This window comes from Mobula birostris, chromosome 22 (assembly GCF_030028105.1).
Source record: "Mobula birostris isolate sMobBir1 chromosome 22, sMobBir1.hap1, whole genome shotgun sequence".
In the NCBI taxonomy this organism is placed as follows: domain Eukaryota; kingdom Metazoa; phylum Chordata; class Chondrichthyes; order Myliobatiformes; family Myliobatidae; genus Mobula; species Mobula birostris.
The window spans coordinates 43,803,649-43,875,737 of NC_092391.1; positions in this window are offsets into that span (position 1 = coordinate 43,803,649).

Consider the following 72,089-nt stretch of genomic DNA (forward strand, 5'->3'; position numbering starts at 1 on the left):
CTACCACCCCCTGCCTTCTGCGGGCAAGCTAATTCTGAATTCACACAGCCAAGATTCCTGGATCTCCTGCCTCCTGATTTTCTGAATGATGCATATATGGGAAACCTGGTAAAAAATGCCTTACTAAAATCCCTATACAACACATCTACTGCCCTACCTTTGTCAATCTGTTTGGTCACTTTCAAGGAATTCAGTCAAGTCTGTGGGGTATGATGTGCTCTTCACAAGGTCATGTTGACTGTCTTTGATCAGACTATGTTTCTCCAAATGCCTGTTAATCCTGTTTCTAAGAATCCTTTCCAATTGTTTGCCCACTGCAAATGCAAACCTCACTGCTTTATAGTTCCCAGGGTTATCCCTATTTCCTTTCCTGAACAAACAAATAAAATTTGCCACCTCCAGATCTTCTGGAACTTCTCCTGTGGCCAGTGAGGACACAAAGATCATTGTCAAAGGCCAGCAATATTTTTCCTCACTTTCTTTTGTGATCTGGGGCATATTCCAATTGGCCCTGGGGCTTTTTTGTCCTGATGAGTTCTCAACATTTCCAGCACATCGACTTTCACATTGACATATTCTGTAATATCAGTCTGCTTTACACAGTCCTCACACTCATCACCATCCCTCTCACTGGTGGATACTTAAGCAAATATTTATTAAGGTCCTTCCCTTCCACTTCTGGCTCCAGACATATGTTGTCTCTTCTATCCCTGATCAGTCCTACCCTCACTCTAGTCATCCTCCTGTTCTTCACTGATGTTTTGGATGCCATGAGGTTTTCGTCAATCCTACTCCCCATTTTCATGCTCCACTCTAGCTCTCTTACAACCATTCTGAAGCTTCTTCCTGGCTACCATATAAATCTTGAGTCCTGACTGATACTTGTTTCCTAAGCTTCTTTCTTCCTCTTGACTAGATGTTGCACATCTCTTATCAACTATGCTTCCTTCCCCCTACCAGCCTTTCCCTGCCTCAATGGGACAAACTTTTCTAGAACCTCATGCAAATAATTCCTAAACAGCATCCACATTTTCATTGTGGATTTTCCTGAGTATATCTTTTCCTACTTTACGCTCCCAAGTTCCTGTATAGTAGCACCATAATTTCCCTTCCCCTATTTACTCTCCCATACCGTCTGCTCCAGTCTCTGTCCAAAGATATGGTAAAGGTTAGAGGGTTTTGTGACACTGACTGCCCATCCACTGAGAGATCTGTCATCTGACCAAGTTCATTGCTTACTACTAAACACAATATGGCCTCTCCTCTAGTCAGCCTATCTACCTATTGTGTCAATTAAACTTCTAAACCACATATGCATGAGACGTGAGAGGAAAGCAGTCAGCTCTCACATTCAGGGAGATAATTCAGTCTCCATGCACACAGACCAGAGGTCAAGGTTGGGCATATATCATGAAACTGTAAGCCTTCAGCTCTACTAGCCGTACTGTGACAACATTTCACAGTGACCAATCTCCTCCTGAAGATATTGTCCCATCCCAGACTGTTTCCCGATCTCCATTCGGTGGTTCACGTTCCTCATACTGGAAACCACCCAGCTCCCGAAGTGCTTCTTCTGAAATAGACAGACAAGGATGTGTGCTGTTCATTTGAGCTGATCTCTGTCAATGTCTTTTCATACAAAGTAGACATTTGGGAATCTTTTCTGTTTTCCTGTTGGATTAGCCAGAAGCTGCTGCACAGGCTGAAGCCACTTTGACACAAATCCTGTCCAGCTCCACACTACTTCATCTCCCCCATCAGAGCATTGTCCTAATTCTTTGTCTCCCCAGTGTCCCCTTATAAATGTCAACGTTACCCCCTGTTGAAGATGCTGCTCCCAGAGTAGAGCCAGGGTAGTGGTGGGAGGGGATCCTCACCCATCACTGTCAGCATGGAGAGATACAGGAGATGTGAATACTTACCCAGCTCTGCCATATTGAGTCCCATGAGAGCTGAGTTAGATCCATGATCCTCATCTCGTGCCGCTTTTGTAATAAATACAACAGGCTGTAATGGCTGATTGGCCGGTGGCAAATGGTGGGAATGAAGGGAGCCTTTTCTGGTTGGATGCCAATGTCTCACAGTGTTCCACAGGGGCTTGAGTTGGGACCGTTGCTTTTTATGTTATATGTCAATGATTTAAGTGAAAAAATATATGGCTTTGCAGCAACGTTTGTGGTGAAATGATGATAGTTGGACGGGTAGGTAGTTTTGAGGAAGCAGAGAGGCTACAGAAGGACTTAGGAGAATGAACACAAAGGTGGCAGATGGAATACAGTGTCAGGAACTGTTTTGTCTTGCACCTTGCAAGAAGAAATTTGGAGAGGGTGAGAAGTGGAGAAAAAATGACAGGTCGACTGTTGTCATTAGAGACTCTATAGTCAGGGGAGCAGACAGGAGATTTTGTGGACGTGAGAAGGACACCCACATGGTTTGTTGCCTCCCGGGTGCCAGGGTCCGGGATGTCTCTGACCAGGTGCACGACATCCTGTTACGAGAGGGAAAGCAACCAGAAGTCATAATACATGTTGGTACCAACGACATAGGCAGGAAGAGGGATGAGGTCCTGAAACGTGAGTTTCGGGAACTAGGCAGAAGGCTGAAGAACAGGACCTCAGGATTGGTGTTCTCAGGATTGCTGCCAGTGCTACATGACAGTGATGGTAAGAATTGGAGGAGATGGCAGTTGAATGCGTGGCCGAGGAATTGGTGCAGGGAGCAGGGTTTTAGATTTTTCGACCATTGGGATCTCTTCTGGGGAAGGTGAGACCTGTACAGATTAAATAGTTTGCACCTGAACTCGAGGGGGAGCAATATCCTTGCAGGTAGGTTTGCTGGCATGGTTCGGGAGGGTTTAAACTAATTTGCAAGGGGAATGGGACCCGGGGCGACAGAGCAGTGAAAGAAGTGCATGGAGTAAAGCCAGATCTAACATATAGAGAGGTTTTGAGGAAAGAGAAGCAGAATAAATGGTGTAAAGCTAGTAAGGTAAAAGGGCTGAAGTGTGTGTACCTCAATGCAAGAAGCATCAGGAAGAAAGGTGATGAACTGAACGCTTGGATACATACATGGAATTATGATGTAGTGGCCATTACAGAGACTTGGCTGGCACCAGGGCAGGAATGAATTCTCAATATTCCTGGATTTCAGTGCTTTAAAAGGGATGGGGGTGGGGAAGGGGAGGAGGGGTGGCATTACTTGTCAGGGATACTATTACAGCTACAGAAAGGGTGGGTAATGTAGCAGAATCCTCATTTGAGTCAGTCTGGGTGGAAGTCAGGAACAGGAAGGGAGCAGTTACACTTTTGGGGGTATTCTGTAGGCTCCCTGGTAGCGGCAGAGATACAGAGGAGCAGATTGGGAGGCAGATTTTGGAAAGTGCGAAAATAACAGGGTTGTTATCATGGGTGACTTTAACTTCCCTAATATTGATTGGCACCTGATTAGTTCCAAGGGTTGAGATGGGGCAGAGTTTGTTAAGTCTGTCCAGGATGGATTCCTGTCACAGTATGTGGACAGGCCGACAAGAGGGAATGCCATACTAGATCTAGTACTAGGTAATGAAGTGGGTCAGGTCACAGATCTCTCAGTGGGTGAGCATCTGGGGGACAGTGACCACCGCTCCTTGGCTTTTAGCATTATCATGGAAAAGGATAGAATCAGAGAGGACAGGAAAATTTTTAATTGGGAAAGGGCAAATCATGAGGCTATAAGGCTAGAACTTGCGGCTGTGAATTGGGTTGATGTTTTTGCAGGGAAATGTACTATGGACATTTGGTCGATGTTTAGAGATCTCTTGCAGGATGTTAGGGATAAATTTGTTCTGGTGAGGAAGATAAAGAATGGTGGGGTGAAGGAACTATGGGTGACAAGTGAGGTTGGAAATGTAGTCAGGTGGAAGAAGGCATACATGAGGTTTAGGAAACAAGGATGAGATGGGGCTATTGAGGAATATAAGGAAGCAAGAAAGGAGCTTAAGAAGGGGCTGAGAAGAGCAAGAAGGGGGCATGAGAAGGCCTTGGCTAGTAGGGTAAAGGAAAGCTCCAAGGCATTCTTCAATTATGTGATAAACAAAAGGATGACAGGAATGAAGTTAGGACCGATTAGAGATAAAGGTGGGAAGATGTGCCTGGAGGCTGTGGAAGTGAGCGAGATCCTCAATGAATACTTCTCTTCTGTATTCACCAATGAGAGGGAACTTGAGGATGGTGAGGACCATATGAGTGAGGTTGATGTTTTGGAACATGTTGATATTAAAGGAGAGGGGGTGGTGGAGTTGTTAAAATACATTAGGATGGATAAGTCCCCGGGGCCTGACGGAATATTCTCCAGGCTGCTCCAGGAGGCAAGGGAAGAGATTGCTGACCCTGTGGCTAGGATCTCTATGTCCTTGTTGTCAAGGGGAATGGTACTGGAGGATTAGAGAGAGATCAATGTTGTCCCCTTGTTCAAAATAGGTAGTAGGGATTGTCCGGGTAATTATAGACCAGTGAGCCTTATGTCTGTGGTGGGAAAGCTGTTGGAAAGGATTCTTAAAGATATGATTTATGGGCATTTAGAGAATCATGCTCTGATCAGGGACAGTCAGCATGGCTGTGTGAAGGGCAGATCATGTCTAACAAGCTAGATAGAGTTCGTTGAGGAGGTGACCAGGCATAGAAATGAGGGTAGTGCAGTGGATGTGCTCTATATGGATTTTAGTAACGCATTTGACAAGGTTCTACACGGTAGGCTTATTCAGAAAGTCAAAAGGCATGGGATCCAGGGAAGTTTGGCCAGGTGGATTCAGAATTGGCTTGCCTGCAGAAGACAGAAGGTCATGGTGGAGGGAGTACATTCAGATTGGAGGATTGTGACTAGTGGTGTCCCACAAGGATCAGTTCTGGGACCTCTACTGTTTGTGATTTTTATTAACGACCTGGATGTTGGGGTAGAAGGGTGAGTTGGCAAGTTTGCAGACGACACAAAGGTTGGTGGTGTTGTAGATAGCGTAGAGGATTGTCGAAGATTGCAGAGAGACATTGATAGGATGCAGAAGTGGGCTGAGAAGTGGCAGATGGAATTCAACCCGGAGAAGTGTGAGGTGGTACACTTTGGAAGGACAAACACCAAGGCAGAGTACAAAGTAAATGGCAGGATACTTGGTAGTGTGGAGGAGCAGAGGGATCTGAGGTTACATGTCCACAGATCCCTGAAATTTGCCTCACAGGTAGATAGGCTAGTTAAGAAAGCTTATGGGATGTTAGCTTTCATAAGTCGAGGGATAGAGTTTAAGAGTCACGATGTAATGATGAAGCTCTATAAAACTTTGGTTAGGCCACACTTGGAGTACTGTGTCCAGTTCTGGTCACCTCACTATAGGAAGGATGTGGAAGCATTGGAAAGGGTACAGAAGAGGTTTACCAGGATGCTGCGTGGTTTAGAGAGTATGTATTATGATCAGAGATTAAGGGAGCTAGGGCTTTACTCTTTGGAGAGAAGGAGGATGAGAGGAGACATGATAGAGGTGTACAAGATAATAAGAGGAATAGATAGAGAGGATAGCCAGCGCCTCTTCCCCAGGGCACCACTGCTCTATACAAGAGGGCATGGCTTTAAGGTAAGGGGTGGGAAGTTCAAGGGGGATATTAGAGGAAGGTTTTTTACTCAGAGAGTGCTTGATGCGTGGAATGCACTGCCTGAGTCAGTGGTGGAGGCAGATACACGAGTGAAGTTTAAGAGACTACTAGACAGGTATATGAAGGAATTTAAGGTGGTGGGTTATATGGGAGGCAGGATTTGAGGGTCGGCACAACATTGTGGGCCGAAGGGCCTGTAATGTACTATTCTGTGTTCTACGTTCTAACTGATTCAGTGTGATGCTTGCATGATGTGGGAGGTCAGGGACACAGATGGTCCCTCTGGCTGCAACAAATGTGAAAAGTGTGTCCAGGTTCAGCTCCTGAAGGACCGTGTGGGGCACTGGGGAAGCAACTGGATGACCTCAGGTTCATCCAGGAAAACAAGAGTTTTCCGGACAGGACCTACAGTGAGATCGTTACACTGAAGACACTGGAAGAGAGAAGGGGGGTGATGATGAGGAAGGGATGGATGCTTGGAGTACAGAGACCCTGGGGGATGAACCCCTTGAAAACAGGTTCACCCTCTTGGAAGCTGTCGGGACAGAAGACACTGCCAGTCTGAGAGGCGGACAGGTCTGCGAGTCAAAAATCGGTGCTGAAGCCAAGCCGAGGAGACAGAAGTCAGGCAGAGCCGTGGTAGTAGGGGACTCCATAATGAGAGGTACAGAAAGGGGTTTCTGTGGCAACAGGCAGGATTTAAGGATGGTGTGTTGCCTCCCTGGTTCCAGGATCAAGGGTGTCATGGACTGATTGCAGGGCAGCCTCAAGGGTGATGGTGAACAGCCGGAAATGGTAATGCATATCGGCACAAATGATGTCGGGAAGAGGAGGAAAGAAATTCTGCAGCGTGACTTCGAGAACTCGGAAGAAGGCTGAAAAGTAGGACCTCCAGGGTGGTTATCTCTGGTTTGCTTCCAGTTCCTCATGCTGATGAGGGCAGGAGCAGGGAGATAAGGGATTTGAATGTGTGGCTGAGGAGCTGGTGCGGGAAGCAGGGATTCAGGTTTTTAGACCACTGGGATCTGTTTTGGGGTAAGGATGAATTGTACAAAAGGGCCAGGTTGCACCTTAACAGGCCGGGGACCAGCATTCTGGCAGGCAGGTTTGCCACTGCTACACGGGTGTGTTCAAACGAAGTAGTTGGGGCGAGGACAGGAAATATAAGGATGGAGTTAAAGGGAAAGAGAGAATAAAGGAAGTTAAGAAAGACAACAGAATTAATGGGACAGAAAGCTCAGGAAGGGATCTCAGAGTATGGCCAAGTGCAATAGGAATCGATGTGTAAGGTGAGGGGAGTAATGGATTAAAAGTATTATATATGAATGCACGACGTATAAGAAATAAAGTGGATGAGCTTGAGGCTCAGTTGGAAATTGGCAAGTATGACGTTGTAGGAATAACAGAGACATGGCTGCAAGAGGATCAGGGCTGGGAAATGAATATTCAAGGTATACTCCTATCAAAAGGACAGACTGATGGGCAGAGGGGGTGGGGTGGCTCTGTCGGTGAGGAATGAAATTCAGTCCCTTGCGAAGGGCAACATAGAATCAGGAGATGCAGAGTCAGTATGGATAGAACAGAGAAATTGTAAGGGCAAGAAGATCCTAATGGGAGTTATCTACAGGCCCCCAAACAGTAGCCTGGATATAGGGTGCTAGTTGAATCAAGAGTTAAAATTGGCATGTCGCAAAGGAAATGCTACAGTTGTTATGGGGGATTTCAACATGCGGGTAGACTGAGAATATCAGGTAGGTACTGGGCTCCAAGAAAGGGAGTTTGTGGAGTGCCTCCCAGATGGATTCTCAGAGCAGCTTGTATTGGAACCTACCAGGGAGAAGGCAATTCTGGATTTAGTGTTGTGTAATAAACCAGATTTGATAAGGGAACTCAAGGTAAAGGAGCCATTAGGAGGTAGTGACTATGATATGATAAGTTTTAATCTACAGTTTGAGAGGGAGAAGGGAAAATCGGAAGTGCCAGTATTACAGTTGAACAAAGGGGACTATGGAGCCATGAGGGAGGAGCTGGCCAAAGTTGACTGGAAAGATATCCTCGCAGGGATGACAGTGGAACAACAATGGCAGGTATTTCCGGGAATAATACAGAAGGTGCAGGATCAGTTCATTCCAAAGAGGAAGAAAGATTCTAAGGGGAGTAAGGGGCGACCGTGGCTAACAAGGGAAGTCAAGGACAGTATAAAAATAAAAGAGAAGTATAACATAGCAAAGATGAGCGGGAAGCCAGAGGATTGGGAAACTTTTCAAGAGCAACAGAGGGTAACTAAAAAGGCAATACGGGGAGAAAAGATGAGATACGAAGGCAAGCTAGCCAAGAATATAAAGGAGGATAGTAAAAGCTTCTTTATGTGAAGAGGAAAAAATTAGTTATTACCAAAGTTGGGCCCTTGAAGACAGAAACGGGTGAATTTATTATGGGGAAGAAGGAAATGGCAGACGAGTTGAACAGGTGCTTTGGAACTGTCTTCACTAGGGAAGACACAAAGAATCTCCGAGATGTAATAGTGGCCGGAGGACCTAGGGTAACAGAGGAACTGAAGGAGCTTCACATTAGGCAGAAAATGATGTTGTATAGACTGATGGGACTGAAGGCTGATAAATCACTGATGGTCTGCACCCCAGGGTACTTAAGGAAGTGGCTCTAGAAATCGTGGACGCATCGGTAATCATTTTCCAATGTTCTATAGATTCAGGATCAGTTCCTGAGGACTGGAGGGTAGCTAATGTTATCCCACTTTTTAAGAAAGGCGGGGAAGAGAAAACAGGGAATTATATATCAGTTATCCTGACATCAGTGGTGGGGAAGATGCTGGAGTCAATTATAAAGGATGAAATCGCAACACATTTGGATAACAGTAGAAGGATCGGTCTGAGTCAGTATGGACTTATGAAGGGGAAATCATGCTTGACTAATCTTCTGGAATTTTTTGAGGATGTACTATGAAAATGGACAAGGGAGAGCCAGTGGATGTCGTGTACCTGGACTTTCAGAAAGTCTTTGAAAAGATCCCACATAGGAGATTAGTGGGCAAAATTAGAGCACATGGTATTGGGGGCAGGGTACTGACATGGATAGACAATTGTTTGGCAGACAGGAAACAAAGAGTAGGGATTAATGGGTCCCTTTCAGAATGGCAGGCAGTGACTAGTGGGGTCCCGCAAGGCTCGGTGCTGTGACCACAGCTATTTACAATATACATTAATGATTTAGATGAAGGGATTAAAAGTAACATTAGCAAATTTGCAGATGCCACAAAGCAGGGTGACAGTGTGAAATGTGCGGAGGATGTTGAGATAACGCAGGATGACTTGGACAGTTTAGGTGAGTGGGCGGATGCATGGCAGATGCAGTTTAATGTGGATAAATGTGAGGTTATGCACTTTGGTGGCAAGAACAGGAAAGCAGATTACTATTTGAATGGTATCAAGTTAGGAAAAGGGGAAGTACAACGAGGTCTGGGTGTCCTTGTTCATCAGTCACTGAAAGTAAGCGTGCAGGTAAGGCAGGCAGTGAAGAAAGCTAATGGCATGTAGGCCTTCATAATAAGGGGAGTTGGGTATAGGAGCAAAGAGGTCATCTCCAGTTGTACAGGGCCCTGGTGAGACTACACCTGGAGTATTGTGTACACTTTTGGTCTCCAAATATGAGGAAGGACGTTCTTGCTGTTGAGGGAGTGCAGCATAGATTCACGAGCTTAATTCCTGAGATGGCGGGACTGTCATATGTTGAAAGATTGGAGCGAATGGGCTTGTGTACACTGGAATTTAGAAGGATGAGAAGGGATCTGATTGAAACATACAAGATTATTAAGGGATTGGACACGCCAGAAGCAGGAAACAAGTTCCCGAAGTTGGGGGAGTTCAGAACCAGAGGCCACAATTTGAGAATAAGGGGTAGGCCATTTAGAACGGAGTTCAGGAAAAACTTTTTCACCCAGAGAGTGGTGGATCTGTGGAATGTTCTGCCTCAGAAGGCAGTGGAGGCCAATTCTCTGGATGCTTTCAAGAAAGAGTCAGATAGAGCTCTTCATGATCGCGGAGTCAAGGGATATGGGGAGAAGGCAGGAACTGGATACTGATTGTGAATGATCAGCCATGATCACAGTGAATGGCGGTGCGGGCTTGAAGGGCCGTATGGCCTACTCCTGCGCCTATTGTCTATTGTCTAAGAAATTAAGCATAGACTATTTTCTAAATAGAGAGGAAATTCTAAATCCTGAGGTGCAAAGGGATGGGGGAAGCCCTCATGCAGGATTCCTTAAAAGTTAATTTGCGGTTTGAGATGGTGGTGAGGAAGGCAACTGTGACGTTAGCATTCATTTTGAGAGGACTGGAATATAAAAGCAAGGATGTCATGTTGAGACCTTATAAAGTACTGGTGAGGCCTCACTTGGAGTATTGTGAGCAGTTTTGGGCCCTTATCTGGGAAAGGATCTGCTGACACAGGAGAGGAATCAGAGGAGGTTCATGAAAATGATTGTGGGAGTCAAAGGCATTTCATATGAGGAGTGTTTGATGGCTCTGGGCCATCTACTCAATGGAATTCAGAAGAAAGAGTGGTGACCTCACTGAAACCTATCGAATTTTGAAAGGCCTCGATAGAGTTGATGTGGAGAGGATGTTTCCGATGTGGGAGAGTAAAAGACCAGAGGGCACAGCCTGAGAATAGAGGGACATCCGTTCAGAATGCAGATGAGGAGGAATTTCTTTTGCCAATGAGTGGTGATTCTGTGCAATTTATTGCCGCAGGTGGACGTGGAGGGCTTGTCACAACCATGGATTCGGCAGTGCATCAGATGTGGCAATTGCACTCGTGAATATGCACGTGTCAGTTAATTATCATTTCATTGTGATAGTATTTAACTCCATTCATTCTGTCGCAGTATTTGTCGAGACTTGGACACAGCTACGCTTCATTATCTGCATTTGGCCTTGCCTGAGAAATCGGACTGTCGAGTCAACTGACACTGAAGACCAGCGGTATGCACTTTAATTTTAGCAGTTCGTTTCAGCCACAGTGTCGACTTCATCTTCCATTTGAGTGTTTTAGTCAACAGACCAGTTTGGCCTAGCGTTTATTGTTTTCTTTTTCCCTTTAACATTGTTCGCATTAAAGTCTGTGAACTATCGACCCGCGTCAGTGTCTCTCACACCGCACTTGGGCCATACCTGCACCTGGTGACAGGCCTAGTCATTGTGAATACTTAAGGCAGGGGCTGATAGATTATTGATTAGTCAGGGCATGAAGGGATATGGGGAGCAGGCAGGAGATTGGGGCTGAGAGGGAAATGGATCAGCCTTGATGGAATGGCAGAGCAGACTCATTGGGCAAGATGGCTGAATTCTGCTCCTATATCTTATGGTCGTACAGTCCGTTAACATTAACATTAACTGTGCCATCAGTGATCATGTATGGTCGTATAACAACATTCTTTTTCACCCTGCAGAAGCGCTCCAGAACACGTGTTATCCATACAGATACACAGCTGTGTTCTCATTGGTCCATTGATGTACAACAGCAGATACACACAGTAATGAATAAGTTCAATATAGATTGTACATATCTCTGCTTTCCTGACAAATTTATGCAAAATTAACAGTTTCATTTCCTCAGTTCAGGTGAAGTGAACTCAAAATGAATAACTCTTTATGGACATTAACTGATAAAGTTCATGGAGACATTTTACTAAAGGAAAATTTGCATTCTGCTATCGTCCAACACACGAACCTCCCGACACAGGACTAAAGTGAGTTGAGGCCCCTCACTGCAGTGAAAAACAAGAACATCCCAGGAACTCTCGACCTTAACATCTTTGGAAAAAATTATGATGACGTGTCTTCAACATGTAATTTAACCCAGTCTGCTGTTGCTACAAATGCTGCCTGGCCTGCTGAGTGTTTCCTGTTTCATCTCCTTGTAAATTCTATAATCAGCATTCCAGTTCATTTACAGTTAGGACCAGATGTAAAATACCTGGCAGCAAAAGAACACCCTGCAGCATCATTTGGGGTCTTTCCCTGTAAACGGTCCAGTGCTCTCATTTGCCCTCCATCATTCAGGGTCACACACGGAAACTTTGGTCCTCACTCAGTGAAACTGCTCACTGGTGCTTGGTTCCAGAAGATGGCTCCTCTGCAGTTTGTGGGAAAGTTTTGATCCTCGTGGTGGAGAGTTGATTTTCATGAACCTGTGAAGAGTGGGCATTGACACAGCATCACTGGTGTCACATGTTGCAGGGTATCAGAGAGAGAATCACAGAGGCACCGAGGGGCAGAGTAGGAGGAGTGAGCAGAGGGAGGATGGGAAATGTTCATAAATGAGAGGGTTTGATAGGTGGAGGGAAAATAGGGAAGCAGGGTTGGGGAGACAGGCTTTTACGGGTCTGTCACCAAAGCCAACGGGGTGGACGGAGAGGGGTGGGAGAGGATTCATTCTGATCAGTGGTCCGAGTTGCCGGCTGAGGAATGCATTGGAAATTAAATCTGTCGGAGGCTGTGGGAGCAGTGTGGATGAAGCCCACAGGGAGCTGAAGACCAACATAGGGACTAAAATCTCATACAGATGAATGTCACACAACAGTAAGCAGTGATGGTTTCAGTGACTGATGTTAGTTCTTTAATCTCACAACTCCAGAGAGATGGGTTAGATCCTGACCCATGGTGCTATCTGTGTGGGTTTGTACTGTCTCCCAGTGACTCTGTGGTTTACTCCTGGTGATCTGGTTTCTAACCACATCCCAGAGAAGTGCATGCTGGGAGGTTAATTGGTTCCTGTAAATCAGCCCTGGTGTAAGTGGTAAGAAGGATAATTTGGGTCGAATTGCTGGACATTGAGAGAGAGTGATTATGTTGCAGCGAAATGGGTGTAATGGGCTCAATTTGCAACAGAGTGTAGAATTACACATCATCCACACAAACCAGGGTTTGGGCTGGGAGAGTCATCCCAAACTCAAGGGTGTGGTGGGACCAGACCAGTCCAGACCAGACCAGCCCTATGTTCCTCCTTAGAATACCTGGAGAATAAAGACACATATGTAAGGCTCCATTTCATTGACTACAGCTCTGCCTTTGATACCATCATTCCAAATAAACTGATTCCTAAGCTCCATAACATGGGCCTTTGCATTCAGATCTGCAGCTGGATCTTCAACTTCCTCACAGATAGGACCCAGGCTGTAAAAATAGGGGACAAGCTCTTCTCTACAATCACTCTGAGCACTGGTGCCCCACAAGGCTGTGCACTCAGCCCCCTGCTGTACTCACCGTACACCCATGATTGTGTAGCCAAGTTTCCATCAAACTCAATATAATAAGTTTGCTGATGACACAACAATTGTAGGCCATATCTCGGGTAATGATGAGTTTGAGTACAGAGAGGAAATTAAGAACCTGGTGGCATGGTGCGAAGACAATAACGTATCCCTCAACGTCAGCCAGACGAAGGAAGTGGTTGTTGACTTCAGAAGGAGTAGTGGACCACACGACCCAATTTACATGGGTGGTGTGCAAGTGGAACAGGTCAAAAGTTTTAAGTTCCTCGGGGTTGATATCACAAATGACCTGAATTGGTCCAACCAAGCAGAGTTCACTGCCAAGAAGGCCCACCAGTGCCTCTGCTTCCTGAGAAAACTAAAGAAATTTGGCCCGTCCCTTAAAACCCTCACTAATTTTTATAGATGTACCATAGAAAGCATTCTTCTAGGGTGCATCACAACCTGGTCTGGAAGTTGTCCTGTCCAAGACCAGAAGAAGCTGCAGAAGATCGTGAACACGGCGCAGCAGATCACACAAACTGATCTTCCATCCTTGGACTCACTTTACAGCGCACGCTGTCAGAGCAGTGCTGCCAGGATAATCAAGGACACGACCCACCCAGCCAACACACTTTTCGTCCCTCTTCTGTCCGGGAGAAGGCTGAGGAGCTTGAAGACTCATATGGCCAGATTTGGGAACAGATTCTTTCCAACTGTGATAAGACTGCTGAACGGATCCTGACCGGGATCTGGGCCGTACCCTCCAAACATCCCGACCTGCCTCTTGTTTATTTTGCACTACCTTAGTTTCCATTTTTCTATTTTCTATTTATGATTAAAAATTTAAATTTTTAATATTGATTTGTAATCCAGGGAGCGGAAAGTGCAGAATCAAATATCACTGTGATCATTGTATGTTCTAGTATCAATTGTTTGGCGACAATAAAGTATAAAGTATAATGTGCTTACTGAGACAGCCTGCACTTACACTTTGGGTCCAATAGTCTTCCAGTGTTATACAAAAATACAAGAGAGCGTATGGGACAGAAGTTGGGAAAACAGGATTTCTTCAAGAGGAGGCAGCCACTCTCCAGAAAAAAGCACAGGGTTCAATCAGGAATCTTTTTTCCAAAAGTGGTTGGAGTTCCAGATTTTGTTTGGTCAAAATACTTGGTCCTGGAGCTGAAAGGGATCTGATTTTTGAAGATCTGTTAAGATGTTGTAAACCAGAATCATTACGTTTCTCTCCCACCTCAGATACTGCCTAAATTGTTCAATATTTACAGTATATGAGGTTCTGATCACTGGGGTTTGAAGTTTGGTCCTGGGTCACACTGGTCCCAATGTTCTCTGTGGCCTGGTGCAGTGTGAATGTGGGTCGACAGGGGATGGGGTAGGAAGCTGAGCTGGTGAAGCTGGGTCCCATTGGATCACAGACTGGGGCAAGAAGGGACACATCACAGTGGGGACACAGACCGATCTACAAATGTGGTGTGAAGAGGTTGGTTCTGACCTGAAAAACTGCTTTCGTTAAATATGACGGGCTGTCAGTGATGTCAGGATCAAGGTCAGGGCAGCAAACACATATTGACTGAGAATTCAGTGCATTCCAGAGGTGGGCACGAGGGTGGATGGAGAGAACTGTGGTGAAGTAGGAACCTGAGAATGAGTACTGGAGAAAAGTGAGAATCACTGAGAGAGGGGAGTGAGTTGTGCTGGAACTAATCCAGAGGTGGTCTCAGTGTGAGACAAACTTTTATGATTTCACCTCATGTGTATCTGAAGCCATGGTAAACCTGGGATTATTTGAATCACCATTTCCCCCTCTCCCCTCAGCAGCACCACACTCTTGGGTCTGTTCATATCCCCCTGACTCTCTCGGATAAGCCGCTTTCTTCATTTGAATAACACATGTTTAGGCGAAACACCAGCTAAATCCTTCCAACAAATCTCAATTTCATTGAGATGGATAGAATCACTGAACAATCTGGAATTCTGAATAACACCTGGACAGCACAAGGCAGCAATCAGACAAATTATTTGTTGCTTTTAGTGTGGTGGGAAAAAGGAGTGCCTGTCTACAATAGTGTCCACATAGCTTGGTGGTGGCTCACTAATAAGACACCTGTCTGGCAGAGACACTATGTCTTTTCACCACCTTCCCATCTATTCATTACACACCTTTCCATTATGCCACGTGCACATTGTCCATTATGGATTCAACTCAGTGGGGAACATTACGTGTGCTGACAATGAGGAATTGCCGATGATGCCTTAACAAGTGAAATTTCTGCTGCTCAGTTCGAAATCTCTGCTCATGTCTCAGTGCGAGTCTGAGACTCCTAATCACCTCAGCTCTCTTCCGTACCTGTGTGCTTATATAATCTAACTAGAGCAATTCAAAAAATAATTTAAAAAATTAGTGCATTAAACAATTGTTCCTCATTTTTTCCCCTGAGAATTCGTTGTTACTTTTGGCTCCTGTTATTGATGTTGACAGCTGCACCGGGGTCACTTGTATCTGTTCCGACCTGCTGCAGCTTTGGTCTCTCACTGTAATGAGCACCGTCAAACTGCTGGAGGAACTCAGCAGGACAGGCAGCGTCGCGGGAAAAGAGTTCAGTCGACTTTTCAGGCCGAGGCCATTTGAAGGTTCCTTCCCTGCCTATGACATCGACTGTGCTCTTTTCCTGAGATGATGCCTGGTCTGTGAGTTCCTTCAACATTTGGTGTGTGTTGCGTGGATTTCAGAATCAGAATCAGGTTTATTATCACCGGCATGTGTCGTGGAATGTGTTATCTTAATAGCAGCAGTTCAATGCAGTACATAATATAGAAGAAGGAGAAATCAATCAATCACAGTATGCGTATATTGAATAGATTACAAATCGTACAAAAACAGAAATAATGTATATTAACAAAGTGAGGTGGTGTTCAATATCCATTTAGGAATCTGATGGCAGAGGGGAAGAATCTGTTCAATCGCTCAGTGTGTGCCTTCAGGCTTCTGCACCCCATACCTGATTGTAACAGTGAGAAAAGGGCATGCTCTGGGTGCTGAAGGTCCTCAGTAATGGACGCTGTCTTCCTGAGACACTGCTCCCTGAAGATGTCCTGGGTACTTTGTAGGCTAGTACCCAAGATGGAGCAGACTAGATTTATGACTCTCTGCAGCTTCTTACAGTCCTGAGCAGTAGTGCCTCCACGCCCCCCCGCCCCCCCGCCCCCGGACCAGACAGTGATGCAGTCTGTAAGAATGCTCTCTGCTGTGCATCCACAGAAAGTTTTGATTGTTCTTGTTTACATACCAAATCTCTTCAGACTTCTAATGAAGTACATTTGATGTCTTGTCTTCTTTATAGCTGCATCAATGTGTTGGGACCAGATTAGGTCCTCGGAGATCTTGACACCCAGGAAGTTGAAGCTGCTCACTCTCTCCACTTCTGATCCCTCTATGAGGATTAGTATGTGTCCCTTCATCTTGCCCTTCCTGAAGTCCACAATCAGCTCTTTTGTCTTTCTGATGTTGAGTGCAAGGTTGTTGCTGTGACACCACTCCACTAGTTGGCATATACACCCTCTCATCTCCATCTGAGATTCTACCAACAATGGTTGAATGATCAGCAAGTTTATAGATGGTATTTGAGCTATGCCTAAGCACACAGTCATGTTTATATATAAAGAGTAGAGCAGTGGGCTAAGCTCACATCCCTGAAGTACACCAGTGTTGATAGTCAGCGAGGAGGATATGTTACCACCAATCTTCACAGATTGTGGTCTTCCAGTTAGGACGTCGAGGATCCAGTTGCACAAGGAGGTACAGAGGCCCAGGTTCTGTAACTTCTGGGAATGATGGTGTTAAATGCTGAGCTATAGTCGATGAACAGCATCCTGATATAGGTGTTTGTATTCTCCAGGTGGTCTCAGGCCATTGAGATTGCGTCTGCTATTGATCTATTTTGACGATAGGAAAATTGCAGTGGTTCCAGGTCCTTGCTGAGGCAGGAGTTCAGTCTAGTCATGACCATCCTCTCAAAGCATTTCATCACTCTCGGTGTGAGTGCTACTGGGCAATAGTTATTAAAGCAGTCCACATTATTTTTCTTAGCCACTGGTATAATTGTTCCCTTTTTGAAGCAAGTGGGAACTTCCAAAACCGTAGCAGTGAGAGGTTGAAAATGTCCTTGAATACTCCCTCCAGTTGGCTGACACAAGTTTTCAGAGCCTCACCAGGTACTCCATTCCGCCTTGTGAGGGCTCATTCTCTTTAAAGACAGCCTAACATCGGCCTCTGAGACAGAAATCACAGGGTCACATGGTGCAGTAAGGATCTTCACAGCTGTTGTTATATTTTCCCTTTCAAAGTGTACATAGAAGGCGTTGAGTTTTTGTGGTAGTGAAGCATCGCTGCCGTTCATGCTATTGGTTTTCACTTTGTAGGAAGTAATGTCTTCCAAACCCAGTCAGAGTTGTCGGACATCCGATGTCCCCTCCAACCTGGTTCGAAGTTGTCTCTTCGCCCTTGAAATAGCCCTCTGCAAATCATTCGTGGTTTTCTGGTACAGACCTGGGTTACCAGCCCTGACTGCCACAGATCTAGCCTTCAGCAGATGACGTACCTCCTGGTTCATCCATAGGTTTTGATTTGGAAATGTGCCGTAACTATTTGTAGGCACACACTCATCCACACAGGTTTTAATAAAATCTCTAACAACTGCAGCAAACTCATCCAGATTCAAAGATGAATCCCTGAATACAGTCCAGTGCACTGATTCAAGGCAATCCTGTCAACGCTCCTGTGATTCCCTTGTCCGAACCTTCTTGGTCCTCACTGCTGGTGCCGCAGTCTTCAGTCTCTGTCAATACTCAGGGAGTAGAGGTACAGCCAGGTGATCAGACTTCCCGGAGTGAGGGTGTGGAATAGCACGGGTCGCATTCTTGATGGTGGTGTAGCAATGGTCCAGTGTGTTATTTCTCTGATATTGCAAGTGATCTGTTGATGGTAATTGCTTAGTGATTTTTTTCAGACTGGCCTGCTAAAAATCCCCCAAAACGATGATGAAGGCGTTAGGGTGCGCTGTTTCGTGCATGTTGATCCCAATGCTTAGACCATCTAAAGCCTGATTGACATTGGTCTGAGGTGGAATGTATACCACTACCAAAATGACCCCGGAGAACTCCCGTGGAAGGTAAAATGGGCGGCTCTTCACTACGAGATATTCCAGGCCTGGTGAGCAGAATTGGGAAAGCACTGATATACATATTTGTGCAGCAAAAAGAGTTGATCATGAGGCATACTCCTCCACGTCTGCTTTTGCGAGTCTCAATAGATCTGTCCCGACAGTGTACAAACCCGTCGATTGGAATCGCTGCTTCCGGCATGGAAGGGGTTAACCAGGATTTGGTGAAACAAAGGACACACTCGGTCCTAATGTCCCTCTGATTCAACACCGTAGCTCTGAGATCATCGATTCCCCGCATCTGCAGCTTGTCTGTTGTTAATGAGCACCGTCTGTTTATCCCTAATTGTCTGCAATATCCATCCGCTTTCGCCAACACATGTCCGCTCACACTGAGATGTTAAGGCGTTTTTGTTGATGCTGAGAGCGATTTAATAGAAGTTCTGATTTATGTTTAACGACGCCATAAGGGGCAGGACGGAACTGACACGAAAAATGAGTGTTAGGTGAAACTCTTGAGGAAATATTTAAATCAGAAGATCAACTTCTTTTTTCATCAAAAAACTTCCTGCAGTTCTCACAGAAAATACGGACAGACGCTGAGACAAGGTCGCTATTAAAAGCGTTGATTAAATGTTTAATCATTGTTGGATTTTAAGAGAGGGGTGAGGTGGGTCCAGTCTGTAGGGGAGGGGGCTGTGGTGTAAAATATTAGAAGGAAAGGCAAGCGCGGAGGAAAGACAGGCTCGCAAATAGACACGGTGACCAGAGTTTATTAATAAGAGTTCAAACACAACATCGATGGCTTGGCAGTGCGATACTGCGAGAAGCAACATTCTCAAAGCTAGTAAACAGGGATCTGCTTAAATAATCGCAGAACATGGAAAGCACTCGCCTGTCAATATAAATTTAACGGGATTGAACAGAAAACACTGGGGACAATTCAAGTAAGAATAGGCGGAACAAGATCCAAGTCAGTTAAAATAGGTAATGGTACCCCTCAAGGAAGTGTCATTAGTCCAGTTCTTTTTAATATCATAGAAACATAGAAAATAGGTGCAGGAGTAGGTCATTCGGCCCTTCGAGCATGCACCGCCATTTATTATGATCATGGCTGATCATCCAACTCAGAACCCTGCACCAGCCTTCCCTCCATACCCCCTGATCCCCGTAGCCACAAGGGCCATATCTAACTCCCTCTTAAATATAGCCAATGAACTGGCCTCAACTGTTTCCTGTGGCAGAGAATTCCACAGATTCACCACTCTCTGTGTGAAGAAGTTTTTCCTAATCTCGGTCCTAAAAGGCTTCCCCTTTATCCTCAAACTGTGACGCCTCGTTCTGGACTTCCCCAACATCGGGAACAATCTTCCTGCATCTAGTCTGTCCAATCCCTTTAGGATTTTATACGTTTCAATCAGATCCCCCCTCAATCTTCTAAATTCCAACGAGTACAAGCCCAGTTCATCCAGTCTTTCTTCATATGAAAGTCCTGCCATCCCAGGAATCAATCTGGTGAACCTTCTTTGTACTCCCTCTATGGCAAGGATGTCTTTCCTCAGATTAGGGGACCAAAACTGCACACAATACTCCAGGTGTGGTCTCACCAAGGCCTTGTACAACTGCAGTAGTACCTCCCTGCTCCTGTACTCGAATCCTCTCGCTATAAATGCCAGCATACCATTCGCCCTTTTCACCGCCTGCTGTACCTGCATGCCCACTTTCAATGACTGGTGTATAATGACACCCAGGTCTCGTTGCACCTCCCCTTTTCCTAATTGGCCACCATTCAGATAATAATCTGTTTTCCTATTTTTGCCACCAAAGTGGATAACTTCACATTTATCCACATTAAATTGCATCTGCCATGAATTTGCCCACTCACCCAACCTATCCAAGTCACCCTGCATCCTCTTAGCATCCTACTCACAGCTAACACTGCCGCCCAGCTTCGTGTCATCCGCAAACTTGGAGATGCTGCATTTAATTCCCTCATCCAAGTCATTAATATATATTGTAAACAACTGGGGTCCCAGCACTGAGCCTTGCGGTACCCCACTAGTCACTGCCTGCCATTCTGAAAAGGTCCCATTTATTCCCACTCTTTGCTTCCTGTCTGCTAACCAATTCTCTATCCACATCAATACCTTACCCCCAATACTGTGTGCTTTAAGTTTGCACACTAATCTCCTGTGTGCGACCTTGTCAAAAGCCTTTTGAAAATCCAAATATACCACATCCACTGGTTCTCCCCTATCCACTCTACTAGTTACATCCTCAAAATATTCTATGAGATTCGTCAGACATGATTTTCCTTTCACAAATCCATGCTGACTTTGTCCGATGATTTCACCGCTTTCCAAATGCGCTGTTATCACATCTTTGATAACTGACTCCAGCAGTTTCCCCACCACCGACGTTAGGCTAACCGGTCTATAATTCCCCAGTTTCTCTCTCCCTCCTTTGATGCACTTCCCTAATCAAGAACCTACTCAACTATACACAGCGCTTGGCCTCTGTTGCCACATATGGCAATGAATTCCATAGACTCATCTTCCTTTGGTTAAATGAATTCCTCCTCATCTCTGTTCTGAAGGGACCCTCTCCACATTCACTCTGTCCAGGCTTTTCAATGTTCGATCAGTTTTAATGAGATCCCTCCTCATTCTTCTAAACCAGCCTAGAGCCATCAAACTCTCAACATACGTTAACCCTTTCATTCCCAATATCATTCTTGTGAACCTCCTCTGGACTCTCTCCAATGCTAGCATATCCTTTCTTCGATAAGGGGCCCAAAGCTGCTCACGATACTCCAAAAGTGTGGTCCAACCAGTGCCTTATAAAGCCTCAGCATTCCAACCTTGCTTTTATATTCTCGACCTCTTGAAATGAATGCTAACATTGCATTTGCCTTCCTTACCACAGACTCAAACTGCAAGTTAACCTTTAGGGAATCCTGCACAAGAACTCCTAAGTCCCTTTGCATCTCTGTTTTCTGAATTTTCTCGCTGTTTAGAAAACAGCCTGTGTCTTTATTCCTTCTATCAAAGTGAATGACCATATATTTCCCTGCACTATTTTATCTGCCATATTTTTGCCCATTTGTGCCTCAATGACGACTGCCCAGTGGCACTGATCTCAACAATAGTGAAATGCTTTGAGCGGCTGGTTATGGATCGCATTAAATCCCATCTTCCTGCTACATTGGACCCTTTCCAGTTCACTTGTCACTCAAATCCGTCCACTGATGATGTCATAGCCTCTGCGCTCCACTCCGTACTGTCCCACCTGTAAAATGGTGCCTCATAAGCCAGGATGTTGATCGTTGACAGCAGCTCATGGTTTAACATGCTCATCCCCCAGAAGCTGGTGGGTAAACTGTCCTCGTTGGGTCTCAACACCTCTCTCTGGAACTGGATCCCGGACTTCTTGACAGAGAAGCCACAGAGAGTTCGTGTTGGCAGAAACATCTCTAGCTCCATCACACTGAGCACCGCCGCGCCCCTGGGCAGCGTGGTCAGCCCACTGCTGACACATGACTGCATCGCTAGATACCAGTTCGAATGCAGATCTCAAGTTCGCTGATGACACAACGCTGGCTGGCCTCATCAACAATGACGGTGAGATGGCATAGAGAGAAGGTACAGCGGTTGGTATAATGGTGTGAGCACAACTTGAGTCTCAGCACGAACAAGACCAAGTATGTGATTGCGGACTTTAGGAAAGTGTAGGCTGACCACTCCTCGCCGCACTAGCACAGCAACTCCATGGAGAGACTGAGGAGCACCATGTTTCCAGAAGTGAACATAACAGATAATCTCACCCCTGGTCCCTCAACACCACCTCTCTGGTCAAGAAAGCACAGCAGCGTCTCCACTTCCTGAGAAGATTGAGGTGAGTGAAGCACACCCCACCCCCAACATTTTAGCAAATTTTTACAGCAGCACTGTCAAAAGTGTCCTGACCAGCTGCCTCACCCTCTGGTACAGGAATCACAAGGCATCTGACTGGAAGTCCCTACAAAGGATTGGCGAAGGCTGCTGAGAGGTTGATCAGAGACCCTCTTCCACCCATCAGAGATATTTATCAGGAGCACTGGATACACAGGACCCTTAGCACCCATCCGTCCAACAATCTCTCTGAACTCCCGCCCCCCCCCCACCACCATCAGGCAGGAGGTAACATAGCAATTAGGACAAGAACTGTGTGAATGAGAAACAGCTTCTCCCCCCAGGCCATAAGACGACTGAACTCCCTGCCACCACCCAGGTCTCATCATGCAGGAAGCACCAGCAGGGTTATTATGTTTCTTTTATAACTTGTGTCGTAAATGCACCTTATCATTTGTGAACTTATTTGCAGTAATATTAATTTATGCATTATATTTGTGATTTAAATGTACTGTGTTGTGCACCTTGGTCTGGAGAAACGCTGCTTTGTTTGCTGGTATACATGTGTACGGTTGAATGACAATAAACTGAAAGTGATTCTCCATATTGGTCTCAGTCCTCCTGCAGACTCCTTGCTCTTCAACACTACCTGTCCCTTCAGATTGTCTGTCATCCAAATCATTGAGATATAACGTGAAAAGAATCAGTCTCAACACCTAGCCTTGCAGAACACCACTCTTCACAGGCAGCAAACCAGAAAAGGCCTCTTTATTCCCACTCTTTACCTCCTGCTAGTCAACCAATCTTCTATCCAGCCTCGTATATTTCCATAATACTGTGGGCTCTCGTTAAGCCTCCTCATAAGCAAAGGCCTTCTGAAAATCCAAATAAACAACATCCACTAACTCTCCTTTGTCTCTCCTCTCTGTTATTTCCTCAAAGAATTCCAGCCGATTTGTCAGGCAAGATTTCCCCTTAAGGAAACCATGCTGACTTCAGCCTACTTTACCACGTACAGACCTCCAAGTATCTCAGAACCGCATCCTGGTTTCCTCAGTGTGATCACAACAGTTTGGAGCTGAACGCACTCAGAAACGGTGGAGATGCATATCAACTTCAGGAGAAATGGGTTTCCTCTCCACTCACTCATCATCAGTAACTCTGCGGTCAGCACCGTTTCATCATTCAGCTTCCTGAGCATCTCACAGGACCTCACGAGGGAGAACCATATCTCCTTCCTTAACTTAAAGGCTCGGCAGAGGATGTACTTCTTGTGGCAGTTGGTAAAATTACAACTTCCCCAGACCGTACTGGTGCAAATCTGCACTGCCATTGTAGACAGCATCCTCACATGAGCCATTACTGTCTGGTTTGATGCAGCGTCCTCTCATAATATATTTTTTAAAAAACCATAGCGAACTGTCAGGAGAGCATTGACTGCGGTCTTCCATCACTGCAGAACTTGTATGTGTCCGGGACCAAGAATTAGGCAGGAAAAGGTCATTGCAGACACTACCCACTTAGCCTTTTTCAAAAGCTCCCTTCTGGGAAGTGCTATCATCATCATTACATGCCTTGTCAGAAGTGCGATCGGGTTATTAAAAGAAAAACTTCACGCCATTGTAGAGGTTTTTTCCCGTACGGTTAATCTGATCAACTTTTCTAGTTACACCCTCCCATTCTACTTATTACCTCAGTCACAGCATTGCAAGCACTTAAAACCATTTTTTATAACACTGATTACATTGCAAAAGCATGCTAGTATCTGTGTAATTATTCACAGTTTATTCCATATCCCTGCTTCTACCTTTACTTTACAGAATTCTTTATTCTCTGTAATTGACTGCTGCTTTTGGTGCATTTAACACCAACACAACACAACACAGCAAATCTCTAATACATACAAATATACAGTATATGGTAAATAAAGCTGACCCTTTAAAAAAATAAATTGTGCAAAAGATGGACAAGTGTTCAGAAATCTGATGGCTGGGGAAAGTGAATCTGCATTAAGACCATAAAACGTAGGAGCAGAAGTAGGCTATTCAGCCCATCGAGTCTGTTCTGCCATTCCATCATGGCTGATCCCAGATCCCACTCAACCCCAGACACCTGCCTTCTTGCCATATCCTTGATGCCCTGACCGATCAGGAAAAGATCAACTTCCGCCTTAAACACATGCATGGACTTGACCTCCACCGCAGTCTGTGGCAGAGCATTCCACAGATTTACTACTCTCTGGCGCGCGGCCACTTCGGTGGTGATGTTTGTTATCTGTCAAGTAGGGGGCCATGCACAATTCTGATTTGATGGAGATGGATGTGATAGTACAGAGGAATATCTGGAAAACTTCTGAAATGCCCGCTTTGCTGCCGCTGCTACTGTGTGGTTACCAGAATCTCCGGAGCAGAAGGCCCCGAAATCCTCGGCTTTGCGTGTTTCAGCGGCCGGGGTGAGGTCGAAGGCACTTGCCAGAGGATGGCGCTCGGGAGGCTGTATCGGAGAGGCTGGTCGGAAGCTCGAAATTTTCAGACGGATGGATTCAGTGTCAGCTGTGGTTGGCTGCTTCCAAGGCATTGGCAAGTTCACAGTGCCTGGAGGTTTATGGCAGGGAGTTTCTCCCTCTTGCTGCCTGCTATTGGGGACTCGCGAGTCGATCCACTTGGGGACTTCTGAGACTTTATTTACCGTGCCCATGGTCTGTTCTTCATCAAATTATGGTATTGCTTTGCACTGCTGTAACTATATGTTATAATTATGTGGTTCTGTCAGTGTTAGTCTTTGGTTTGTCCTGTTTTCTGTGATAACACTCTGGAGAAACATTGTATCATTTCTTAATGCATGTATGCATTTCTAAATGGCAATAAAAGAGGACTGAGTGTTCTCATAATCTACAAGAATTCCTCCTTACCTCTGGTCTAAAAGGTTACCCCTCAATTTTGAGGCTGTGCCCTCTAGTTCTGGACATCACCACCGGAGGAAACATGCTCTCCAGATCCACCCTATCTACTCCCTTCAACACTCGGTAGGTTTCAATGAGATCCCTCCTAAATTCCTGTACAGGACCAGACGGTCCACATACGTTAACCCCTTTATTCCCGGAGTCATCCTCACGAACCTCCTCTCTCCAATGACAATACATCCTTTCTAAGATAAGGGGACCAAAACTATTGACGCGTCTCCAAGTGCGGTCTGACTAGCGTCTAACAAAGCTTCAGCATTAAATCCGTTGCTGGTTTTAACAATTGACAGCAATTGCTCTTATAAAATAACTGTACAGCCTGAATGACTGAAAATGTAGAAAATAAACCACAAAGTCTTGCACGGGGAGAACGGAGATGGGCTTTGATCTTAAGTAACGAACAGCCGCTGTCCCGCAGGAACTAAGAAGCCCACTAGATGGCGGCATCTTAGCGCAGGCTTGGCTAGAGTGCAGCGGGGAGGAGGAAATTGGAATCATTCACCTCGCAGCGGAGTTCTGCAAAAGGCACCACGCACCAGTTACTACCCCTTAAATTTCAGCTATTGGTTGAACAATTCTGTGCTTTAAAAAGAAAGCATTTGAATTTTTCAAAAAGTGCAGATTCGTTTTTTTAGATGGGTTCAAATCCTAAACTACCAAATAGGCCAGAGTCATGGAAATAGTCTGGATTCCGTGAGTATTTGTTTATAAGACCATAAGACCACAAAACATAGGAGCAGAATTAGGCCATTCAGCCCATCGAATCTGCCCTGCCATTCCATCATGGCTGATCCCGGATCCCGCTCAACCCCATACACCTGCCTTCTCGCTCTCCCCTTTAATGCCCTGACCGATCAGGAAACGATCAACTTCCGCCTCCACTGCAGTCTGTGACAGAGCATTCCACAGATTTACTACTCTCTGGCTAAAAGAATTCCTCCTTACCTCTGTTCTAGAAGGTCGCCCCTCAATTTTGGGGCTATGCCCTTTAGTTCTGGATATCCCCACGAGTGGAATCATCCTCTCCACACCCACCCTATACCCGATCTAGTCCTTTCAACTTTTGGTAGGTTTCAATGAGATCCCCACCCCACACATTCTTCTAAATTCCAGTGAGTACAGGTCCAAATCTGCCAAATGCTCCTCCTATGTTAACCCCTTCATTCCCGAAATCACCCTTGTGAACCTCCTCTGGACTCTCTCCAATGACAACACATCCTTTCTGAGATATGGGGCCCAAATCTGTTGACAATACTCCAACTGCAACCTGACTAGTGTCTTATAAAGGCTCAGCGTTACCTCCTTAATATTAAATTCCATTCCCCTTGAAATAAATGCCAACATTACATTTGCTTTCTTTCCCACATACTCAACCTGTAAATTAACATTCTGGGAGTCATGCACGAGGACAAGTCCCTCTGTACCTCTGATGTTTGAAACTTCTCCCAATTTCGATAATAATCCGCACTATTGTTGCTTTTACCAAAATGCACTATCATACATTTCCCAACACTGTATTCAATCTGCCACTATTTTGCCCATTCTTCCAATTTGCAATCGTATTGCTTCCTCAGCACTACCTACCCCTCTGCCTATCTTCATATTATCTGTAAATCTTGCCGGAAAGCCACACCTGGCAAACGCACCTGTGCCTAAGATAAACCTCACGCTGTGAATACACAAGACTGCTTACCATTGAGACGAGCACTCGAATAAGCATATGGTCCAAGTACTGGTCAATAGGATTAGTATAGATATGGTACTTGATGGTCTGCATGGAGATGACAGGCCGAAGGGGCTGCTTCACGCCGTGATTCTTTGACCCTGTAAATTATTATGGAGTCCCTGCTCTGAACATAATTGAACCCCCTCGTCATTACTTTATCCAGCACTATTTATTATTTTAATAACTTTGCACAACTTCCTGTCAACTACCCTGCGCAAAACAACAACGATCACGCCATATAAGACAATGAAAGTAAATCTGATTCCGAACCCAGCACCGACACTTACATTAAAGCGACGCACACAAAATGCTGGAGGAGCTCAGCAGGTCGGGCAGCAGCTACGGAAATGAGTAAACGTTTGACGTTTCGGAGCGAGACCCTTCATCAGGACTGAGAAAGAAAGATGAGAGGTCAGAGCAAGAAGGTGGGGGGAGGGGAGGAGGAAGAATTACAAGGTGGTAGGTGATGGGTGAAGCCAGGGGAGGGATGAAGTAAAGAGCTGGGAGGTTTATGGCCCCAAACGATCCTTCCAGGTGAGGCGACACTTCACCTTTGAGGTCATCTACTGTATCTGGTGTTCCAGGCAAACACCCCACCACCCACCCCCGCAACTACCTTCTTGATCTGACCTCATCTTTTTTTTAACAGTCCTAACGAGGAGACTCGGCCCGAAACGTCCACTGTTTACCCTTTTCGGTAGCTGCTGCTCAGTTGCTTCAGCATGTGTGTGTGTGTTGCTTGAATTTCCGGCATCTGCTGATGTTTTTTTGTGTTTACACCTGGCATTTTATCAGAAAGCTGGAGACGTCTGCCCCTGAAGGAACCGCAGCTTTTTGAGGTTCTCGATAAGTAACCCTGGACCCTCCCTAATAATCTGTTTCGGGTGGATAGAGACAAGCGACCAGGGGCAAATCAGAGCGGCAGAGTTCAGTGGAATAGAATACCAGCGCAAGTTGGCTCCACACCTTCCCCGCCGGGTCTCCGCTTCCCCGTCCGCAGCCAACCCCGTCCCCTCAGTCCCCGCTTCCCCCTGCCGCAGCCATCCCCGTCCCCATCTCCATTTTCTGTCCCCTTCCGCAGCCAACCCTGTCCCCCTCAGTCCCCTCTTCCCCCTCCCGCAACCATCCCTGTCCCCATCTCCATTTTCTGCCCCCCTCCCGCAGCCATCTCCAATTTCTGTCCCCCTCTCCGCAATTCCCATCTTCTGCCCCCGTCCCCCCCCCCCGCCCCGTAGCCACCCTGTCTCCAGCTTTCGCTTCCCCTTCCCGCCCCCCACCCCGTCCTCAACTCCAGCGTCTGTTTCACTCATCCCGTCTGTTGCTCCGGCTCCCGCAGATCCCACCCCTCCAACGTCCCAAGTTCCCGATCCCACCACCCTCGTCCCCAGCTCCCGCTCCACTCCCCACCCTCCCAACACTCACACACCCGACTGAATGAGAATCAGATTTAATATCACCGGCATTTATCGACTTAGCGGCAGCAATACATAATAATAGAGGGTAAAAAGTGAAATACAGTAAATATATATTAAATAATTAAATTAAATAAGTAGTGCAGAAATAGAAAATAAAAAATAGTGAGGTAGTGTTCATGGGTTCAAGTCCCTTCAGAAACCGGATGGCAGAGGGGATGAAGCTGCTCCTGAATCACTGACTGTGCCTTCAGGCTTCTGTACCTCCCTCCTGACGAGAACGGGGCATGTCCTGCCGGTGTCACGGGGTCCTCAATGACGGACGCCGCCTTTTTGACTGTTTATTCGGTAAATCCCGCGCACAATCCGTTCAGCGATAAATAAACAATAAATAATGGAACTGACAGTTCACAGGGTCCGTCTCCCTCCTTCAGCTGCTGCTCGACATGCTGCTCCTTTCTTCCGTCGGTGGTCAGCACCGTGGCAACGCCCCCGCAGCGCATGGAGTCTCGGGCCCCTGCGTAGCGTGTGTCCCCGGGGCTGCGAGACGATGCGGGCCCTGTTCCGCCGGGGCCCCGGTCACAAGGAAGCCGCCTCTTGGTGAAACTTCGGCCGGGCACGGTCCTGGGCTCGGGAACCGCTCCCACGCTCCGGGCGCCCCACAGTTACAGCTGTCGTCTGGCCCTGGCTCCAGTGGGCCCCGCGGGAGATCCGCACCCGACCCCTCACCACCGTCATCCGGCTGCTCGGCGCAAACTTGCAGCGCGACCGCCTGGACGTGGCCGGATAGAGCACCCGGCGCGGCCGCCGGCTCCTGCCCGGCTGGTAGCGGGGCTTCGGCTTCAGCTGCACCCCGCTTCCTGCTGCAGACCTCGCTCTGGGGCAGCGGCTCAGAGAGGCTCTCCGAATAGCGGCACATGTGCGGCACCGACCGGCGCGTGGGCCCCGGGCTCTGCGTGTCTGTGTCCCCGGGTCGCTCTACTCCCGGTCCCCCGGTCGGGTCCCGGGCTCTACCTCCGTCGCACTGCGATTTGGTCCCGGTCCCCAGTCTCACTGTCCCCGTTTCCCCGAATCGGCCTCGGTCTCTCCTTCCCTTGGCCCCCGGCTGGTCTTTGGGTCGCTCCGTCCCCGATTCGCCTCGATCTTTGCTCACCCCTGGCTGGGTCCAGGGCTCGGTATCTCTGTGCGCCCGGCGTTCCTTCTGAACTTTCCAGCCCAGGTTCCCGATCTTCTGATTATATCCCTGCCAGGGCTGGCACTTTTAATTTTCCCTCCCTCGTTGTCAGTGACAGGCAGACCGCCCTTTAACGTCGACAAGAGAGTGTGTGGGCGAGGAGTGAATGTAAACCTGACAACAAAGCTTAAAGTTATTTTAAGTTCATTTTTCAGACCTGGGTACTGTTGACGAAGAGAGCAAAGGACAAGAACAGCAGGCCGTTCAATAAGATCAAGGCTGATTCTGCAGAATCAGCTCCACATATCTGCCTTTTCCCCATAACTTTAATTCCCCACCCATGCAAAAAATATTTACTGTGTCTTAAATATATTTATTGAAGTAACCCGCTGGGCAGAGAATTCCACAGATTCACTACTCCCTGGGAAAAAAAAGTGTTACCTCATCTCCACCCTAAATCTATTCACTGGAATGGTAAGGTAATGCTCCCAAGTTTTAGTTTCACTTACCTGTGAGCCTGCCTCTATCTTATCCATTCCTTTCAGAATTTTATGTTTCTATAAGATCAACTTGAACCGCTGCAGCCTTACGGTGAAGGTGCTCCATTGTGCTGTCGGACAGGACTTTCAGGATTGTCCTAGAATGGTGTTCAGCTTCTTGAGAGAGGTTGGAACTGCATGCATCCAGGCAGCGTTGAGTATTAGAGTCATGGCCATAGAATAATATAGCATGAAATTAGACCATTCAGTCTATCACATCCATGTTGACCAACCTTAGTTAGTCTCAACGCCCATGTCCCTCTAAACCAGAAGTTCCTAACTTAGTATCTACAGACCCCTCAGTTAATGGTAGGGGTCCATGGCATAAACATGGTTGGGAGCCCCTGTTCTAAACCTTTGCTTCATCCCTGTACTTTGTATTACATATATTTTCCTAATGCACTTCTGAATTGTGCTTTGTAGAAAGGTATTGGGGAAGTGGGGTGTGGGTGTGGTTCAGGAGTTATTTCGCTCTATGCAGCTTCCAACTTTAAACCCTGTTCACCAAGTTTTTGCCCACTCACCAAGTATCTATGCAATGTTGCAGAATCCAAGTATTCTCCTTTCATGTGCCCTCCCACCTGTCATCGGGAAATTATAAAGTACACTCTGTCAAGTCTTGCGTATAAATCGTAAATAACCATATAACAATTACAGCATGGAAACAGGCCATCTTGGCCGTTCTAGTCTGTGCCGAAAGCTTACTCCCACCTAGTCCCACCGACCTGCACTCAGCCCATAACCCTCCATTCCTTTCCTGATTATATAGCTATCCAATTTTACTTTAAATGACAATATCAAGCCTGCCTCTACCACTTCTACTGGAAGCTTGTTCCACACAGCTACCACTCTCTGAGTAAAGAAGTTCCCTCTTGTGTTACCCCTAAACTTTTGCCCCTAACTCTCAACTGATGTCCTCTTGTTTGAATCTCCCCTTCTCTCAATGGAAAAAGCCTATCCACGTCAGCAGCGAGAAGAGAGCATGTCCTGGGTGGTGGAGATCTCTGGTGATGGATGCTGCTTTCCTGCAACAGTGTTTCGCATAAATGTGCTCAGTGGTGTGGAGGGCTTTACCAGTGATGTACCGGGCCAAATACACTACTTTTCGTAGGATTTTCTGTTCAACGGCATTGGTGTTCCCATACCAGGCCATGGTAGCCAGTCAATATACTCTCCACCCCACATTTATGTAATTATTTATTGAGATACAGCGTGGAATCTCTGCCAACTCCTAAAGAAGTAGAGGCACCGACATGCTTTTTTTGTAATTGCACTTATGTGTTGGGCCTAGGAGAGATCCTCTGAAATAGTAACACCCAGGAATTTAAAGTTTCAAACCCTTTCCACCTCTGATCCTCCGGTGAGGACTGGCTCGTGGGCCTCTGGAAGTCTACATTCGGTTCATTGATCTTGCTGACATTGTGTAAGAGGCTGTTGTTATGACGCCACTCAGCCAAATTTTCAATCTCCCTCCTATATGCTGATTCATCGGCACCTTTGATTCGGCGAATGACAGCGGTGTCATCAGCAAACTTGAATATGGTGTTGGGGAATCCTTGGAGAACTCTTCCTGTTATAGCCTTCCAGCCTGAAAAAGATCTATTAGTTTTGAATCTATGAAAACCAGTCTTCAATCCATATGAACACTCTGCCAAGAATACTGTGAGCTCTTCCCTGTCAGCAGCGTTTAATGTGTTTCTTCAGCAAACACCACCTAGAAATCTAAAATTTATCACAAATTCCCCTCAAATGACTTTTTGTTACACCCTCAAAAGAACTCTGACCTATTTGTAACAGCTAATTGCTAAACGTGACGAAGGTCCTTCGACTGGGGTTCCCAGGTTGCTCAGATCCCATACCGATGAACCATGCAGGTTGATTTCTTATCCCTGCTTCCAATTGAAACCTGTCTCGGAGGCATCAGCAGCCACCAGCGGTGAAGAGTTGAAAAGCGGCAGTGGGAAATTCATTTGCACAATGAAAACATCTTAGGATGGCAGTGAGAGCCCTTCTTGCATCTCCCTGCCATCCCCCGAGAAGATCTGAGAAATAACGGAGTGCTGGGACTGTGTACTGAAATGTTATTCACAGTCTAAGCTCTGCTGCACTACTGTCCAGTTATGCAATGCGTTACTATGGGAGAATTTCCAAGCTGTGTCTGCCTTACAAGTCTTTAATTGATTAGTGTTGATAGAAATTTACAATAGATGTAACTCCCTTGAGGTAGCTTTGTTTTGTCGCTGACTTCTGTATCTGCCTCGGGAATGTTGGATGGAGATATAGCTAAGGAAAATTTTAGGTTGTATCTAGATTACATGCAGCCCACTGGGCAGAGCAGATTTAACCCATACTGAACCTTTGTGTGTATTTGATTGGATAGAATTAACGGAACTTATTATTCTGTACCTAATTGTGTTGTTACTCCTTGAGAATTTGGAGAAAGACAGTGCTGAGGGAGCTTTATTCTATATCCAACCCATGCTCCACCTGGTCTAGGGGCATTTAAGGGCTGGGCAGAATAGATCATTAGTGTAAATTTACAGGCTTACAAGTAACACTGGACAACAAAGGTTTAGCTTCCTGAATACTTTTGGGTGTATATTGTGGACTTTAGCCTGCTGATCACGAAAATCACCATGGAAGTTCCCTATCACACACCATTTTATTAAAAATCACCTATATTTGTTATTTCAATTCATAATTTGAGACAGAATAACTGATGCCATGATTAAGGAAGGCAATTTTGTTGTTCCGCATATCAAACAGGTTATCAATGACAGGCAATCCAAAGAATTTATAGAGGGACCAAAGAAAATCACTTGGAAGACATTCAAGGGCGTTGTTGAAAATTTTCTTGGCAACTACAGTGCACCAAACTACGTGCAGCTGGTTGACAACATGCTTCAAGCATACAAAACCATGAAGTCCAACATGTCACTAAAGATTAATTTTCCGCATTCCTATTTACATTTTTTCCCTGCAAATCTTGGCACTGTCAGTGCCGAGCATGGTGAATGGTTTCACCAGGACGTTGCGGTCATGGAGAAATGGTATCAGGGCAACTGGAATCCATCAATGCTGCCTGATTGTTGTTGGATGCTTAAGTGAGAAGCCTCAGACACTGAGTACTAATGAAGATCATCAACAAAACAATTTTAACTTAGTTGAACTATTGCAAAGCATTAGCACTGTTACGCAATTAAACACATGATATTCTATAAAAGTTAATTTCTTGTTTCTCCAAATTCCTATGTTATACAAGTAGTGTGAATTTAGATTGTGTTCAGCTTCAAGTGGTCTATCATAAGCAAAAAATAATTCTGAGGAAGCAACACTTTTGAACAAATTTGCTGTCCAGTGTAATTGAGAGTGGAGAGTCGAAATAATTTCACTCTGAATCCAGCACGTACAGTCTTTGCCCTGAGAGTGACTAATGGGAAAGCACAGACACTGTTGATTTCTGTATCTAGACTGTACTCTATCTGTTTGGAATTGTTTATGGGAGCGACAAAGAGGGAGGTTGTTCCACTTTCAGACTGGGTGTACCTACCATTGTTGTCCATTTCTCAGGTGTAGTAAAAGTGATCTGCAATTATTTGAAGGGGATGTTTTTTAGGGATTGTAGAGGGATCAAATTTATTCTGTAAATGAGTTGGAAAAATCAACAGGAAAATTACAGACGCTGAAGTCTAAACTAAAAGCAGAAAATGCTGCAAGCACTCAGCAGGTCAGATCCATGGGAAGAAGAACAGTGTTAACTTCCCATTTCTGATCTGAAACACTAACTCTGTTTTTTTTTTAACCTGTTGATGTGGACTGACCAGCATTTTCTATTTTTAACATAAATGACTTGCCAATGTTTGATGGAAACAAGTAGAGGATGCATCCAAGTTCTGTAGCTACTCTCAATGATGGGCTGATACGGAGGGAACTTTGCTCTGTTCCTAATCCTACCCTTATGGGATAGGGAAGTGCAAGTTTAGTTCTGCATTTGACTAATGCTATTCTTGCACCAGGATTCTTGATGGGGCAACACAGTTGGGTGGGACTACAACCAGAGGTCATGGGTTAAAGGTGAAAGGTTTAAGGGGAACATGAAGGGGAACCTTCTTTACTCAGAGAGTTGTGAGAGTGTGGAATGAGCTGCCAGCACAATGTTTGACAACTTTGGATAGGTACGTGGAATATAGGGATATGGAGGGCTATGGTCCAGGTGCAGGACTTTGGGAGTAAGTAGCTTAAATGTTTTCAGCATGGAACAGGTGGTCTGTTTCTGTGCTGTACTTCTCTATGACTCTAAGATGGATGTTTTGCTCTGTATTTAATATGTGCTGCATCTGCCAATTGCAGACTTGATGTACAGGCTTATTTTTAATGGGGGGCGGGGGAGAGACAGAAGAAAGAGGGAAGAGAGAAGAAAAGAAAGTGAGAAAAGAGAATGAGGAGAGAGAGAGGAAAGATTGAGAGAAGAGAGCAGGGAAAAGATTAAGGAGGAAGGAGAAAGAAAGAGAACAGTAAAGGTAAATGTTGCTTGCTGAGAAATGAGATTGGTAATTGAATATCGAGAGATAGAGAAGTAGAAGTCATCCGAAATAATATTTTGGGACAACTTTTTGAATGGAAAATGCTACAAGCATCCCAGTGATAATAGATAATGGCCTATACACTCAGGAAAATACTGCGTGGCTGTTGGTGTGAATGTGTGTGTGTGAGTATATGTATAGGGAACTAAAACCATCTCTTTATTGTGAGATCAAAGCTACTGAACAAGGTAATGGGCCAAGGTCAATAATTGCTCTGGATCCAATGGCCTATCTCTTAGGGTATTGAAAGAAGTACTGTAGCAGTCAGTATATAAGTTGTAACGTGCCAAAACTCTCTGGTTTGTGGAGCGCTTAAGGTGTCATTGAGGAATACAATGTAGGAACAGCTCATCCATGGTAACCAAGGGCCCACCTAAGCTAGTCCCATATGGGTGTGTTATGCCCATCTCCCTCTCAATCATTGCTATCCATGTCTTTGAAATGGCGTCATTGTACCTGCCTCGTCATCTTTCTCTGGCAGCTTGTTCCATACCTGCACCACACCCTCTGCATGAAGAAGTCATCCTTCTAGTCCCTTTTAAATCTTTCTCCTCTCTCTTTGAACTTATGCCCTTCAGTTTCCCTGGGAAAAATACTGTATACATTCACTCTATGCCCCTCATTGTTTTATATTTCTCCATAAAGTCACCCTTCAGCCTTCTATGTTCCAAGGAATAAAGTTCTAACCTGCCCAATCTCTCTCTATAACTCAGCCCTCAAGTCCTAGCAAGGTTGTCATAAATCTTCTTTGCACTCTTTCTAGTTCAATAATGCTCTTTCCTATAACAGGGTGACCAAAATTGTATATAATACTACGTGTGGTATCACTGATTAGTAGTTGCACTAATGTTATGTTTATTTTGTGTAATTTATGCATAATCTATGTTAATTTAAGTTTATGTTTCTCCTGTTTGCAATGGACTCTGCTACTGTCGGTGCTGCATGGTCAATTTTCACGTTATTTATACCCTGTGTATACATGCTTATGACAATCAGATTGAAATTGAACTTGAACACGAGGAAATCTGCAGATGCTGGAATTTCAAGCAACACACATAAAAGTTGCTGGTGAATGCAACAGGCCAGGCAGCATCTCTAGGAAGAGGTACAGTCGACGTTTCAGGCCGAAACTCTTCGTCAGGACTAACTGAAAGAAGAGCTAGTAAGAGATTAGAAAGTGCGAGAGGGAGAGGGAGGGGGAGGGGAGATCCAAAATGATAGGAGAAGACAGGAGGGGGAGGGAAGGGGCCAAGAGCTGGACAGTTGATTGGCAAAAGGGATATGAGAGGATCATGGGACAGGAGGCCTAGGGAGAAAGATAAGGGGGAGGGGGGGAAGCCCAGAAGATGGGCAAGGGGTATAGTGAAGGGGACAGGGAGAAAAAGGAGAGAGAGAAAAAGAATGTGTGTATATAAATAAGTAACGGATGGGATACGAGGGGGAGGTGGGGAATTAGCGGTAGTTTGAGAAGTCAATGTTCATGCCATCAGGTTGGAAGCTACCCAGACGGAATATAAGGTGTTGTTCCTCCAACCTGAGTGTGGCTTCATCTTTACAGTAGAGGAGGCCGTGGATAGACATGTCAGAATGGGAATGGGATGTGGAATTAAAATGTGTGGCCACTGGGAGATCCTGCTTTTCTCTGGCGGACAGAGCATAGGTGTTCAGCGAAATGATCTCCCAGTCTTGGCCTCACCAACTTGACTTGGCCTCAGCAGTGACTTGAACAACTGCAATATAACATATCAGTTGCTGTACTCTGTGCCCTGACTGACGAAGGTCAGCATGCCAAGTGCCTTCTCCACCATCTTGTCTACCTATGATGCCACCTTCAGTGAACTGTGTACTTCTACTCCTCGATCCCTCTGTTCCTCAATGTTCTCCAGAGCCCTACCATTCATTGTGTAAGTTCTACTCGGGTTTTACTTGCCAAAATAGAACATCTTGCACTTATCTAAATTGAAATCCATTTGCCAATCCTCCTCCCACAGATCTATCTCATTGAGATCCCCCTGTAATTTTCAATAACATTCCCTGGCTATGTTACGACCAACTTCTAACCATCGAATCTCATCCAAATGAGTAACAAAGAGCAAAGGCCCCAGCACTGATCTCTGTGACATACCACTAGTCTCAGCCTTTCCCCATCTCTTCCGCTTCCTACCATTGAGTCCATTATGAATCCAGTTAGGAGCTCTTCCCAGATCCCACACAATCTGACACTCCAGATCAGTTTCAGGTGGGCCTGGTGAAGCTGAGTGATTACTTATCGATGGGAAACAAAACAAAGAGAAATACTAACTACTTCATTAATCACACTTTTCTGGAAAATTATGACTGCAATCAATAACCCGTAACTTCCCTTCTGGAGTTGAGCTTTTGAATCACCTGTATTACCTGGCATTTTTGTACTGTGAACTGGAGTCCTGAAAGTTGCCGTGAAGTGTGAGCAGACCCAATCAAGGCAGGAAATCACCCAAAGTTTGGCCATTGCTGGAGCGGATGTGGAGGCGATTCGATGCGGCAGAACAGAGGCGAGGCAGGGCAGAGTCAAGGCAGCGGGGTCCGAGTGTGCGAGAAGACCCGGGGTTTGATCGGTTTAATCGCTGTGACAAGTTAGGAAAGCCCACGCCCAAGACTGCAATGGAGCAGCAGGGCCTGGGTCTGAGAGCGAGGTCTGGATAGTTTATGTGCTGGACCAGATTGAAAATGTCAGGGTGTCGTGGCTGGAGGTGAGGGATGGGCTAGTTCAGCTCACTGCTCTGAGAGGTTTATAGTACATAGGAAAAGAAATATGCAAGGTGCAGGACACAGGAAACTGTGTGACATGCAGGAAGGGGAAAGGGTTTAAAGAGCCAGCACAGAGTACTACTGTAGCCAACCCCCTCAACAACAGGTATATAACTTAAGATACTTTTGGCAGTGGGGGGATGACTTAACAGAGGAAAGCCACAGTGGTTGGGTATCTGGCACTGTACCTGCTGTTGTGACTCAGAAGGGAAGTGGGGGAGAAGAGGCACATTATGGTGATAAGGGATTCGTTAGTTAGGAGAATGGACAGAGGGTTCTGTGGGTGAGAACAAGATTCCGGGATGGAATGTTGCCTCCCGGGTTCCAGGGTCCTGGATATCTTGGACTGGGTCCTCAGCATTCTTAAGTGGGAGAGTGAACAGCCAGAAGTTATGGTCCATGTACTTACCAATGACATGGGTAGAACAAGTGATGAGGTTCTGCAAAGGGAGTTCAAGGAGTTAAGTTTTAAGTTAAAGGACATGACCTCCAGGGTTGTGATCTCAGGATTGCTACCCATGCCACGTCCCAGTGAGGCCAGAAATAGGAAGATTTTGGTTCCTGTTCATGGGGTCCGGTCCGTGGACTCCGGACTCCGGGTCTTCTGGCTGTCCCTTGTTTCATTTGGGCTTAATCATAGGCACCTGATGCTCATCTTGGGGCTGGGAATATAAGTGGCCCTGGGTTCAAGTGTGGGTGCTGGTTGGTCTTGTCAGTATCCTGTTCTTACTTATGTGGGGTAAGTCAGGATGTCTTTGCTATTATCCTGCAGTTGGATCTGTCCCTTCCTGTCCTTGCCTCTGTTGGATAAGCCAGGCTGTCTTTGCTGTTACCCTGATGCTGGACTGTTCCCTTCCCTTTCCATTCCTTCTGAAGCCTTTCCTGAAGCCTTGCCTGCAACTTTGCCTGTATTGCTGTCAGGTTCTACTGCTGGATCAAGACCAAAGCCTTGCTATGTCTAGATAAGGAACTGTCTTTTATTGTTTGGAAATGTCTCTGTGTCCACACCTTTGCTAGGTAGGTTTGGCCATTTGCTGCTACTTTGAGTTGGGAACTGTCTCTATGTCCACGCCTTTGTTAGGTAGGACTGGCCATTTTCCGCTACCTAGTGTTGGGAACCATCTCATCATATTCAGCATTCTGTGTAGAGCCCCGGCCCCAAGTCCTGTTCCCAAGGAGGGGACCTGGCTCTGTGTTCCATGTCCTTGTGCTCCTGTCTCTCAAGTCCGAGGCTCTATATTCCTGTGCTCTAGGCCAAGGCTCTGTGTTCCTGTCAGCAGGCCAGGCAGCATCTATGGAAAAGAGTAGTCAATGTTTCACACTGAAATTCTACAGCAGGACTCTACAGTCGATGCTTCGGGCTGAAACTCTTTGGCAGGTTTTCTCTTGTTTGTGATTCAAGTGAGAAGGTTTTACTAATGCTGCACGGTGGAGTTTAAACTAGAGTTGTAGGGGAATAGGAACCAGAACAGTTAGTGGAGAGGTTGTGGAGGCAAATGTTGGTAAGACCTCAGAACGTTGAGAATCAAAAGGTTGAGCATAGTGCGACTAGTGTCCTGAGCTGCATATATTTCACTGCAAGAAGTATCAAAGGAAAGGTGGATAATAGTGCTGAAGATGAGGTAGCTGGTTTACAAACAGGGGCAATGTGTAGTGAGGAGAGGCTGTTGATAGGGCAAATTTACAAAATTGCGGTCAACAGGATGAGCTGCAAGGTAATAGGTGGACAAAATTGAAAAGGGTGAATATAGTACTGAAGGTGTTATATTTGAATATGGAATAATGTCTCATTGCTTCTTTTAACATTTCCAAAATGATAGAAAAATGTGGAAAATCTCATACAATTAGTCACAGATTGATAATGCCTGCTGTATCAGAAGTACTCACCACTGTTCTCAGAATCAATAACAGTATTTTAAAATCAGTTCCTCTGAGTATTAACTCTGCAGCTCGTCAAAATGACAAAATGAATGAAGACTTTGAGTATCAACTATGCATAGCACTACAAAAAACAGAATTTGTGATACAATTGGATGAGTCAACTGTGTGAGACAATGAGGCATTGCTAATGGCGGATGCACTGTTTATCAAAAATGGAAATGTTTATGAAGAGATTCTCTTTTGTAAAAAGGTAAAAACAAATATCAATGGAGACTCAATCTATGACAAGCTCAAATGTATATTGAGGATTAGGAACATAATTTCTTGTGCAACAGATGGAGCAGCGTATATGACAGGTTGCCATGCTGGTTTAGTGGCATTTATGAAAAATGAAATATGTTTGCAATTTATTGTGTAATTTATCATCAGTATCTCGCAACCAGAAACCTCAGCCAGCGACTTTTTTCAAGCATGATCCTTGTAATATTTCCTATCAACAAAATTAAATCTCCTCCATTAAATAGCAGAATATTTTACCAGTTATGCCAAGAATGCGGTGAAGAGTTTGAACACTTGCTTCTGCACACTGAAGAACGTTGGCTGTCAAAAGGCTACTGCTTAATTTTTCTTTGATCTTTTTGACACTGTGGATGAATTTTTGCTCGAAGTCAACAAGAGTTTGGCAAAGAAGATTGAACTTCCACATGGAGTTATGGTTTAAACTAATTTGCAAGGGGGATGGGACCCAGAGCGATAGAGCAGTGAAAGAAGTGCATGGAGTAAAGCCAGATCTAACATAGAGGCTTTCAGGAAAGAAAAGCAGAATAAACGGTGTAAAGACAGTAAGGTAGAAGGGCTGAAGTGTGTGTACCTCAATGCAAGAAGCATCAGGAACAAAGGTGATGAACTGAGAGCTTGGATACATACATGGAATTGTCATGTAGTGGCCATTACAGAGACTTGGCTGGCACCAGGGCAGGAATGGATTCTCAATATTCCTGGATTTCCGTGCTTTAAAAGGGATGGGGGAGGGGAAGGGGAGGAAGGGTGGCATTACTGGTCAGGGATACTATTACAGCTACAAAGGGTGGGTAATGTAGCAGGATGATCTTTTGAGTCAGTATGGGTGGAAGTCAGGAACAGGAAGGGAGCAGTTACTCTATTGGGGGTATTCTATAGGCCCCCTGGTAGCAGCAGAGATAGAGGAGCAGGTTGGGAGGCAGATTTTGGAAAGGTGCAAAAATAAGAGTTGTTATCATGGGTGACTTTAACTTCCCTAATATTGATTGGCACCTGATTAGTTCCAAGGGTTTAGATGGGGCAGAGTTTGTTAAATGTGTCTTGGACGGATTCCTGTCACAGTATGTTGACAGGCCGACTAGAGGGAATGCCATACTAGATCTAGTACTAGGTCATGAACCGGGTCAGGTCACAGATCTCTTAGTGGGTGAGCATCTGGGGGACAGTGACCATTGCTCCCTGGCCTTTAGCATTATCATAGAATCAGAGAGGACAGGAAAATTTTTAATTGGGGAAGGGCAAATTATGAGGCTATAAGGCTAGAACTTGCAGGTGTGAATTGGGATGATGTTTTTGCAGGAAAATGTACTATGGACATGTGGTCGATGTTTAGAGGTCTCCTGCAGGATGTTGGGGATAAATTTGTCCCAGTGAGAAAGATAAAGAATGGTAGGGTGAATGAACCATGGGTGACAAGGGAGGTGGAAAATCAGGTCAGTTGGAAGAAGGCAGCATACATGAGGTTTAGGAAGCAAGGATCAGATGGGTCTATTGAGGAATATAGGGAAGCAAGAAGGGAGCTTAAGAAGGGGCTGAGAAGAGCAAGAGGGGGGCATGAGAAGGCCTTGGTGAGTTGGGTAAAGGAAAACCTCAAGGCATTCTTCAATTATGTGAAGAACAAAAGGATGACAGGAGTGAAGGTAGGACCGATTAGAGATAAAGGTGGGAAAATGTGCCTGGAGGCTGTGGAAGTGAGCGAGGTCCTCAATGAATACTTCTCTTCTGTATTCACCAATGAGAGGGAACTTGATGATGGTGAGGACAATATGAGTGAGGTTGATGTTCTGGAGCATGTTGATATTAAGGGAGAGGAGGTGTTGGAGTTGTTAAAATACATTAGGATGGATAGGTCCCCGGGGCCTGACGGAATATTCCCCAGGCTGCTCCACGAGGCGAGGGAAGAGATTGCTGAGCCTCTGGCTAGAATCTTTATGTCCTCGTTGTCCATGGGAAGGGTACTGTAGGATTGGAGGGAGGTGAATGTTGTCCCCCTTGTTCAAAAAAGGTGGTAGGGATAGTCCGGGTAATTATAGACCAGTGAGCCTTACGTCTGTGGTGGGAAAGCTGATGGAAAAGATTCTTACAGATAGGATCTATGGGCATTTAGAGAATCATGGTCTGAACAGGGAGAGTCAGCATGGCTTTGTGAAGGGCAGATCGTGTCTAACAAGCCTGATAGTTCTTTGAGGAGGTGACCAGGCATATGGATGAGGGTAGTAAACACAAAATAATCTGCAGATGCTGTGATCAAAGCAACACTTTCAGTACTCTGGATGAACTCAGCAAGTCGGGCAGCATCAGTTAGAAACGATGAGTTGATGTTTTGGCCCCCACCCCTTTGTCTTTCAAATTACTGGACTTTCAACTGAAGCTACAAGCATTCTTCAAATCCTTCCCCATCTTTCATTCTTCAGTCCTGACAAAGGGTTCCGGCCTGAAATGTCGACTCATCATTTCTAACTGATGCTGCTCGGCCTGCTGAGTTCATCTCGATGAGGGTAGTGCAGTGGATGTGATCTATATGGATTTTAGTAAGGCATTTGACAAGGTTCCACACGGTAGGCTTATTCAGAAAGTCAGAAGGCATGGGATCCAGGGAAGTTTGGCCAGATGGATTCAGAATTGGCTTGCCTGCAGAAGGCAGAGGGTCGTGGTGGAGGGAGTACATTTAGATTGGAGGATTGTGGCTAGTGGTGTCCCACAAGGATCTGTTCTGGGACCTCTACTTTTTGTGATTTTATTAACGACCTGGAATTGGGGGTAGAAGGGTGGGTTGGCAAGTTTGCAGATGACACAAAGGTTGGTGGTGTTGTAGATAGTGTAGAGGATTGTTGAAGATTGCAGAGAGACATTGATAGGATGCAGAAGTGGGCTGAGAGGGGGCAGATGGAGTTCAACCCAGAGAAGTGTGAGGTGGTACACTTTGGAATGACAAACTCCAAGGCAGAGTACAATGTAAATGGCAAGGTACTTGGTACTGTGGAGGAGCAGAGGGATCTGGGGGTACATGTCCACAGATCCCTGAAAGTTGCCTCACATGTAGATAGGGTAGTTAAGAAAGCTTAAGGGTAGTTAAGGTAGTTAGGATGATTCAGCCGTTGAATGTGTGGCTGAGGAACTGGTGCAGGTAGTATGGGGTCAGACTTCTAGATCATTGGGATCTCTTGAATGACCTGTACAAAAGGGGTGTTAGCTTTCATAAGTGGAGGGATAAAGTTTAAGAGTCGCGATGTAATGATGCAGCTCTATAAAACTCTGGTTAGGTCACACGTGGAGTACTGTGTCCAGTTCTGGTCACCTCACTATAGGAAGGATGTGGAAGCATTGGAAAGAGTACAGAGGAGATTTACCAGGATGCTGCCTGGTTTAGAGAATATGCATTATGATCAGAGATTATGGGAGCTAGGGCTTTACTCTTTGGAGAGAAAGAGGATGAGAGGAGACATGATAGAGGTGTACAAGACAATAAGAGGAATAGATAGAGTGGATAGCCAGTGCCTCTTCCCCAGGGCACCACTGCTCAATACAAGAGGACTTGGCTTTAAGGGAAGGGGTGGGAAGTTCAAGGGGGATATTAGAGGAAGGTTTTTAACTCGGAGTGGGTGGTGTGTGGAATGCACTGCCTGAGTCAGTGGTGGAGGCAGATACATTCGTGAAGTTTAAGAGACTACTAGACAGGTATATGGAGAAAATTAAGGTGGGGGTTTATATGGGAGGCAGGGTTTGAGTGTTGGCACAACATTGTGGGCCGAAGGGTCTGCAATGTGCTGTTCTATTCTATGTTCTAAGTAGCCAATCTGTATGACAAAATGAATATTCTAAATATGAAGCAGCAAGGTGAGAATTTCAATTTAATCCAGGCACAAAGTGCAGTGTCCACTTTATCGATAAATTGGAAATGTATAAGTAAAACATTAGGAGAAGAATGTTCACACAATCTCCCTGCATGGAAAGTATTGCACTCTCTTTCACAGACAGCGACTCTTTACACCTGCAGCCACTGAAGAAGGATTTTCTGAATTGATTCAAGTATTTGAACAATGTGGAAATTCCGGATGGGGTAATTAACCCTTTTCTTTGCAAGAAGAAATTACCAAAATTCAGAACGATGAAAAAACTAAAATACTTTTCAAAAATGTTGGCTTTTGTGCATGTGGCTACACTGTCATATGAAGTTTCCTGGTCTTTGGAGAAGAGCCGAATTGCATGGAATTGCATTTCCATCCTCCCACCTTGTTGGAAGAGGTTTCAGTGCAGCAAACCACATAGTCACAAAAAACAGAAACTGCTTGGACGTTGTTACATGTGGGTACTTGAAGCTTTTGGTGTCACAACTTCAACCAAATATTTCAATTCCAGCTAAAAACCATCAAGCTCAAGGATCACATTGATATTGAGCTGCTGTACAGCACACAGGTACCGTGTAACCTGGATTTAAAGACAAATGAAAATTTAAAGCAGGGTCAGTTTTCTCATGTTAGTATATGGTAGACATGTTTTTACACTATGGGGGTGTCAGAAAGTATATTGTGCTTAAGAGGGGCATTGGCAAGTATGAAGATGCTTTAGTGGGGTTCTGGCAAGTATGAAAGTGCTTTAGGGCAATGTTGAGCTAAAAAGGTTGGGAAACTGAATTAGACAGGTTAGGAGAATGGATAAAGAAATGGCAGATGCAATACAGTGTCAGGAAGTGTATGATCATGCACTTTGGTAGAAGAAATGAAAGGGATGACTCTTTTTGAACTGGAGAGAAAATATCAAAAAAAAACTGAGGCGCAAAGGGGCTTGGAAGTCCTTGTGTAGGATTCCCTAAAAGTTAATTTGCAGGTTGAGTCTGTGGTGAGGAAGGCAAATGCAATGTTAGCATTCATTTCAAGAGGACGAGAATATAAAAGAAAGGATGTAATGTTGAGACTTTTATAAAACCCTGGTGAGGTGTCACTTAGAGTATTGTGAGCAGTCTTGAGCCCCTTAGAAAGGATGTGCTGAAACTGGAGAGGGTTCAAAGGAGGTTCACAAAAATGATTCCAGGATTGTCATAGGAAGAGTGTTTGATGGTTATGGACCTGTATTCACTAGAATTCAGGATAATGAGGGGTGATCTCTTTGAAGCCTATCAAATGGTGAAATAACTTGATAGAGTGGATGTGGAGAGGATGTTTCCTTTGGTGGGAGAGCCTAAGACCAGAGGACGTAACCTCAGAATAGAGGGGCATCCTTTTAGAACAGAGATGAGGAATTAATTTAGCCAGAGAGTGGTCAGGGCATGAAGGGATATGGGGAGAAGGCAAGAGATTGGGGGTGGGGGATGGAATTGACCAACAATGATGAAATGGTGGAGCCAGCTCAATGGGTCAAATGGCCTTATTCTGCTCCTATATCTTATGGGCTTCTGGTTTACACATCTGTGCTGAGCTCGGACTGCAGTGATGTCTGCTTTGTGGCTGGGGATCAATTCACTCACTTTGGTGAGCTTCAGTTGTTGGTTTGCTTCTGTTGCTTGCATGATTTCTTTCTTTTTCTGCACATTGGCTGTTTTGTCTTTTTTTAAATGGGTTCGATTGGGCTCCTTTGTTCTGTGGCTGCCTGTAAGGAGAGAAATCTCAAGGTTGTATGTGGTGTGCATACTTTGATAATAAATGCACTTTGTTTTTGAGTTATCTTGTCAAAGGCTTCGCCAAAGTCTGTTAGACAATGTCGACTGCCCTATCCTCATCTATTTTCTTGGTTACCTCTTCAAAAAACCCTTAACAGTTTTCTCTGAAATGATTTACTATGGACTGATTATCCATGTTGACTAGCAGTCTTACCTATCCCTATCCGATTGTTGGTAGAGCCTGTCCCTCAGAGTTCCCTCCATTTACTTGCTCACTCCAATGTCAGGCTCACTGGCCTGTAATTCCATGGCTTGCCTTTGCTCCCCTTCTTAAGTTACAGTACAACATGAGCCGCCCTCTGGCCTTCCAGAACTTCACCGTAGCTAAAGATGATGCAAAAATCTCTGCAATGGCCTTTATAATTTCTTCACAAGGTCTGAGGATGCACTTTGTCAGAATCTGGCAATTTATCCATCTTACTGTGCTTTAAGGCCACCAATACCTCCTCCTTGGTAATTGTACAAAGTCCCAAGACATCACAGCTCACTTACCTCAATTCCTTAGCATCCACGATATTATCCACAGTAAAGACTGCTGAGCATGTTTTTTAGAAATTTCACTCCACACACAGATAACCTCGCTGATTTTCAAGGGAACCTGTTCCCTCCTACTCTCAACATTCCCATTGCATCTCTTGGGATTTTCCTTACCCAGGACTGCCAGATTCATCTCATGTCCTCCTGGTTATTGAGAATGCCAGAATGAAAGAGACAGAAAGCAGGAAATGAAAGGCTGAACAGTTACTAATGGGGAAAATACTGGAATCTGTCATTAAGGACTTTTGGGAAATGATTAGAATCAGAATCAGCTTTAATATCACTGGCATATGTCGTGACATTTGTTAACTTAGCAGCAGCAGTACAAAGCAAAACATAATGATATAGATAGATAAATAAATAAATGGAGCAGTAAGTCTACATATGTATATTAAATAGTTAAATTAAAATAGTGCAAAAACAGAAATAAAAGTGAGTTAACATTCAAGGGCTCAATATCCATTTAGAAATCAGATGGCAGAGGGGAAAAAAACTGTTCCTGAATCACTGAGTGTGTGTCTTCAGGCTTCTGTATCTCCTTCCTGATGGTAACAGTGAGAGGAGCCATTTGAAGTTTTCTCACTCAGCACCAAACAAAGATCACAGCTGGGACCAGAGAGATTGCTCAGATCTTTACCTTTCAGTGTGATCTAGGCAACCCGCCTGCCTCAGCTCTTCACTTCCTCGCAGCCTGACCTAAACTGCAACTGATTTCAGTCTTCAGACAGAACAAATGCACCATCTTTTCTTACGACCTTAAACCTAGAACAGTACAGGCCCTTAGGCCCACGATGTTGTGCTGACCTTTGAACCTACTCAAGATTAATCTAACCTTTCCCTTCCACATAGCATTCCATTTATTTTTAATCTATGCCCCTATATAAGTCTATTAATGGTCCCTGATGTATCTGCCTCTACCACTACCCCTGGCAGTGTGTTGCATGCACCCATCATTCGCTGCGCTAAACCTGACTCCAAGATCTCTCTGTTCCTCCACACTGCTAATAATCCTGCAATGAACCACATATTCTGCCTTTGTTTGAACTTCTGAGGAGCACCACTTCACACTTTCCTGATTCAAACTCCAGCTACCACTTCTCAGCCCTGCTCTCCATCCCACCAACCCACGGCAATCTTCTGTACTATTCACAGCACTACCAACCTTCATGTCATCTGCAAACTTACTAACTCCTCCCTTCCACATCTTCCTCCACATCTTTTGAAAAAATCGCAAGGAGCAAATGTCCCAGAGCAGATCCCTGGGAAGAACACTGGCCACCAACCTCCAGACAGAATACACTCTATTTACTACCACCCCCTGCCTTCTGCGGGCAAGCCAATTCTGAATTCACACAGCCAGGATTCCTGGATCTCCTGCCTCCTGATTTTCTGAATGACGCATATATGAGAAACCTGGTGAAAATGCCTTACTAAAATCCCTATACAACACATCTACTGCTCTACCTTTGTCAATCTGTTTGGTCACTTTCAAAGAATTCAGTCAAGTCTGTGGGGCATGATGTGCTCTTCACAAGGTCATGTTGACTGTCCTTAATCAGACTATATTTCTCCAAATGCCTGTTAATCCTGTTTCTAAGAATCCTTTCCAATTGTTTGCCCACTGCAAATGCAAGCCTCACTGCTTTATAGTTCCCAGGGTTATCCCTATTTCCTTTACTTTTTTGTCCTGATGAGTTCTCAACATTTCCAGCACATCGACTTTCACATTGACATATTCTGTAATATCAGTCTGCTTTACACAGTCCTCACACTCATCACCATCCCTCTTGCTGGTGAATACTTAAGCAAATATTTATTAAGGTCCTTCCCTTCCACTTCCGGCTCCAGACATATGTTGTCTCTTCTATCCCTGATCAGTCCTATCCTCACTCCAGTCGTCTTCCTTTTCTTCACTGGTGTTTTGGATGCCATGAGGTTTTCGTCAATCCAACTCCCGATTTTCATGCTCCCTTCCAGCTCTCTTACAACCATTCTGAAGCTTCTTCCTGGCTACCATATAACTCGAGTCCTGACTGATACTTGTTTCCTCAGCTTCTTTCTTCCCCTTGACTAGATGTTGCACATCTCTTATCAACCATGCTTCCTTCCCCATACATTCCTTTCCCTGCCACAATGGGACAAACCTTCCTAGAACCTCATGCAAATAATTCCTAAACGGCATCCACAGTTTTATTGTGGATTTTCCTGAGTATATCTTTTCCTACTTTACGCTCCCAAGTTCCTGTATAGTAGCACCATAATTTGCCTTCCCCTATTTACTTTCCCATACCATCTGCTCCAGTCTCTGTCCAAAGATATGGTAAAGGTTAGAGGGTCTTGTGACACTGACTGCCAATCCACTGAGAGATCTGTCATCTGATCAGGTTCATTGCTTACTACTAAACACAATATAGCCTCTCCTCTAGTCAACCTATCTACCTATTGTGTCAATTAAACTTCTAAACCACATATGCATGAGACATGAGAGGAAAGCAGTAAGCTCTCACATTCAGGGAGATAATGCTGTCTCCATGCACACAGACCAGAGGTCAGGATTGGGCGTATATCATGAAACTGTAAGCCTTCAGCTCTACTAGCCGTGCTGTGACAGCATTTCAGTGACCAATGTCCTCCTGAAGATATTGTCCCATCCCAGACTGTTTCCCAATCTCCATTTGGTGGTTCACGTTCCTCATACTGGAAACCATCCAGCTCCCGAAGTGACTCTTCTGAAATAGACAGACAAGGATGTGTTGCTGTTCATTTGAGCTGGTCTTTGTCAATGTCTTTTCATACAAAGTAATCATTTGGGAATCTTTTCGGTTTTTCTGTTGGATAAGCCAGAAGCTGCTGCACAGGCTAAAGCCACTTCGACACAAATCCTTTCCAGATCCACCCTGCCTCATCTCCCCCATCAGAACATTGTTCTAATTCTTTGTCTCCCCAGCCTCCCCTTATAAATGTCAACGTTACCCCCTGTTGAAGATGCTGCTCTGAGAGAAGAGCCAGGGTAGTGGTGGGACTGGATCCTCACCCATCACTGCCAGCATGGAGAGATACAGGAGATGTGAATACTTACCCAGCTCTGGCATATTGAGTCCCGTGAGAACTGAGTTAGTCCTGTGATCCTCACGTAGGGCCTCTTTTGGAATAAAGACAACAGGCTGTAATGGCTGATTGGCAGGTGGCAAATGGTGGGAATGAATGGAGCCTTTTCTGGTTGGAAGCCAATGTATCGCAGTGGTTCCATAGGGACCTGTGTGGGACCGTTGCTTTTTATGCTATATTTCAATGATTTGAATGAAGAAATTGATGGCTTTGCGGCAACGTTTGTGGTGGTATGATGATAGGTGGAAGGGCAGGTAGTTTTGAGGAAGCAGAGAGGCTACAGAAGGACTTCGGAGAATGGACACAGAGGAGGCAGATGGAATACAGTGTCAGGAACTGTTTTTTAGTGCATTTTGGGAGAAGAAATAAAGGATAGACAATTTTGTAAATAGAGGAAATTATAATTCCTGAGGTGCAATGGGACGTGGGAGTCCTCATGCCGATTTCCTTAAAGGTTAATTTGCAGATTGAGTTGGTGGTAAAGAAGGCAAATGCAATGTTCACATTCATTTTGAGAGGACTAGAATATAAAAGCAAGGATGTCATGTCGAGACCTTATAAGGCACTGGTGAGGCATTAGCTGGAGTATTGTGAGCAGTTTTGGGCCCCTTATCTAGGAAAGGATCTGCTGACACTGGAGAGGAATCAGAGGAGGTTCATGAAAATGATTGTGGGAGTCAAAGGCATTTCATATGAGGGGTGTTTGATGGCTCTGGGCCATTTACTCAATGGAATTCAGAAGAAAGAGGGGTAATCTCATTGAAACCCATCGAATTTTGAAAGGCCTCGATAGTGTTGATGTGGAGAGGATGTTTCCTATATGGGAGAGTGAAAGACCAGAGGGCACAGCCTCAGAATAGAGGGACACCCATTTAGAATGGAGATGAGGAGGAATTTCTTTTGCCGAAGAGTGGTGATTCTGTGGAATTTATTACGGTGACTGGATGTGGAGGTCTTGGCACAACCATGGATCCGGCAGCGCATCAGGTTTGGCAATTGTGCTCGTGAATATGCACGTGTCAGTTAATTATCATTTCATTGTGATAGTATTTAACTCCATTTATTCTGTTGCAGTATTTGTCGAGACTTGGACACAGCTACGCTTCGTTATCTGCATTCGGCCTTGCCTGAGAAATCCGACTGTCGAGTCAACTGACACTGAAGACTAGTGGTATTCACTTTATTCTTAGTTGTTCTTTTCAGCCAAAGTGTCGGCTTCATTTTCCATTTGAGTGTTTTAGTCAACAGACCTGTTTTGGCCTAACGTTTATTGTTTTCTTTTTCCCTTTAACATTGTTCACATTAAAGTCTGTGAACTACCAACCTGCGTCAGGGTCTCTCACACCACACTTGGGCCATATCTGCACCTGGTGACAGGCCTAGTCATTGTGAATACTTAAGGCAGGGGTTGATAGATTATTGATTAGTCAGGGCATGAAGGGATACAGGGAGAAGGCAGGAGATTGAAGCTGATGGGGAAATGAATCAGTCTTGATGAAATAGCAGAGCAGACTCAATAGGCAAAATGGCTGAATTTTGCTCCTATATCTTATGGTCGTATGGTCCATTAACATTAACTGTGCCATTAGAGATCATATATGGTCTTATAACAACATTCTTTTTCACCCTACAGAAGCACTCCAGAACACATGTTATCCATACAGATACACAGCTGTGTTCTCATTGGTCCATTGATGTACAACAGCAGATACACACAGTAATGAATACTGAATAACTTCAATATAGATTGTACATACTGTATCTCTGCTTTCCTGACAAATTTATGCAAAATTAACTTAGTTTTATTTCCTCAGTTCAGGTGATATGAACTCAGAATGAACAGCTCATTATAAACATTAACTGATAAAGTTTATGGAGACATCTTACTGATGGACAATTTGCATTCTGCTATCATATAACTATATAACCATATAACAATTACAGCATGGAAGCAGGCTATCTCGGACTTTCTCTCCTGTGCCAAACTCTTACTCTCACCTAGTCCCATCGACCTGCACTCAGCCCATAACTCTCCATTCCTTTCCTGTCCATATAGCTGTTCAATTTAACTTTAAATGACAACATCGAACCTGCCTCAATCACTTCTGCTGGAAGCTCGTTCCACACAGCTACCACTCTCTGAGTAAAGAAGTTCCCCTTCAAGTTACCCCTAAACTTTTGCTCTTTAACTCTCAACTCATGTCCTCTTGTTTTAATCTCCCTGACTCTCAATGGAAGAAGCCTATCCACACCACTCTATCTATCCCTCTCATAATTTTAAATACCTCTATCAGGTCCCCCCTCAACCTTCTATGTTCCAAAGAATAAAGACCCAACTTGTTCAACCTTTCTCTGTAACTTAGGTGATGAAACCCAGGTAACATTCTAGTAAATCTTCTCTGTACTCTCTCTATTTTGTTGACATCTTTCCTATAATTTGGTGACCAAAACTGTACACAATACTCTGAATTTGGCCTCATCAATGCCTTGCACAATTTCAACATTACATCCCATCTCCTATATTCAATGCTCTGATTTATAAAGGCCAGCAAACCAAAAGCTTTCTTCACCACCCTATCCACATGAAATTCCACATTCAGGGAACTATGCACCATTATTCCTAGATCCCTCTGTTCTACTGCATTCTTCAATGCCCTACCATTTACCATGTATGTCCTATTGTGATTAGTCCTACCAAAGTGTAGCACCTCACATTTATCAGCATTAAACTCCATCTGCCATCTTTCAACCCACTCTTCTCACTGGCCTAAATCTCTCTGCAAGCTTTGAAAACCTACTTCATTATCCACAACTCCACCTATCTTCATATCATCTGCATACTTACTCATCCAATTTACCACTACATCATCCAGATCATTAATGTATATGACAAATAACACTGGACCCAGTACAGATCCCTGAGGCATACCACTTGTCACCGGCCTCCAATCTGACAAACAGTTATCCACCACTACTGTCTGGCGTCTCCCATCCAGCCACTGCTGAATCCATTTTACTACTTCAATATTAATACCAAACAATTGAACCTTCCTAACCAACCTTCCGTGTGGGACCTTGTCAAAGGCCTTACTGAAGCCCATATAGACAACATCCACCGCTTTACCCTCGTCAACATTCCTCGTAACCTCTTCAACAAATTCAGTAAGATTTGTCAAACATGACCTTCCCTGCACAAATCCATGTTAACTGACGTCAAACTCACAGGCCGATAATCGCTAGCTTTTCTCTTAGACCCCTTTTTAAACAACGGGACAACATGAGCAATACGCCAATCATCCGGCACCATCCCCATTTCTAGTGACATTTGAAATATTTCTGTCAGAGCCCCTGCTCTTTCCATACCAACTTCCCTCAAGGTCCGAGGGCAGTGATCCCCAACTACCGGGCCGCAGAGCATGCGCTACCGGGCCGCGAGGAAACGGTATGATTTGGCAATATGAGTCAGCTGCACCTTTCCTCATTCCCTGTCATGCACTGTTGAGCTTGAACGCACGTGAGGTCATTACGCACGCGTCATCCATGTCAGTGCAGGAAGATCGACTCCTCGAGCTTGCAACTGATGGCGGGCTGAAAATTATGTTTGACATAACATCTCTGCCGGCATTCTGGATCAATGTCAAGGCTGACTATCTTGAGATAGCCACGAAAGCACTGAAAACGTTGCTTCCATTTCCAACATATCTCTGCAATGAATGCAACGAAAACTAAATTGCGGAATAGACTGGACATATGGAACCTCCTTCGAATATCGCTGTCTCCCATCACCCCTCGATGGCACTGTCTTGTTGCAGGAAAACAAGCCCGGGGTTCCCACTGATTCAACAATATTGGTGTTTTGCAATGATTTTATATGTTCATACGGTGAAAATATGCGCTGTGTGTTTAATATCCAAACGTTACTTAAAATGTTATGATGCTATTGACTTATATAACCATATAACAGTTACAGCACGGAAACAGGCCATCTCGGCCCTTCTAGTCCGTGCCGAACGTTACTCACCTCGTCCCACCAACCTGCACTCTGCCCATTACCCTCCATTCCTTTCCTGTCCATATACCTATCCAATTTTTCATTAAATGATAATATCGAACCTGCCTCTACCACTTCTACTGGAAGTTCGTTCAACACCGACTTCAAGCTCCCCTGTCCTCCCCTGATAATTGAGTTATCGCTATATTCATGCGAGAAAAATATGCGTTGTGTGTTTAATATTAAATTCGATAGATAAACCCTTTGAGAAACAAAATTGAGTGTATTAGTCACTTATCACCTATATTGCGGTCGTGATTAACAACCCCGCCCCCCCCGAACAGAATCGCCAAAAACAATTTGCAGAAAAGAAATCGGCACGAAGATGGATGCGCAAGTCACGCATGCGTACTGGTGCCCGTGCAAGGCTTCATGGTCATTGTAGTCTTTCTAGGGGTAACTCCAACGTTTTGACTGCTACTCTTGTCCGTTGGCAACCCTACCCCCCCACCTCCGGTCGGCTGGTCCGCAAGAATATTGTCAGTATGAAACCGATCTGTGCAAAAAAGGTCGGGAACCCCTGTCCTAGGGAATATCCTGTCAGGACCTGGAGACTTATCCACTTTTATATTCCTTAAAAGCTCCAGTACTTCCTCTTCTTTAATCATCATAGTTTCCATAACTTCCCTACCTGTTTCCTTTGTCTTACACAATTCAATATCCTTCTTAGTGAAGACCGAAGAAAAGAAATTGTTCAGAAATCCCCCCATCTCTTTTGGCTCCACACATAGCTGTCCACTCTGATTCTCTAAGGGACCAATTTTATCCCTCACTATCCTTTTGCTATTAATATAATGGTAGGGGCCCCTGGGATTTATTTTCACCTTACTTGCCAAATCAACCTCATCTTCTTTTAGCTTGTTTAATTTCTTAAGATTCTTTTTACATTCTTTATATTCCTCAAGCGCGTCATTTACTCCATGCTGCCTATATTTATTGTAGATATCTCTCTTTTTCTGAACCAAGTTTCCAATATCCCTTGAAAACCATGGCTCTCTCAAACTTTTGACCTTCCCTTTCAACCTAACAGGAACATAAAGATTCTGTACTCTCAAAATTTCACCTTTAAATGACCTCCATTTCTCTATTAAATTCTTCCCATAAAACAAATTGTCCCATTTCAGTCCTTCTAAATCCTTTCGCATTTCCTCAAAGTTAGCCTTTCTCCAATCAAAAATCTTAACCCTGGGTCCAGACCTATCCTTCTCCATAATTATATTGAATCTAATAGCATTGTGATCACTGGACCCGAAGTGCTCCCCAACACAAACCTCCGTCACCTGACCTATCTCATTCCCTAACAGGAGATCCAACACTACCCCTTCTCTCATTGGTACCTCTATTTATTGCTACAAAAAACTATCCTGCACACATTTGACAAACTCCAAACCATCGAGCCCTTTTACAGTATGGGCTTCCCAGTCTAGGTGTGGAAAATTAAAATCTCCCACAATCACAACCTTGTGCTTACTACAAATATCTGCTATCTCCCTACAAATTTGCTCCTCCAATTCTCTCTCTCCATTTGGTGGTCTATAATACACCCCCATAAGAGTTACTACACCTTTCCCATTCCTCAATTCCACCCAAATAGCCTCCCTAGACGAGCCCTCTAATCTATCCTGCCAGAGCACCGCTGTAATATTTTCTCTCACAAGCAATGCAACTCCTCCCCCTCTTGTCCCTCTGATTCTATCACACCTGAAGCAATTAAATCCAGGAATATTTAGTTGCCAATCACACCCCGCCTGTAACCATGTTTCACTGATCGCTACCACATCATACTTCCAGTTATCAATCCATGCTTTAAGCTCATCCATCTTTCTTATAATTTTATAATGCTCCTAGCATTAAAATAAAAACATTTAAGACATTTTCCACCTCTTACTCTCTATTTATCACTAACGGTGCAAACAACTTTACTATTTTCTTTGAATTCCTGCTTCCCGACATCTGTTCCTACACTCTGGTTCCCTTTCCCCCTCGTATATAGTTTAAATCCACCGCAGCCTCTCTAGCAAACCTACCTGCAAGAATATTTGTCCCCCTCCAGTTCAGATGTTGACAGTCCAGCAGGAAGAACTCCCACTTTCCCTGGAATACTTCCCAATTATCTATAAATCTGAAGCCCTCCCTCCTGCACCATGTCTTCAGCCAGGTGTTGATCTGCACTATCTTACTATTTCTGAACCCGCCTGCACTTGGCACTGGTAGCAATCCTCAGAATGCTATCCTGGAGGTCCTGTCCTTTAACTTGGTGCCTCCCTCCCTAAACTCACCTTTCAGGACCTCCTCACTCTTCCTACCCACGTCATTGGTCACAACATGGACCACGACATCCAGCTGCTCACTCTCCCTCTTGAGAATACCAAGAACTCAATCTGAGATATCGTGGACCTTGGCACCAGGGAGGCAACAGACCATCCGGGATTCTCGATCTCTTCCACGGAACCTCTTATCTGTCCCCCTAACTATCGAATCCCCTATCACTACAGCTCTCCTCTTTTCCCTCCTTCCCTTCTGAGTTGAGGGTCCCATTTTGGTGCCAGACATGCAACCACTGCAACTTGTCCCTGGTAGGTCATCCCCATCAAGTGTATCCAAAATGATGTACTTATTATTGGTGGGAAGGGTCACAGAGGTACTCTGCTCATTCTGTCTATTCCCCTTCCTTCTCCTGACAGTCACCCAGCTACCTGTCTCCTGACTCATAGGGGTGACTATCTCCCTGTAACTCCTCTCTATTTCTATTTCTGCCTCTGCCTCCTGAATATCGTCAAACACACGAACCTCCCTACACAGAATTAAAGTGAGTTGAGTTCCTTCACTGCAGTGAAAAATAAGAACATCCCAGGAACTCTCATCCTTATCATCTGTGGAACCAATTATGATGACCTGTCTTCAACATGAAAGTTTAACCAATTTGTAGTTGCTGCAGATGCTGCCTGGCCTTCCGAGTGTTTCCTGCTTCATCTCCTTATTAATTCTATAATTAATATTCCAGTTCATTTACAATTAGGACCAAATTTAAACTACCTGGCAGCAAAAGAACACCCTGCAGCATCAATTAGGGTCTTTCCCTGTGAATAGTCCAGTGTTCTCTTTGTCCCTCCATCCTTCAGGGTCACACACAGAAATTTTGGAAAATAGAGACGCAGGGTTGGGGAGACAGGCTCTTCCGGGTCCGTCACCAAAGCCAATGGGGTGGACAGAGAGGGGTGGGAGAGGATTCATTCTGATCAGTGGTCCAAGTTGCTGGCTGAGGAATGCATTGGAAATGAAATCAGTCAGAGGCTATGCGAGCAGTGTGGATGAAGCTTACAGGGAGCTGAAGAACAACATAGAGAATAAAATCTCATACAAATGAATGTCACACAATAGGAAGCAGTGATGGTCTCAGTGACTGATGTTAGTTCTTTAATCTCACAACTTCAGAGAGATGGGTTTGATCCTGACCCATGCTGCTGTCTGTGTGGGTTTATACCATCTCCCAGTGACTCTGTGGTTTACTCCTGGGATCTGGTTTCCTCCTACATCCCAGAGAAGTGCATGCTGGGTGGTTAATTGGTTCCTCTAAATCAGCCCTGGTATAAGTGGTAAGAAGGATAATTTGGGATGAATTCCTGGACATGGAGAGAGAGTGATTACATTGCAGTGAAATGGGTGTAATGTGATTACTGAGATAGCCAGCAGTTACACTTTGGGTCCAATAGTCTTCCGGTGTTGTTCAAAAATAGAAGGAAATATATGGATCAGAAGTTGGGAAAACAGAATTTCCTCAAGGAGAGGAGGTGATTCTCCAGAGAAGAGCACAGGGATTGATCAGGAATAATTTCATCTGAGATGATGAAAAAGTAGGTGGAGTTCTTGAATTTGTTTGGGTTGAAATACTTGGTTCTGGAGCTGAAATGATCTGGTTTTTGAAGATCTGGTAAGATGTTGTAAACCAGAATCATTACATCTCTCTCCCACCTCAGATACTGCCTAAACTGTTCAATATTTACAGTATGAGGTTCTGATCACTGGGGTTTGAAGTTTGGTCCTGGGTCACATTGGTCCCAATGTTCTCTGTGGCCTGGTGCAGTGTGAATGTGGGTCGACGGGGGATGGGGAGGAAGCAGAGCTGGTGAAGGTGGGTCCCATTGGATCACAGACTGCGCAAGAGTGGATACATCACAGTGCGTACACAGACTGATCCACAAATGTGGTGTGAAGAGGTTGGTTCTGAACTGAGAAACCGCTTTCATTAAGTATGATGAGCTGTCAGTGATGTCAGGATCAAGGTCAGAGCAGCAAACTCATATTGACTAAGTGTTCACTATATTCCAGAGCTGGGCACAAGGGTGGATGGAGAGAACCTGTGGTGGAGTGGGAAGCTGTTAATGAGTCTGGGAAAATGTGAGAATCACTGGGAGAGGAAAGAGAGATATGCTGGAACTAATCCAGAGGTGGTCTCAGTGTGAGACAAACTTCTATGATTTCACCTCATGTGTGTCTGAAGTTGTGGTGAACCTGAGATTATTTGAATCACCATTTTCCCCTCTTCTCTCAGCAGCACTATACTCTTCATATTCACCTGACTCTCTCAGATAAGTTGCTTTCTTCATTTTTTTATAACAGGAATAGACATAAGAAAAGGAAGAACAATAAAAAGTTTTGCATTATATGAGGAGACAGCTGAGGTGTAACATTATCCCGATTGATTATTACCTGGAATCCAAAGAACAAACTTGGTGATGACTAGAGTGACAAATGATAAAGATATTCCTGGAAGCTGAGGTGGGGAGGAACAGCTCTGAGATGTGATGATAAGAGGGTATTTAAAGGACGGGAGGAACGGCAGCTCACCACTCGACATCACAGCTGCAATAATGAAGGCATTCTCCCTTCTCGGGATTTTGGTCGTGTTCTCTGTGGTCGTCTTCCATTCTGCTGGGGCAGGTGAGTGACTCCAACACCGATTCTCTCTTCCTGTGCAGTCTAGTCTCAGCCAAGCCCCAGAACAGTATTGAATCCTCAGGGATTAGCATGGCAGGCAGAGGTGATGAGAGAATGTAGCTGCACCTCCCAAGTCACAGTCTGGGTCTCTGCAGCTGCTCTCCAAGGGCAGTGAAGGAGGACAACACCTCTGCTCCAACCTCAGTGTGTTCAGCAGTGCTGAACGTGTTTAGGTGAAACAGTAACTCAATCTTTCCAAAAAATCCCAACTTCATTTATCATTGACATGGATGGAATCACTGAACAAATGGTAATTCTGAATAACACTGGACAGCACAAGGTAGCAATCAGACAAATAATTTGTTGCTTTCAATGTGGTGGGGAAGAGTAGAGTCTGTCCACAATAATGTCTCCATTTGTGGTGGAATTGGCAGAAGGGCTAAACTTACTGGACATGTGACCAATGAATGGAGGGAGAGGGAGTTTACAGGTAGTGGTGGGGCAGAGAACACAGGCTTCAAAGATTGGTCCTGTCTTTTGTCAAACCTGAGAAAAACATTGAACTTCCTGCACTGCCCAAGTTTTAGAAACAAGAGAACAGAACAATCATCTTTGAAAAAGGGCTCTGGGTGATTCAAGTCCAACAGTTCAGAGGGTGGGCCGGAGGAAGTGGACACACAAGTTGTGGAAAATAGAATTAACAAGAAGTCATTCTTTAACTGATGATCCAGTGCCTTGCTGAAAGTGTGCAGATATCAGAAATTGTAAAGCAGACTTGACCCAAAAGCGGAGCAGCAGAGACTATTAAGTGGGGCATAGATGACTTTAATAATAAACTGCAAAATTACAATCTGAGGGGCCACAAAGCAAGAGAGAACTGACAGTCAACACTGACGTGGAAACAAGGTAATAGATGATGAGGAGCAAATGGTTGAGGCTGGCTGGATCGTATGAAAGAACAAGTTTTATGGATGGGAGCTGGGTTTAAATAGGCTGCAGGTGATGAGTTGGAAATGAGTGGCAGGTGACTCCTTTTATCTGGGTGGACACTAGGTGGTTCCAGCTTGTGCAGTTCTGACAGTAGGTGCTGGATACTGAAATGACATCAGAGTCACAGATGCAGGTCCACAGGAAACTGATGATGTTCACTAATATTGTCGTGTAGGTTGGTGCTGCTTCACTAATAAGACATCAGCCTCTTAGAGACACTGTGTCTTTTCACCACCTTCCCATCTAATCATTACACACCTTTCCGTTATACCATGTGTCCATTGTCCATTCTGCATTCAACTCAGTGGGGAACATTATACAGAGGTCCAGGCATCCATTTCTGAAATAGTCAACACTGAGAGATCAGGATACCTTACAGCCTGTTGCATTTACTCCAGAGGAGGCCCTGCATGAGGAATATGAGTCCGAATCTGCCCCGAGGGAGCTCGACATGCGGGAACTAGGTAAGTGTTCACATCTCCTTCTGTCTCTCCTTGTGTTGACAGTGACAAGTGAGGTTCCCCTCCCACCACTTTCCCGGCTCTACTCCGGGAGCAGCGTCTACTACAGCCAGTAATATTGATGTTTTTAACCTGACACTGCAAAGGCAAAGGAGTAGAATAATGTTCTGATGGGGGAGATGAAGCAGGGTGGGGCAGGGGAGGGAGATGTGTCAAACATTCAACTGTTGCCCAAATGGCTTCAGTCCGTGCAACAGGTTCAGGGTAATACAATGAGGAAACAGCAAAGATTTCCAGATGTCTGTATTGAATGTTGAAACAATCACAGTGATCAGCTCGACTGAACAGCAACACATCACTGTCTGTCTATTACAGAAGAGGCACTGCGGGAGGTGGTTGGTTCCCAGTATGTGGTTTGGGAACCACTGAATGGAAATCTGGGTAAGAGTCTGGAATGGGACAATATCTTCAGGAAGAGGTTGGTCACTCTGAAACTGTGGCTCAGCACAGCTAATGGAGCTGAAGCCTCATGGTTTCATGAATTGAGTTCGATCCTGACCTCCCGTGGTCTCTGTGGGGTTTGTACCATTTCACTGGAAATCCTCCAGGCACTCCAGTTTCCTGCCACGTCTCAGGCACGTTCGGCTTGAAAGGTTAATTGTTGCTATTGTGTGGGTGATTGACGGAATGGGCTTCTGAATAGGTTTGTCCCATTAATGCAGGGAACCGATCATAGGATGAAGGAACCATGGTTGACGAGATATGTTGAACATCAGGAGTCTGAAAGAGAAATACAGGAGGAAACAGGACAAAGATACAGATTTAGGAAGCAAAGATCAGACATGGCATGAGAAATTTGCAAGGTGACCACGAAACAGACTAGGAATGGTCCTAGGAGAGCTGGAAAGGGGCATGAGAATCCCTTTGCATGTCGGATTAAGGAAACCCCCATGGTGTACCACACATACATGAAGAACAGGAGGATGACTCGAGTGTGTGTAGAGCATCATGGATAGAAGAAACATGTGTCCACAGTCCGAGAGGGTGGGGTGATTCTTAATGAGTACTTTTAGTGAAAGGGTCCTTGATGAATGTGAGGACAGCATTGAACAGGCTGATACGCTAGAATATGTCAATGTTAAGAACGATGACGTGCTGGAGAATTTCGAGAAGCCAAGTCTGATTAGGGATGGACAACATGAGCTTGTGTGGGCATATTGTATATCAGAGGCCTGATTGAATTCTTTGAAGAAGTGACAAAAACATTGACGAAGGTGGCACAGTGGACTGGATCGTTACATATGGATTTTTATGATGTGTTTTTATCCGGTTTCTCATTGTAGACTCATTTAGAAAATCAGGAATCATGGACTACAAAGAAACTTGGCAGCATGGATTCAGAATTGTGTTGTCTACAGAAAGCAGAGGGAAGTAGTAAGGGTAGTGATACGTACCCCGTAACTGGGTTGCCAAACCAGCAGAAATGGATCACTCAGTTGGAGTCTGGATTACTAGAACTAAGAAAGTTTTATTAATGAAACAAGCAACACAGTAATCGAAAGGATAATAAATACAACAGTTCAGCGATGATAAACACACATGTGCACAGAATTAAGATAATAGCATCAATCAAGCTCTATCGTTGTCTAGGGGTAAATGACCAATTTCAAAGTGACACAAAAGTCCAGTTCGATTTTGTTCATTTCGCAGTAATCGTTGCCATGGCGATGGACAACGTTGGGGGGGTGGAGGGAGAGAGAGAACGAGAACGACTGATCATTCAGAAACGGCTTCCACTCACAGACCGGCGACATTGCTCACAAGCAGCTTTTGGGCGGGTCCTTTGTGATGTCACCTGAGGTCACCGACTGTGACCCCTCCTCCAGATGCGGTCGATCCTCTGCAGTGAACCCGGCACCCAAGCGAGGGTGGACACACACCGGGTTCCCGCTGATCGTACCTTTCCACCCTGTGCGTTTAAGGTCCGGTACTTCCCACCGACTCGTGAGAGGCGCACCGTTTCCAGGGTCTCGTTACCTCGGGTGTCGTGTGTGTCCTGCCTTAGCGAACCTGTCCCTTCTTATCCCCCTGCTGGGGTATCGCCTGTCCATCACTTCAAACAGTTCAGGGTTCAAAGGGGGAGCCGCTCTAGACAGCTCTCTCTCCCGTCCCTTCATTACACATCTCCAGATGCTGCTTCATTGTTCCCTATCTCTCCTTCCCCTGAGGACAGGTGGCAGACCATCTGCTGATGCCACTGATGCTAGCCCAGGCCAGCAAACATCTTAATTTATGTGTATTCTCGTCACAGTAGATTCATCAATTCCTTGATGATACAAAGTTTGGTGGAGTAGTATAGAAGGTTGTTGCCAGTTACAGCAGGACATTGATATGATACTGAGCTGGACTGAGAAGTAATGAATGAATTCAATCAGGGAAGTGTGACGTGGTACACTTTGAAATTGGAATATTCAGTTTAGGTTTCCTCTTTATATAAATGATTCGACTGCTTTAGGGAGGCTGCAGAGGAGTTTTACCAGGATGCACCCTGGTTTGGAAATCATGTGTTTCCTGGACAGGTTTAGCAATCCAGGGTTTTGCTCTTTGCAGTGAAGAAGGATGAGTGGTGAATTGATAAACACATTCAAGATGATAAGGGGCAAGGTCAAGTGGATATTCACAGAGATTGTCCCAGGGCAAAAAAGCTAATATGAGGGACCATAGTCTCATGTGCTCAGAGGAAGGGTCCTGCTAGGTGTGATGGTAGGGGCCTTTGAATTAGGGACATTTAAGAGACTCTTGGATAGGCACATGGATGAGAGAAAATGGAGGACTATGTAAGATGGAAGGGTTGGTTCGATTGATCTTAGAGTCGGTTAAAAGGTACACCCAACATCGTGGTCCGAACAGCATATACTGTTTGATGTTCTGTGTTGAATGTCATCAGAAAAGATGTTGGATTAGTTCGATCCTGAGAGTGACGTCAGTTGCATTTTGTTAGTTCAATCCGTGGGGAGTGAGATGCACAGGCTGCTTGAACCCCACTGAATGGGTGAGGGGTTGAGCTGTTTCCTCCTGGTCCAGTTGTGATCTTTGGTCTGGGCAGAATATGGAATCTTCAGGTGCGTCAGTTTTGTTATTGACATGGGGTGACACAGAGCAATGTCAGCATTTCGTCTCCATCCCGAAATGACCCTGAACTGATCCCTGCTCTGGGGGAAGAGGGCTTGTTAAGAGTGGAACACACTGCTGTTCTTGGGCATATTGTGGTGTTTTATTTAAAGATTCTGTCAAAGGAAGAAAGAAATGTGGGACTATCTATTTTCTGATGACAGTGTGGGTCTAAACTTGCTTTGATCCTGTGCAAACCCCAATGCTCAGTGACACATAGTGACCCTGTCACAAGTACAGAAATCTGAACACTAATGTGGGTTGCCTCACGTTGTCTCTTTTTCATTTTCTAACAGATGAACAGCTGCAGAAACGTGGAAAGATGACTGATTTTTTCAAGAAAGTCAGAAGCAAAATCAGTAAGTACTTCCTTTGAAATTTGAATGAATGAAAATTGACAATGATGTGTGGTTTAAGGTTGAACATTTGGGGCAATGGAGAACAGCATCACGACAGGACTGGAGATTTCTGGAATGCACTTGACACTGGGGAATGGATCCAATCTAATGGATGGTACCTGGAGTTTCAGGAGTGGTGTTCATTGGCTGGTGGGTGATAAGGTTCAGTGTGCATGTTGTCTGAGCAATGAGCCCAGTGGAAGTTTCACAGAAACATGGAGGGGAGACGTTGGTAACATTATCATGGGAACTGGGATATTTCCACTTCTGAAAGTTTCCAGTACCTTTTGTACGTCACTGTTAGAGGAACTGAAATCCTGTTCAACACAAATCCTCTTTCTCCTTTACACACGGGCATGAAGCTCTCAGTCTGTGACTGACGGTAGCAATGTCAGAAACGTGATGACTCAGATCATCAGCGGGTCATTTTTTGATTCGAGTTCACAAGAGGAAGTTGTATTTGCTCATAGGCTACCGTGGTGTATAAAGTAGTCCAGACAAACTGGAGGTATCTCCAGAAATGTAAGTGTCCGGTTCATCAATTAAAGATACCGCAATTTCGAAAAAAATCTAAATTGAATTTGTCAGATAATATTACCTCTTATTTCAGAAAAATTACACAAACCTGGGGCTCTGACTGAGTTATCTACTGACCTTCTGGTAAGTCGTGGACACTCACAGCTCCCCCAACCCAGAGATGAACATTTCACTCAAATATTTACCGAGGGATAAATGTGTGGGGAATGCAGCAAGTTATGGGGCAAAGGAAACGGCTATTGGAGGGTGTAATAGGCAGGAACAGAACACTGATAGAGGTCGTTCGTGAGCAAAGCTCATTCAGATGGAAGGCAATGTGCAAAGTCTGAGGTCATCCTCCTTGGATCAAAGAGGAATAATTCAGAGAGAAGCTGTAGGCAAATGATCAGATCCATCACTACAATAGCATTGTTGGTCTGCAGCGGATTATTACACTGATGGGTCTGTGGCCACACAGCTTACACTTCCCTTCTCATTGCAACTTTCAAACACCTTCCATTGTGGTGTCCATCCACTGTTCATCCATCTGTGATGATCCACTCCAGAGGGCCCCTAGGGCAGAAACCACCCCACTGTTTAACATCGGTGGACTTCCTTGTTGTTCTGTGGAGGTTACACAGATTAGAGACCTAGTGCTGTACAAACTGTGGAACTCGTTACACAGATCTGGTGTAATACAGGACTGTGGGACTCCTTACACAGACCTGATGTAATACAGGACTATGGGACTCGTTTCAGAGACCCAGTGTGATACCGAACAAAATTGAATCAGGAGGGTTAACTCATCTGTTTTGTCTCTGCCGCAGTTTAATCGATCCCATTCATTTCGGAGAGAAGGACTGTGTAAGGAATGCTGAAATTCTGAACTACAACACCAGCTGTTCATCTACGTGTGCTGACAAGAAGGAATTGCCGATGATGCTTTAACAAGTGAAATCTCTGCTCATGACTCAGTGCTAGTCTGAGATTCCTTTTACTTCGTCCTTACCTGTATGCCTTTATAATCCAAGTAAAGCAATTTAAAAATAAGTGCATTAAACAATTGTTCCTCATTTATTCCCCCTGAGAATTCGTTGCTACTCTTGGCTGCTGTTATTGACGTTGACAGCTGCACCGGGGTAACTTGTATCTGTTCCGATCTGCAGCAGCTTTGGTCTCTGTCTGTAATGAGCACCGTCAAAGTGCTGGAGGAACTCAGGAGGACAGGCAGCGTCTATGAAAGAGTTCTGGTGACGTTTCGCGCCAAGACCCTTGGAAGGGTCCAGCCGAATGAGGAACTTTCTGCGGGTGCTCACAGAAAATACCATTCAGAGAGTTGTTTGAATGTTTGACCATAGTTGGATTTTAAGGGGTGAGGTGGGTCCAGTCTGTAGGGGAGGGTGTTGTGGTGTAAAATAGCAGAAGGCAAGGCAAGGCAAGGCAAGCGCACAGGAAAGACAGACTCGCAAATGTACAAGGTGACCAGGGTTTATTAATAAAGAGTTCAGGCACAACATCGATGGCTTGGCAGTGCGATACTGCGAGCAGCAACATTCTCAAAGCTGTTAATCGGGGGTCTGCAGAAATAATCGCAGAACGTGGAAAACACGAGCCAGGCAATATAAACCAACAGGATTAAACAGAAAACACTGGGGATTAACAAATCTGGTGACGGCAACAATAACCAATTTCAGGTGCTCTGGAAACCTCGCAGCCCAAGCTCTCTGGCTCCCCACACTGTCTCGAACAGCTCAGATGGTGGTTTAGATAATGGCAGAAGCTTTGGAGTGCCGATATTTAGAAGCTGGGAACTGGAAGTTGGGAGGGGAAGTATTGGGGACATTGAGCCTGGAGGTAACAACAGTAAGAATGAAGATTTAATTAATGAAATGACAGAGATGACAAATCTAATGAAGGTGTAGGTAGGAGGTGTTTGAAAGAGGTTAAAAGTTCATTGTTTGATTAACAACTAATCTGCCCACTCTTAAAAGAGGGTGAAGTTTCTTTGCACTGTTAGTGCCTTGGATAGTCCAGCCAGATCATTAGGCTTCCTGATCTATACACCCCTCCCTCAGATTATCAGACCTATGTCTAACTCCTACAGGATCTCTCCATGAGAGGATACGTATTTACCCAGCACAGTTTGTCTTTATGAGAATGCCTTTTTTAATTGGGATGGGGTTTCTGTTGAAGAGGACTTGTTGGCCCAGTTTATTTTGTAATAATTTGAATGATATTTATCATTTGATAGTGGTATGAAATTTGAGACATTTTGTGATTTCATGAACATCGTGAAAGGAAGCTGTCAATCTTTAGTGAAGATTACCGTTAAGTTTCCACTCGCTGTCCGTACATCGGGCAATTATTAAAGTCTAACCTTCCGACTGCAGGCTCATAATGAGTTAGCTGTTACTGTGAATACAAACTAGCGGCAACATAACTCGACAATGCATGGGATTAATGATGAAAAGGCCATTACCAGTAAATAAATGGGACTAGGATGGATACGATTCGAGGAACCACAAAAACAAAAGTTTGAATATTTCTCTAAAGGAAATCAAGACAATTACCCCTATGAATACTGAACAACACCTATGCAAATTTAATCATCTCCAGAAGCAATAATTTAGCTTACACCAGTATAAACTTAAATTAAATTTGTACTGACAAAATATTTTGTTTTATCAAACAAAGTAAAATAAAGGACCCATCCTATATATATAAATATATCGTGCATGACGTTATTGTAGTTCATTTCTGCATGATCAGTCTAGTTTGCATCACTTGATTTACTTACGGTAGCAAGGTGGCTCGACACTGAACAAACTGTCCAAGCACAAAGAAAAGTAAATCAATATCCACACAACAACCAAGGATGACACTGTGAGCCTTTAGCTCCACTAGCTGTGCTGTGACTGTATTTTCACAGTGACCCACCCACAGCTGAAGATACTGTCCCATTTCAGACTGTTTACCAGATCTCCATTTGCTGGATCGTGAATACTTACCAGCTCTGGCATATTGAGTCCTGTGAGAGCTGAGTTAGACCCGTGATCCTCATGTAGTGCCTCTTTTGGAATGAAGACAACAGGCTGTAAGGGTCGATTGGCAGGTGGCAAGTGGTGGCAATAAAGGGAGTCAATGTCCTGTCGTGTTCCACAGGAGCCTGAGTTGGACTGTTGCTTTTTACGTGAAACATCAATGAAGAAATTGACTGCTCTGTGGCAAAGTTTGCAGTGATATGATGATAGATGAAGGGCAGGTAGTTTTGAGGAAGCAGAGAGGCTCTGGAGAACGGACAGAGAGGTGGCAGATGGAATATTGTGTCCACAATTGTTTTGTCGTGCACTTTGGTGGAAGAAATAAAAACACAAACTATTTTCTAAATGGAGAGAAATTTCTAAAACCTGGGGTGAAAAGGGACTTGTCAGTTCTCATGCAGAATTCCTTAAAGATTAATTCCTTAAAGATGAATTTGAAGATTGAGTTGGTGGTGAGGAAGGCAAATGCGATGTTAGCATTCATTTTGAGAGGACAAGGATGTCAAGTTGAGGCTTTATAAAGCACTGCCAGTGTTCATACAGCTAATTGCCTTAGCTTCCCTTAGAACAAATATTAAAACTTTTATTGCAGACACCCAAATTGTATCCATCCTCGACTCATTTATTTACTGGTATTCCCTTTTCATCGTTCATCCCATGCATTGTAGAGTTATGTCCTGTTAGTTTGTATTCACAGTAACAGCTAGCTCATTATGAGCTGACAGTGAGAGGGTTACAGTTTAATGCCTGCCCAATGTATTCAACAGCTAGTGGAAACTTAACAGTAATCTTCACTAAAGATTGACAGCTTCCTTTCACGATGCACATGAAATCACAAAATGTCTCAAATTTCATACCACTATCAAATGATAAATATCATTCAAATTATTACAAAATAAACTGGGCCAACAAGTCCTCTTCAACAGAAACCCCATCCCAATTAAAAAAAAGGCATTCTCATAAAGACAAACTGTGCTGGGTAAATACGTATCCTCTCATGGAGAGATCCTGTAGGAGTTAGACATAGGTCTGATAATCTGAGGGAGAGGTGTATAGATCAGGAAGCCTAATGATCTGGCTGGACTATCCAAGGCACTAACAGTGCAAAGAAACTTCACTCTCTTTTAAGAGTGGGCAGATTAGTTGTAAATCAAACAATGAACTTTTAACCTCGTTCAACCACCTCCTACCTGCACCTTCATTAGATTTGTCATGTCTGTCATTTCATCAACATACCTTCATCCTCACTGTTGTTACCTCCAGGCTCAATGTCCCCAATACTTCCCCTCCCAACTTCCAGTTCCCAGTTTCTAAATATCGACATACCAAAGCTTCTGCCGTTATCTAAACCACCATCTGAGCTGTCCGTGACAGTGTGGGGAGCCAGAGAGCTTGGACTGCGAGGTTTCCAGAGCACCTGAAAATGGTTACCAGATTTGTTAATCCCAGTGTTTTCTGTTTGATCCTGTTAGTTTTATATTGACTGGCACGTGTTTTCCACGTTCTGTGATTATTTCTGCAGACCCCCGACTAACAGTTTTGAGAATGTTTCGTCTTGCAGTATTGCACTGCTGAACCGTCGATGGTTTGTTTGAATTCCTGCTCATAAACCCTGGCCACCGTGTCCATTTGCGAGTCTGTGTTTCCTCCACACTTGTCTTGCCTTCTACTATTTTACACCACAACCCATTCCCCTACAGACTGGACCCACCTCACCCTTCTCTTCTTAAATTCCAACTCTGATCAGATCAATCAAATCTCTCAATGGCGCCATTGTCTCAGCGTCGGTTCGTATCTTCTGTGAAAAACGCAAGAAGTTCTTTGATGAAAGAAAAAATGTGTTGCTCTTCTAATTCCAATCACTTCGTCGAGATTCTCACCAAACACTCATTCTCGAGTCAGTTCCCTCCTGCCCCTTATTCCGTCGTTAAACATCAATCAGAGCATTCACTAAATCGCTCTCAGCACCAACAAAAACGCCTCAACATCTCAGTGTGACCGGACAGGTGCTGGCGAAAGCGGATGGATATTGTTGACAATAGGGATAAACAGACGGTGCTCATTAACAAGAGAAAATCTGCAGATGCGGGAAATCGGTGATCTCAGAGCGAGGGTGTTGAATCAGAGTGACACTGGGACCGAGTGTGTCTTTTGCTTCACGGTGCGCTGGTTAACCCCTTCCGTCGCGGATACTGCCATTCCGATCGACGGGTTGACTAAACACGGTCCGGACAGATCTATTGAGTCTCTCGAAAGCAGACGTGGAGGAGTATGCTTCATGATCAACTCTTTTTGGTGCACAAATATCTGTATCAGTGCTTTCCCAATTCTGCTCACCAGGCCTGGAATATCTCGCGGTGAATTGCCGCCCATTTTACCTACCACGGGAGTTCTCCGGGGTCATTTTGGTAGAGGTATCCACTCCACCTCAGGCCAATGTCAATCAGGCTTTAGATAGTCTGAGCATTGTGACCAACATGCACGAAACAGCGCACCCTAAAGCCAGTCTTTAAAAAATCACTAAGTAATTACCATCAACAGATCCCTTGCAATACCAGAGGAAACAACACACTGAACTATTGCTACACCATCATCAAGAATGCCACCCGTGCTATTCCACGCCCTCACTTCAGGAAGTCTGATCACCTGGCTGTACTTCTACTCCCTGCGTATTGACAGAGACTGAAGACCAGTCGTGAGGACCAAGAATGTTCGGACAAGGGAAGCACAGGAGGGCTAACAGGACCGCTTTTAATTGGTGGACTGGGCTGTATTCAGGAGTTCATCTGCGAAACTCGATGAGCATGCTGCAGTTGTTATCAACTTCATTAAAACCCGTGTGGATGAGTGTGTGCCTACAAAGATTTACTGTACATTCCCAACCCAAAAGCCATGGATGAACCAGGAGGTACGTCATCTGCTGAAGGCTAGCTAGATCTGTGGCATTCAGGGCTGGTAACCCAGGTCTGTACCAGAAAACCAGGAATGATTTGTGGACGGCTATTTCAAGGGCGAAGAGACAATTTCGAACCAGGTTTGAGGGGACATCGGATGTACGACAACTCCGGCAGGGTTTGCAAGACATGACTTCCGACAAAGTGAACCCCAGTAACGTGAACGGCAGCGATGCTTCACTACCACATGAACTCAACGCCTTCTATGGACGCTTTGAAAGGGAGAATATAACGACAGCTGTGAAGATCTCTGCTGCACCAGGTGACCCTGTGATCTCTGTCTCAGAGGACGATGTTAGGCTGTCTTTAAAGTGAGTGAACCCTTGCAAGGCGGAATGGAGTACCTGGTGAGGCTCTGAAACTTGTGCCAGCCAACTGGCGGGAGTATGCAAGGACATTTTCAGCCTCTCACTGCTACGGATGGAAGTTCCCACTTGCTTCAAAAAGGGAACAATTATACCAGTGCCAAAGAAGAATAATGTGAACTGCTTTAATAACTATTGCCCAGTAGCACTCACACCGAGAGTGATGAAATGCTTTGAGAGGTTGGTCATGACTAGACTGAACTCCGGCCTCAGCAAGGACCTGGACCCGCTGTAATTTGCCTATCGCCAAAATAGGTCAAAGGCAGACGCATTCTCAATGGCTCTTCACACGGCCTGAGACCACCTGGAGAATACAAACACCTATGTCACGATGCTGTTCATCGACTATAGCTCAGCATTTAACACCACCATTCCCAGAAGTTACAGAACCTGGGCCTCTGTACCTCCTTCTGCAATTGGATCCTCGACTTCCTAAATGGAAGACCACAATCTGTGAAGGTTTGTGATAACATATCCTCCTCGCTGACGATCAACACTGGTGTACTTCAGGGATGTGAGCTTAGCCCACTGCTCTAATCTTTATATAAACATGTCTGTATGCTTAGGCATAGCTCAAATACCATCGATAAACTTGCTGATCATACAGCCATTGTTGGTAGAATCTCAGATGGAGACGAGAGGGTGTATATGCCAACTGGTGGAATGGTGTCACAGCAACAACCTTGCACTCAACATCAGAAAGACAAAAGAGCTGATTGTGGACTTCAGGAAGGAAAAGATGAAGGGACACATACCAATCCTCATAGACGGATCAGAAGTGGAGAGGGTGAGCATTTCAAGATCCTGGGTGTCAAGATCTCTGGGGACCTAATCTGGTCCTAACACATTGATGCAGCTATAAAGAAGACAAGACATCAAATGTACTTCATTAGAATTCTAAACAGATTTGGTATGTAAACAAAAACAATCAAAACTTTCTATAGATGCACTGCAGAGAGCATTCTTACAGACTGCATCACTGTCTGGTCCGGGGGGTGGGGGCACTACTGCTCAGGACTGAAAGTAGCTGCAGAGGGTCATAAATCTAGTCTGCTCCATCTTGCGTACTAGCCTACAAAGTACCCAGGACACCTCCAGGGAGCCGTGTCTCAGGAAGGCAGCGTCCATTATTGAGGATCTTCAGCACCCAGAGCATACCCTTCTCCCACTGTTACAATCAGGTAGGGGGTACAGAAGCCTGAAGGCACACACTCAGCGATTGAACAGATTCTTCCCCTCTGCCATCAGATTCCTAAATGGACATTGAACACCACCTCACTTTGTTAATAAACATTATTTTTGTTTTTGTACGATTTGTAATCTATTCAATATACGCATACTGTAATTGATTGATTTCTCCTTCTTCTATATTATGTACTGCATTGAACTGCTGCTACTAAGATAACAAATTCCATGACACATGCCGGTTTAAATAAACCTGATTCTGATTCTGAAATCCACGCAACACACACCAAATGTTGGAGGAACTCACAGACCCGGCAGCATCTCTGGAAAAGAGTACAGTCGATGTTATCCATCCGCTTTCGCCAACACCTGTCCGGTCACACTGAGATGTTAGGGCGTTTTTGTTGGTGTTGAGAGCGATTTAGTGAACGCTCTGATTGAAGTTTAACGACGGAATAAGGGGCAGGAGGGAACTGACTCGAGAATGAGTGTTTGGTGAGACTTTCGATGAAGTGATTGGAATCAGAAGAGCAACACATTTTTTCTTTCATCAGAAAACTTCCTGCGTTTCTCACAGAAAATACGGACGGACGCTGAGAAAAGGGCGCCATTGAGAGATTTGATTGATTTGATCATAATTGGATTTTAAGAAGAGAGCGGTGAGGTGGGTCCAGTCTGTAGGGGAATGGGTTGTGGTGTAAAATAGTAGAAGGCAAGACAAGTGTGGATGAAACACAGACTCGCAAATGGACACGGTGGTCAGGGTTTATGAGCAAGAGATCAAACAAACCATCGACGGTTTAGCAGTGCAATACTGCAAGACGTAACATTCTCAAAACTGTTAGTCGGGGGTCTGCAAAAATAATCACAGAACGTGGAAAACACGTGCCAGTCAATGTAAAACTAACAAGATCAAACGGAAAACACTGGGATTAACAAATCTGGTAACCAATTTCAGGTGCTCTGGAAACCTCGCAGCCCAAGCTCTCTGGCTCCCCACACTGTCACGGACAGCTCAGATGGTGGTTTAGAAAATGGCAGCAGCTTTGGGGTGTCGATATTTAGAAGCTGGGAACTGGAAGTTTGGAGGGGAAGTATTGGGGACATTAAGCCTGGAGGTAACAACAGTGAGAATGAAGACATGTTAATGAAATGACAGAGATGACAAATCTAATGAAGGTGTAGGTAGGAGGTGTTTGAAAGAGGTTAAAAGTTCATTGTTTGATTAACAATTAATCTGCCCACTCTTAAAAGAAGGTGAAGTTTCTTTGCACTGTTAGTGCCTTGGATAGTCCAGCCAGATCCGTAGGCTTCCTGATCTATACACCTCTCCCTCAGATTATCAGACCTATGTCTAACTCCTACAGGATCTCTCCATGAGAGGATACGT